The sequence below is a fragment of the Nyctereutes procyonoides genome, unplaced genomic scaffold (assembly GCF_905146905.1).
Source record: "Nyctereutes procyonoides isolate TBG_1078 unplaced genomic scaffold, NYPRO_anot_genome, whole genome shotgun sequence".
Classification (NCBI taxonomy): Eukaryota; Metazoa; Chordata; class Mammalia; order Carnivora; family Canidae; genus Nyctereutes; species Nyctereutes procyonoides.
The window spans coordinates 6112627-6184715 of NW_026575036.1; the positions used below are offsets into that span (position 1 = coordinate 6112627).

Genomic DNA, 72089 nt, shown 5'->3' on the forward strand with positions numbered 1-72089 from the left:
CCCCAGCACTGGGTGTGCCAGGCTGCATGAACTCTGAGACATTAGGGCTGAGCTCAGGCCTCCTTTGATGACAGCATCATCGGCGGGGTTGGGGAGGGCAGGGGAGGCCGTGTCCATATCCACATAGGGCCCCTGGGACCCCCAGGTGGGCACAGGATGGAGCCTGTTTGCCTGGACTCCATCATTGGGCTGCATGCCAGCTTCCCAGGCAACCTGGGGCCCTTGACCTCACCAAGTCAATAATTTAGCAAAAGAAGTCATGGCTCAGGGAGTTTGAAGAACAGAAGGATCAAGGCACCATGTGTGACTTTAGCAATCCCACCTGCTCAGCTGCATGTGTGACCATGGGTGAGGGACTCACCCCGTCTGAACTTTAACCTCCTGCTTATAAAATGCTGTGATAAATGGTAGTGTGGTGAGCACCTGCTGTTCTGCTGCCCAGTGTGCATTCACTCTCCTGAGAAAGGCCCACACTTTCCTCCAGGTGACTGCCCCCTGCCTCACTTCTGGCTGGAGTAAGCCCTGCTGTCCAGGTCTGGACCTGGAGCACACCATGGTGTGCCATGGTGATTGTCCAGAGGTGAGTATGTGATCTGGGAAGGTCCAAGGAGATGCAACAGGAGTCAGAGAGAAAATGCTGGGTCAGGGGCCCTCATATCTCTTTGCTACGTGTCTGCCCTGCAGGAGGAGGCCCTGGCAGGGGCTTACAGCCATGAGTGGAGAGATGAACTAGGAAAGGAGCCCATCCCAAGGAAGAAGAGAGACAGAGCTGAGTGACAACAGCTGGGCGCTGGATCAAGCCGCCCCTGAAGCCACTGTGCCTGTATACCCTGCAGCTTACATGATCCAAGTGCCCTCTCATAAAGACACTTTAAGCCACGTTTTCGACATGTACAACCCAATCAAAGGAATCCTGCCTGATATACACGGTCCTTGCCTCACACAGTTACAAGGTCAAAGTGATACTCAGGGCCAAGATGGGGTACAGGATTCAAGGAAGCGCCCAAGCTCAGGGCCTGGCACATGTGTGCAGTGCTTGTATCACTCCATGGATGAGCACTTGTCTGAAGTCATGCCTTGCTCACTGCCCCTCAGTCCTAGCCCTGCAGTCAGTATTCAGCAAACGTCTGTTGGCATGAATTTCGACTTGGGGAAACTGCTCTCAGATGCCTGAAATGTGGAGTCACTGGGCCCACACAGGCCGCCTGGCCCTCTGCTGCTGTCTTGTCTCATCAGGACCTCACTTGTCTCCCACTTGCTCCCCAAAGCCTGGTGCAGGATTCTCCCTCTGCCCGTGCTTGCATCCACACAGCCACCTTCATAACACCTAACCCGGTCTCTGGGGGCTGGGTATACGAGCCTCCTTCTCCCTTGACTAGTTTTACCTAATGACTAAACTCAAGCCCCTCTCCTTCTCAAACCTACAGAAAATTTGCTAGAAAGAGGACAGTGGACACTCACTCTTCACCTAGATCCTTATCCCCTACCATTCTGTCACATTTGCTGTGACTGGCAGGCTCATACACACACACTCCTGCTGAGCCCCGAGGAAGCACTCATGACACCTCTCCCCCTGAGTACTTCAGCAAATACCTTTTAACTCTAGAGACAGCCCCCACCATACCACAGCACCATCAGACACTGCTTCAGTATTGTGATGCCATGTCCAATCCACATCTGTTGCCTCAGAGCTCTACTGGTCCCGAAGAGGCCCATGCATCTGCTAAGGAGATCATCCTTGCAGGCCCACAGCTCTTTCTCCATCATGCCATGGGCATTCAGCAGTGCCAGCCACACTTTGCAAAATGGCCCTTTACATTTGCTGGTTCCTCATGAGGAGCTTCAGACCAAGTGTTGGGGTAGGATTATTCCACGGGCCTCATTAACTCCCTCCCACCATATCACATCAGGGGACATAAGACATCACATCCCACTGTTGATGTCTAGAGTGGCCAGATGGCTGAAGGGAATGAACACCCAATGAATGAAAGGATTTAATGTCCTCTCAGTCCCCCTTTTGGGTGACCTTTGTCCTGATAGGTAACTACATGTAGGGCTGCAAGATGGTGTCCTTCTGATCCTGCCATTCCTTCTGTACCGATTGGCTGGCATTACTCTACAGAGATGATCAAGTGCAGGGAAGGAAGCCAAGCCAAAACCTGTGGGAACTTACTCGTCTGAAGCACATGTGAGTCTGCCAATAAGACACTGAGAACTGGAGCATCTCTAGAGTCCCTCCCCAGCTTGGATTCCCAGTTGCTTGCCTGGCACAGCATGACCATGAGTAAGAGCTGAGCAGTCCTCATCATGATGGGGCAGGCAGTGGGCAACTCCATAGCTCTCAGGGGCCTCGGCCAGCCTAGACCGCCTAGGACCCTGGGAACAGACACAGATCACACGCACAACTTCCCCTCCCCTACTGTTCTGTCACCTCAGCCCTCCCGCAAATCCTGCCAGGCTCCTTTGTCTCTGGGAATCCTGGCTCTGTGCTCTGGGCTGGGCCACTCACCCCCTCCCCAGCACAGTGCCTGGAACACAGGACCTGCCTCCTGGAGATATAGGGATCTGTAGGTTTCCTTAGGTGGAGTTCTTCCTGGGATCTGGGGCAGTCTTTCTGCTCCCACTTCAATGCTCTGTGTTCATATAGTTAGTACAGATCGTGTCTCCTTAGGGACCTGCTGCCCTCCTTCTCTCCCCTCCCTCCACCTCCAGCCCAGGCTTTAAGGAACCTAAATGACGGTTTAGAGACATCTCAGCACTATCAAATTGAGGCAGTAGTGCCCCTTTTCCTTGAGACCCATGAATTCTTGGATCTATCACTTGTGCATTCAGCCCTGGGTGCCTAGGTAGGTCCTACCTTCTCCATCTCTGACAAGTCTTGCTCCTGTTTGAAGACCTGTGTTCTGGGAAGGAGGGGCACTTTCCTTTGGTCACTGTTTCAGGGTCCTGGAAGACCTATGTTTTAAATGTCTGCAGCAGGAAGATCTGTAGGCAGGGACTATATCTTTTTCTTACTTCTTCTAGCACAATGCTAAATACACATTGAGTCAGAATATGGTATGAACAGAGTGGACTGTCTCGGAACATTCCTTGTAGTGAAGTTGCAGCCTGCTCCCTTTTAGTTTAATTCCTGGAATTATGTGAGATCAGGGTGAGGGGCCAGGATGGATGGATATGGTAGATAAAACTGTGGGAGACTCTGGGAGAGGCAGCCTGGGTATGAGGTGTTTCTGTCCCTGTTTACAGGACTGCTGAGTGGGCTTTTCAGCTGGATCTGGGACTGGCCTCAATACACCACAGGGTGAACTCCACCAGGCTCTCCACACTCTCCTCTTACCAGCCAGGACATCCTCTATACCCAGGACCCTGAGAAGCTTGTTTCCTTCTAAATTCACACCTTGCTGCCAGCAAAGTCTCCAGCAAAGTCCCATTTAAGCCCTCAGTCCACCTCTTCATCCAGGAAGGCCATCTGGTCTTCCATTGCCCACTGGCTGCTTTCCTCCAGGATTCTGCTTTATCCACTTCCTTTACCCTTCCTAGCCCTTCCCCTGGGCACTTCTGTGGATTTCCCCAACCTTCTGAGGGCCCCACCTCCCTGAGGGCTCCACCTCCTAAGGGCCTCAACTCCCTGAGGGCACCCTGTGAGCTCCATTCCAAGTGCTGACTCTTCTTGGACAAGCTCCTGTTTATAGGGTTGGCAAGAAACTGAGGCAGAGCCAGAGACGAAGCTTGGACTTGGGGCACTGCTGGCTGTGGAAGACCTTGGTGTTTCAGCAGAAGGTACTCCAGAGCACTAGAGGTAGACTTTGGATTGCAGGATGCAGACCAGAGGCCTGATAAGTTTGGGAAGAGCAGGTAGGTTTACTGGGGTCAGAAGCATTTGGAGGCCTACGCTCTGTTCTCCAGACCAGGTGGGTTCTCAGCTCTGATGAGGAAATTTTGATGCTTCTCCAGCATCTCCCAACCTGTTTGCCCTGCCCTCCTTCCTACCCTTTGCTCTCTGACATGGTGCACAACTTGCTTTCTTCATCTTTGTCTCTGCCAAAGGGCCCAGCACACAGTGTGCTTATACATGTTCTTGAATGAATATCCTCTACCTGACTCTGCTGCCTCCTTCATGTTTTGCCTCACTTTCACACTGGAGATTTTGAAAGTCTCTGTATTACATCTTCTTAGGGAGGACATCAGTGTGGAAGACTTTGCAGAATAGCAGGCCTGGTTTGATAAGATGGTCCCCCATCACCAGGGAGGATTCGAAGGGCTTCTTCCTCCAGGCTCCAGGAGCTAGATATCTATTTTTACAGCTGCTGAATGTATCTCCCTACTTTTCTTATCTAATTTAAAAAACTTATGGTGGGATAGGTTATAGGTCAGGTCAGGGTGTAGGAGGAAAAATTACCAAAGTTCCCTGGAGGGTGGCTGTCTCATGATCTTGAAAACACTGGGTCTCCAAGAGGCAGTTTGCTTTTATCACAAAACATATTTGCAACTCTTTAGTTTTAAAGGGCGCTGGACACTTGACGGGATGAGCACTGGGTGTTATTCTATATGTTGGCAAATTGAACACCAATAAAAAATAAATTTATTAAAAAAAATAAGTGGCCCTGGAGTCTTAAACTGTTCTCCCCCCCTCCAGACTCTGCCACATACACTGTGGGTAGCACCCCATACCAAAAGCCCAGACAACACTCATTTATGCATAACACCTGTTTTCTTGGTTATATGCAGCAAATGTTGGTTTCTAGGTTGTCTTTATGCTGCCCTGTAGCAATTCTTGGGCTACTTGTCTCAATTATCAATTGATATATGTTATGTTCTTCCAGCAGGCAGATTCATTCTAACTTTAATTCAAGCAAAATCATGTGGAAAGACCAATTTCCTTCACCAAGTATATTCCAATTGATAAATATGATTTTTAGCTAGTATCTTGTTGAGAGTTTTTGCATCCATGTTCATTAGGGATATCGGTCTATAATTCTCCTTTTTGGTGGGGTCTTTGTCTTGTTTTGGAATTAAGGTGGTGCTGGCCTCAGAAAACAAATTTGGAAGTACTCCATCTCTTTCTATCTTTCCAAACAGCTTTAGTAGAATAGGTATGGTTTCTTCTTTAAGCGTTTGATAGATTTCCCCTGGGAAGCCATCTGACCCTGTACTTTTGTGTCTTGGGATGTTTTTGATGACTGCTTCAATTTCCTCCCTGGTTATTGGCCTTTTCAGGTTTTCTATTTCTTCCTATTCCAGTTTTTGTGGTTTGTGGTTTTCCAGAAATTCGTCCAATTCTTCTAGATTGCCTAATTTATTGGCGTATAGCTGCTCAAAAGTTTTTAAAATCGTTTGTATTTCCTTGGTGTTGGTAGTGATCTCTCCTTTCTCCTTCAGGATTTTATTAATTTGAGTCTTCTCTCTCTTCTTTTTAATAAGGCTGGCTAATGGCTTATCTATATTATTAATTCTTTCAAAGAACCAACTCCTGGTTTTCTTAAACTGTTCCACAGTTTTTCTGGTCTCTATTTCACTGAGTTCTTCTCGAATCTTTATAAACTGTCTTCTGCTGGGTGTAGGATCTATTTGCTGTTTTTTTTCCCTCTAGCTCCTTTAGGTGCAAGTTTAGCTCTTGTATTTGAGTTCTTTCCGGTTTTTGGGTGGATGCTTGTATTGCAATGTATTTCCCCCTCAGGACTGCTTTTGCTGTATCCCAAAGATTTTGAACGGTTGTATTTTCATTCTCATTAATTTCCATGAATATTTTTAATTCTTCCCTAATTTCCTGGTTGACCCTTTCATCTTTTAGCAGGATCGTCCTTAACTTCCACGTGATTGAAATCCTTCCAAACTTCTTCTTGTGATTTAGTTCTTTTTTCTTTTTTTTAAGATTTACTTATTTATGATAGCCATAGTGAGAGAGAGAGAGGCAGAGACACAAGAGGAGGGAGAATCAGGCTTCATGCCGGGAGCCTGACGTGGGACTCAATCCCGGGACTCCGGGATCCCGCCCTGGGCCAAAGGCAGGCGCTAAACAGCTGGGCCACCCAGGGATCCCGTGTGATTTAGTTCTAATTTCAAAGCATTATGGTCTGAAAATATGCAGGGGACGATCCCAATCTTTTGGTATCAGTTAAGACCTGATTTGTGACCCAGTATGTGGTCTATTCTGGAGAAAGTTCCATGTGCACTTGAGAAGAATGTGTATTCAGTTGAGTTTGGATGTAAAGTTCTGTAAATACATGTGAAATCCATCTGGTCCACTGTATCATTTAAAGCTCTTGTTTCTTTGGAGATGTGCTTAGAAGATCTGTCAATTGTAGAAAGTGCTACATTCAAGTCTCCAAGTATAAATGTATTATTATCTAAATATGTCTTAACTTTTGGTTATTATTTGATTTATATACTTGGCAGCTCCCACATTTGGGGCATAATATTCATGATTGTTATGTCCTTTTGTTGGATAGATCCTTTAAGTATGATATCATGATTTTTAGATTATATTCTTTTGGTTTATTCTTTTCTCTTTTTCTTTTATAATTGCAGAAATCACAAAGCAGAAAGGATTAGAAAAAACTAGGGAAGAGGGATAAAGAGTGCCGCTAAAAGAGTGGTGGTTGAGGTTCTCTGTTGTAGATTTTGTTGCCTGAGTTGGGGTGAGGCAGGTGGGGCTTCAAGGAGAAGTTGTATTGGTCTATATTTGGATAAGAACTGAGGACTTTGAGGCAGGATACAACTTTCATATGACTCAGATGATTTGGTGTCTTTCCTACAACAAAACAAAACAAGTTAACTTGCCATGGGAGCAGGTGAAGCAGCCATGTAGGGCTGTGAGAGGGCCAAGCACAGTCTGGTGAGAAAGGACAGAGAGAAAGAGACAACTGAGTCCTTACACAGGAGGACAGTGCACACTTAAAGATATGAAGGAAGTCAATCAGAGAAGGACAAACAGTGTATGTTCTCATTCATTTGGGGAATATGAATAATTGGGAAGGGGAATATAAGGGAAGGGAGAAGAAATGTGTGGGAGATATCAGAAAGGGAGACAGAACATAAAGACTTCTAACTCTGGGAAATGAACTAGGGGTGGTGGAAGGGGAGGAGGGCGGGGGGTGGGGGTGAATGGGTGACGGGCACGGAGGGGGACACTTGACGGGATGAGCCCTGGGTGTTATTCTGTATGTTGGTAAATTGAACACCAATAAAAATTAATTTATTAAAAAAAAGATATGAAGGAAGATAATGAGAGAGATAGTTGGCCTTTCCTAAGATACACCGTGTACAGTGTATTACTGAGGGTGTGTATTGGGAGGAGGTGCATGGAAGAAGGAGCCATGGGCTCTGAGCACTCACAACTGTTAGTCTAGGTGGAGACAGAGTGTAGTGATGGATGGGACTACTGGATGGATTTCTAGATTCTGTGCTTACAAAGAAAGGAAGGATTTGGGGAAAAACTAAATGTTTAGTAAGGCTTCTTAGAAAAAGTGATCTGAATCCGGGCTCTCCTATGTTATAGTTGTAATTTGGAAAATGAGGAGGACAGGCAGATGGATTTCCTTCTACTGTTTGCTTTGAGGATTTTTATTGGGTGTTGTGTATTGACAGGATCCTGGGTTGAGGAAAAAAGAGTATGAATCATTGGTGGAAGTAGAGAAGAAACTGATTTTCCCTTATGACATCAATGTATCACATCATTTTCTAGTCTCTTCTTAGCTTTCCCAGCTCTCTCTTTCTTTTTTGTCTGTATTTTTTATTGGAGTTTGATTTGCCAACATATAGTTGCCAACATATATGCCAACATATAACGAGTGCTCATCCAGTCAAGGGCCCCCCTCAGTGCCCGTTACCAAGTCACCCCAACCTCCCACCCACCTCCCTTTCCACCACCCCTTGTTCAATTCCCAGAGTTAGGAGTCTCTCATGTTCTATCACCCTCACTGATATTTCCCACTCATTTTCTCTCCTTTACCCTTTATTCTCTTTTATTATATTTTATATTACTCAAACCAGCTCTCTTTCTAATTCCTGTTTGGAAAATCTCATTCTGATTCTTTCTGGTAGCCTATCTGGTTTCTGAAGATCTATAGAAGCAGAAGCTCATGCTTTTCAGATTTGTCAGTTTTATCATCTTGTTTTATTTTGTATATTTTTATTGCTGTTCTATTTGCCAACATATAGAATAACACCCAGTGCTCATCCTGTCAATGATCTCCTCACTGCCCATCACCCAGTCACCCCGACCCCCTGCCCACCTCCCCTTCCACTACATCTTCCTTGTTTCCCAGAGTTAGGAGTCTCTCATGTTCTGTCACCCTCTCTGATTTTTCTCACTAATTTTCTCTCCTTTCCCCTATAATCCCTTTCACTATTTTTTATATTCCCCATATGAGTGAAACCATATAATGTTGTCCTTCTCTGATTGACTTACTTCACTCAGCATAATACCCTCCAGTTCATCTTGTTTTGATGTGATAGAAATGTTTCAAGTTCCAAAACTGGATTCTGACTCAAACTCAATGTGTTAATGTGTCAAACGATGAATGAGAAAGTTGCATTTAACTCTCTCTCCTCTGAAGTTACTAGGAAAAACCACCATGTTCACAACCATCCCAGTATGATACTAGATAATCTGGAGTCTATACAGTCTCTAGAGAAGTTCTGGTTATCTGATTGTTTACCAAAATAATGGTGTAATGATCCTATATGGTGTCTGCATATAGCAGAGACTCTATAGATATTGTAGGGGGGAAGTAAAAATGTTTTGGTCTACATCTATATAGATTTTTGTTTACATCTGTTGGATAGACTTGTTCTACATACAGTTGGTCTTGGTGTGCTAATCTGCCTCAGGATGGGTTTTTGGTGACTTGGAATTCAGCTGGTGACAGACTGGGACGGGATTTGAGAGGCATAGGCCTGGGGGTGATAGGGTATGTAGGAGAGTTGGGGGACGTGGCTGTGTTCCCTCTTGTTTAATGAACAGGTAGTTTGGGGGCTGCCATGTCTTCAAGTTCAAGTATTGGTTGCACATAATAATATTTAATTGCAGAATTAGAGTTTCTAGTCTCATTGAAAGAACATGAAGCAAGTTGTACCCTAGGGAGTTTTTATTTAAGAAAGGGAGACAAAGACTTCTTCCAAGTAACATGCAATCAGAATATAATGCCAAATAAGATCTGAGGTGGGAGGCTGCCAGGGAGGTGATCTGTTTGTTGAGGTTGTTCTTAGGGGAATCCTGGGAGATAGGTTTGAATATTCATTTTCTTTAAAATGAGCTGAATTTGGCTACTTTAGCTCTTTCCAATCTTTCAGGGAAGCTGTCTGACCTTCTCTTTCCCCAGGAGAAACGTTACATATTTATTACTCCTGCATTGGTTTCTGTCTCTTTTCAGCACAGATCAAGATGGAGAATTATTATTATTATTATTATTATTATTATTATTATTATTATCATTATCGTCTTAGTATCTAGATCTGTAGCAAATATTTAACTGGATCTGTTTAGTTGGGTAAATAGGATTTACTGCTCAAGGTGTGTTAGATCACTTTAGATCCCCAGTGTACACCAAACCCATCCATGGAGTTATTTACAGACAGTACAGGTAAAATGGTAGCAAATACAGAAAAGTATTTTCTCTGGGAGCTTACACTATAAGGATACCTCCCCATTCTCCTGAAACAAGTGAAATCCTATTCTACATACCAGTCAAATGACTTTTGTCCTACTCTCCACTTTCGCAAGCTAGCCTTACATGTAGTTATTGCAGTTTGAGTCTCAAGTCATGTTGCCTGATGCCCAAGCATTAGATGACTTATTTTCCAAATAAAGTAAAGCAGTGGAGGTAACAAAACTCAGTGTTGTCTGTCTGTTCAGTTGTCACATATCAAGGAGATGACTAGGTTTCTATCTAGTAGGTTCCTACATACTAGAGCAAATCCTAAATGTCCCACATAATGCACTTTGTCTCAGCTGACTTGGGTTACTTCCCTTGAATTTTCACTTTGTTGTGGTGGAAGAGACTTGGTTCTCAGTTGTGTTGGATCTCTAATATTCCCAAACTAAGTGTATCTTGGGATACTTCCACACCTGTGGAATTAACTAGCTAATTAACTCTTTGTACTTCAGGCTTCAGCTGGAGAAAGAAGGCAAGTACCATCAAGTAGAAGCTCTGCTCCTGGGCTCCACCTCACCACCTACTACTCCTACCCTCTTCCCTACTGGGTGTCCTGCCTATGCAAATATCCAGACCAGTGAGTTATGCCACTGGGCATTGAAGAGCACAGAGCAGGGGGCAAAGAGTACATACTGGGGAGACCAGGTATCTATCTATTGGTGTGGTCAGAGAAGCTTTGGGAAGGAAGGAGGGCCATGATGAACAGGTTTGGAAAGAGCATATTCTAGGCAGATAGGGACAGTCAGTGTGAAGGCTGATGATAATGCCAGCAAGATGGGCATGTGTGGGGAAAGATTTGTCCTATTTTAACAGGAACCAAAGAAAAGGTTAATACTAGCAGTAAGTGATAGAACAGCAGGGAGAAGATAGACAGAAATATAATCTTAGAAGTTTAAATTTAATAGAGAGCAGGAAACTCCAGGTGTGTGTGTGTGTGTGTGTGTGTGTGTGTGTGCATGAGTGAGTCTTTAAGATTGAGGAAATTATCATTTTCCAGGAGAGCAGAGAGCACTTACACTTTAGTTATCTGATGCCATGTAGTAGTCAGGAATAATAGGTTTTAGGGTTTTATCTTGCTTCAAGGCCAGCACTCTCTGATGGCTACTGGGTGAATCAAGTAAGAGCTGAGAGGATGTCATTATTTAGAGTTACCAAAATTATGGACCAGGAGGGTGGACTAGGGAGTATGGCAGCAGGCTGACCCTGCATCTGCAGTATTTGTAAACTGTAGGAACCTACTAGATAAAAGTCTAGTGTGGACACAGTGCTAAGTGTCTAAGTGACTTCATGTCAGCTGAATTGAATTGAGGATTAGGTTGGTAATCCCCAAATATCTGAAACCAGTGAGTTCAGTTGTAGTTGCTTAGATTTATTATAAAAATTGTTAAACATTTTTACAAATTTATTTATTCATTCATGAGAGACACAGGGAGAGAGAGAGAGAGAGAGAGAGAGAGAGAGAGAGAGAGGGAGGCAGGGACACAGGCAGAGGGAGAAACATCCTCCTGCAGGGAGCCCAACCTGGGACTCAATTGGGGGTCTCCAGGATCAGGCCCTGAGCTGAAGGCAGTGCCAAACCGATGAGCCACCTGGGCTGCCCCTGCTTAGATTTATTTTAAACACTTATGCAATGTCCCAGAATAAAGTCAGGTTCCAAAGTCTGATTTGTCAATCCTCTTGTTTCTGAACATTTTTGGCATTTTTTTCCTTTGAAACTAAACAGAAAGGCAATCCTTTACCTTGTCTGTTGATCTTCCTTTAGTAATAGCATGTTCAGAATATCCATGATTCCTTATATCTAGCCCATATTCCTTAGTAACTTTAAAAAATAATGAAGAGATCCAATATTAGACAAAGAGGTCTGTACTGATGCCTGATGTCATGGTCTTTGTGCTTATTTCTGTGAATGATTAATAAATACTAATAATGCTCTAATGCTGTGAGCTCAGAGCCGGTCACAGACACGGATCATAATGGAGAACACAAATGCCCATTTTTTTATAGTCTACTATGTCAGATCTCTGGTTGTCAACAACAACCAAGACAGAATGATTAATCTGATATAACTAAAGTATTTTGTCCAGCATAACTCTGCCACTTTAGCTCTGGAAGTTGGTTAATCACATTTGAACTGACTGTTGGGCTCAGTTTTCTGGTTCTGGTTCTTCCGATAAAGAAGAGATTTCCATCTCTGGCAGACATTCAACCTGGTAAGGAAGTGATGTAGACTGCAAGAAGGAAGGAACATCAGAACAGTTAAAGCAGGGATCCCTGGGTGGCGCAGCGGTTTGGCGCCTGCCTTTGGCCCAGGGCGTGATCCTGGAGACCCGGGATCGAATCCCACGTCGGGCTCCTGGTGCATGGAGCCTGCTTCTCCCTCTGCCTGTGTCTCTGCCTCTCTCTCTCTCTCTCTCTCTCTCTCTCTGACTATCATAAATAAATAAAAATTAATAAAAAAAATTAAAAAGAACAGTTAAAGCAGAAGGAATAGCATGAGTACAAAGGTTCACTTTCAGGAATTAAGAGGTGACCAGTGTACCTAGTGTTGGGGGGGACATGTGGAGGTGAGGATGGGGGAGAGATAATGAGCAGCACTGTAGTGTGTAAGGAAAGCATGAAAGCTGTAATGGTGGAGAAGCACAAAGGAAATTCAAAGTTTTTTAAGCTGGAGAGTAACATACTTTTGGTTATGTTTTAAAATTTTCCATCCATTTTTTAAAGATTTTATTTATTTGACAGAGAGAGTGAGAGAATTAGGATATGGAGAAAGTGGGATGCCTCTCCATTGCTGGTGGAATGTAAATGTAAAATGATGCGGTAGCTGTGGAAAATAGTATGATGATTTCTCAAAAAATTATATATGCAAATACTTTATGATCCAGCAATCCCACTTCTGGGTTTACATCCCAAAGAACTGAAAGCAAGTACTCAAAAAGATATTTATATACCTGTATTCAAAACAGCATCATTCACAACAACTGAAAGGTGAAACAATCCACATCCCTATAGTTTAGTGGGTGGATTGTTGGATTTGACAGCTTTTCTTGGAGACTTGGGATGGAACTTTTGTTTTGGAGTTTGCAAGGAGCTGAGAGACTTAGAGAAACACAGGGAGGAGGAGAGAGGAAAGCTTGGGGGCATTATGGGATTCATATAAGCTGACTTCATGTTCCCTCCTCCCACTCTGCATTTCTTTAAGCACTTCTCCTGAGCAAGCACCACCATTGGGAGAGACTGTTTCCTACTTAAACTGAGATTCACAGACCCAGAACGCTTATTAGGAAATGTGTTAAGGAAATGCTCTTGAAATAAATAATAGTGTGTGTTCTATTCTCCTGTTTCCTCCACGGTTTGGAACTATCTTTCAAAACAAAAACAAAAACAAAAACAAAACAAAATAAAACAAAAATAAAAAACCCTACTTCTAGGAATCTTAAGATATAGAGGTTAATCAGTACACATCTATATTCAAATTCTCTGTCCTAAATGCATCTTTTGGTTGCTTGCTGCAATCATGAGCAGATCCTTGTCCTGGGTAGTGCAGGTTTTGGTAGAAGTGTGAAAATCCGATGGAGGAAGTACATGGATTGTAGCCCCGCCTTCCAGAAGAATTTAGACTATAGAGGAATGTAAATGACACACTCAGGACACCGGCTGACAGAAAGGAAAAATGTTTCATATGAGCATCAGGACAGGCTATAAGTGCTGGTGGGATGGGGAAGAGGATTGGGGATGTGGATCAGGCATAATGGTTTAGGAAAGGCTTTCTTTTTTTAATAATAAGTTTCTTTTTTATTGGTGTTCAATTTGCCAACATACATAATAACACCCAGTGCTCATCCCTTCAAGTGCCCCCCTCAGTGCCCGTCACCCGTTCACCCCCACTCCCTGCCCTCCTCCCCTTTCACCACCCCTAGTCATTTCCCAGAGTTGGGAGTCTTCATGTTCTGTCTCCCTTTCTGATATTTCCTACCCCTTTCTTCTCCCTTCCCTTCTATTCCCTTTCACTATTATTTATATTCCCCAAATGAATGAGAACATATAATGTTTGGCCTTCTCCGATTGACTTATTTCACTCAGCATAATACCCTCCAGTTCCATCCACATCGAAGCAAATGGTGGGTATTTGTCGTTTCTAATGGCTGAGCAATATTCCATTGTATACATAAACCACATCTTCTTTATCCATTCATCTTTCGATGGACACCAAGGCTACTTCCACAGTTTGGCTATTGTGGACATTGCTGCTATAAACATCGGGGTGCAGGTATTCCGGCATTTCATTGCATCTGAATCTTTGGGGTAAATCCCCAGCATGAAATTGCTGGGTCGTAGGGCAGATCTATTTTTAACTCTTTGACAAACCTCCACACAGTTTTCCAGAGTGGCTGCACCAGTTCACATTCCCACCAACAGTGCAGGAGGGTTCCCTTTTTTCCGCATCCTCTCCAACATTTGTGGCTTCCTGCCTTGTTAATTTTCCCCATTCTCACTGGTGTGAGGTGGTATCTCATTGTGGTTTTGATTTGTATTTCCCTGATGGCAAGTGATGCAAAGCATTTTCTCATGTGCATGTTGGCCATGTCTATAACTTCCTCTGTGAGATTTCTGTGCATGTCTTTTGCCCATTTCATGATTGGATTTTTTGTTTCTTTGGTGTTGAGTTTAATAAGTTCTTTGTAGATCTTGGAAACTAGCCCTTTATCTGATACGTCATTTGCAAATCTCTTCTCCCATTCTGTAGGTTGTCTTTTAGTTTTGTTGACTGTATCCTTTGCTGTGCAAAAGCTTCTTATCTTGATGAAGTCCCAATACTTCATTTTTGCTTTTGTTTCTTTTGCCTTCGTGGATGTATCTTGCAAGAAGTTACTGTGGCCGAGTTCAAAAAGGGTGTTGCCTGTGTTCTCCTTTAGGATTTTGATGGAATCTTGTGTCACATTTACAACTTTCATCCATTTTGAGTTTATCGTTGTGTATGGTGAAAGAAAGTGGTCTAGTTTGATTCTTTTGCATGTGGATGTCCAACTATCCCAGCACCATTTATTGAAGAGACTGTCTTTCTTCCAGTGGATAGTCTTTCCTTCTTTGTCAAATATTAGTTGACCATAAAGTTGAGGGTCCACTTCTGGGTTCTCTATTCTGTTCCATTGATCTATGTGTCTGTGTTGGTGCCAGTACCACACTGTCTTGATGACCACAGCTTCGTAGTACAACCTGAAATCTGGCATTGTGATGCCCCCAGCTATGGTTTTCTTTTTTAAAATTCCCCTGGCGATTCAGGGTCTTTTCTGATTCCACACAAATCTTAAAATAATTTGTTCTAAGTCTCTGAAGAAAGTCCATGGTATTTTGATAGGGATTGCATTAAATGTGTAAATTGCCCTGGGTAACATTGACATTTTCACAGTATTAATTCTGCCAATCCATGAGCATGGAATATTTTTCCATCTCTTTGTGCCTTCCTCAATTTCTTTCAGAAGTGTTCTATAGTTTTTAGGGTATAGATCCTTTACCTCTTTGGTTAGGTTTATTCCTAGGTATCTTATGCTTTTGGGTGCAATTGTAAATGGGATTGACTCCTTAATTTCTCTTTCTTCAGTCTCATTGTTAGTGTATAGATGCCATTGATTTCTGAGCATTGATTTTGTATCCTGCCACACTACCAAATTTCTGCATGAGTTCTAGCAATCTTGGGGTGGAGGCTTTTGGGTTTTCTATGTAGAGTATCATGTCATCGGCGAAGAGAGAGAGTTTGACTACTTCTTTGCAAATTTGAATGCATTTAATGTCTTTTTGTTGTCTGATTGCTGAGGCTAGGACTTCCAGTACTATGTTGAATAGCAGTGCTGAGAGTGGACATCCCTGTCTTGTTCCTGATCTTAGGGGAAAGGCTCCCAGTGCTTCCCCATTGAGAATGATATTTGCTGTGGGCTTTCTGTAGATGGCTTTTAAGATGTCGAGGAATGTTCCCTCTATCCCTACACTTTGAAGAGTTTTGATCAGGAATGGATGCTGTATTTTGTCAAATGCTTTCTCTGAATCTAATGAGAGGATCATATGGTTCTTGGTTTTTCTCTTGCTGATATGATGCATCACATTGATTGTTTTACGAGTGTTGAACCAGCCTTGTGTCCCGGGGATAAATCCTACTTGGTCATGGTGAATAATTTTCTTAATGTACTCTTGGATCCTATTGGCTAGTATCTTGTTGAGATTTTTTGCATCCATGTTCATCAGGGATATTGGTCTGTAATTCTCCTTTTTGGTAGGGTCTTTGTCTGGTTTTGGAATTAAGGTGATGCTGGCCTCATAGAATGAATTTGGAAGTACTCCATCTCTTTCTATCTTTCCAAACAGCTTTAGTAGAATAGGTATGATTTCTTCTTTAAACGTTTCATAGAATTCCCCTGGGAAGCCATCTGGCCCTGGACTCTTGTGTCTTGGGAGGTTTTTGATGACTGCTTCAATGTCCTCCCTGGTTATTGGCCTGTTCAGGTTTTCTATTTCTTCCTGTTCCAGTTTTGGTAGTTTGTGGCTTTCCAGGAATGTGTCCATTTCTTCTAGATTGCCTAATTTATTGGCGTATAGCTGTTCATAATATGTTTTTAAAATCGTTTGTATTTCCTTGGTGTTTGTAGTGATCTCTCCTTTCTCATTAATGATTTTATTAATTTGAGTCTTCTCTCTCTTCTTTTTAATAAGGTTGGTTAATGGTTCATCTATCTTATTAATTCTTTCAAAGAACCAATTCCTGGTTCTGTTTATCTGTTCCACAGTTTTTCTGGTCTTGATTTCGTTGAGTTCTGCTCGAATTTTAATTAACTCTCTTCTTCTGCTCGGTGTAGGATCTATCTGCTGCTTTTTCTCTAGCTCCTTTATGTGTAAGGTTAGCTTTTGTATTTGAGTTCTTTCCAGTTTTTGAATGGATGATTGTATTGCGATGTATTTCCCCCTTAGGACTGCTTTTGCTGCATCCCAAAGATTTTGAACGGTTGTATCTTCAGTCTCATTAGTTTCCATGAATCTTTTTAATTCTTCCTTAATTTCCTGGTTGACCTTTTCATCTTTTAGCAGGATGGTCCTTAACCTCCACGTGTTTGAGGTCCTTCCAAACTTCTTGTTGTGATTTAGTTCTAATTTCAAGGCATTGTGGTCTGAGAATATGCAGGGGACGATCCCAATCTTTTAGTATCGGTTCAGACCCGATTTGTGACCCAGTACGTGGTCTATTCTGGAGAAAATTCCATGTGCACTTGAGAAGAATGTGTATTCAGTTGAGTTTGGATGTAAAGTTCTGTAGATATCTGTGAAATCTATCTGGTCCAGTGTATCATTTAAAGCTCTCATTTCAAAAAAAAAAAAAAGCTCTCGTTTCTTTGGAGATGTTGTGCTTAGAAGACCTATCGAGGGTAGAAAGATCTAGATTGAAGTCACCAAGTATAAGTGTATTATTATCTAAGTATTTCTTCACTTTGGTTATTAATTGGTTTAAATATTTGGCAGCTCCCACTTCGGGGCATATATATTGAGGATTGTTAAGTCCTCTTGTTGGAGAGATCCTTTAAGTATGAGATAGTGTCCCTCTTCTCCTCTCACTACACTCTTCGGGGTAAATTTTAGTTTATCTGATATAAGGATGGCTACCACTGCTTTCTTTTGAGGACCATTTGCATGGTAAATGGTTCTCCAACCTTTTCTTCTCGGGCTGTAGGTGCCCTTGTGTCTAAAATGAGTCTCTTGTAGACAGCAAATAGATGGGTCCTGCTTTTTTATCCAGTCTGAAACCCTGCGCCTTGTGATGGGGTCATTAAGCCCATTCACGTTTAGAGTTACTATTGATAGACATGAGTTTAGTGTCATCATGATATCTATTTAGTCCTTGTTTTTGTGGATTGTTCCACTGAACTTCTTCTTAAAGGGGAATTTTAAGAGTCCCCCTTAAAATTTCTTGCAGAGCTGGTTTGGAGGTCACATATTCTTTCAGTTCCTGCCTGTCTTGGAAGCTCTTTATCTCTCCTTCCATTTTTTTTTGTTTGTTTGTTTTTTAAATTTTTATTTATTTATGATATATATATATAGAGAGAGGCAGAGACACAGGCTGAGGGAGAAGCAGGCTCCATGCACCGGGAGCCCGACGTGGGATTCGATCCCGGGTCTCCAGGATCGCGCCCTGTGCCAAAGGCTGGCGCCAAACCGCTGCGCCACCCAGGGATCCCTCTCCTTCCATTTTGAATGAGAGCCTTGCTGGATAAAGTATTCTTGGTTGCATGTTCTTCTCATTTAGGACCCTGAATATATCCTGCCAGTCCTTCCTGGCCTGCCAGGTCTCTGTGGAGAGGTCTGCTGTTACCCTAATACTCCTCCCCATAACAGTCAGGGATTTCTTGTCTCTTGCTGCTTTCAGGATCTTCTCTTTATCTTTGGAATTTGGAAGCTTAACTATTAAATGCCGAGGTGTTGAACGGTTTTTATTGATTTTAGGTGGGGAATCTCTCTGTTTCCTGGATCTGAATGCCTGTTTCCCTTCCCAGATTAGGAAAGTTTTCAGCGAGGATTTGTTCAAATACATATTCTGATCCTCTGTCCCTTTCGGCGCCCTCGGGGACCCCAATTAAACATAGGTTTTTCTTCCTCAGGCTGTCGTTCATTTCCCTTAATCTATCTTCATGGTCTTTTAATTGTTTGTCTCTTTTTTTCTCAGTTTCCCTCTTTGCCATCAACTTGTCTTCTATGTCACTCACTCGTTCTTCCACCTCATTAACCCTCGTCATTAGGGCTTCTAGTTCGGATTGCATCTCATTCAAGTGATTTTTTAATTTCTGCCCGATTAGATCTAAATTCTGCAGTCATGAAGTGTCTTGAGTCCTTTATGCTATTTTCTAGACCCACCAGTAGCTGTATAATAGTGCTTCTGAATTGGCTTTCTGAAATTGAATTGTAATTCAGATTTTGTAACTCTGTGGGAGAGAGGACTGTTTCTGATTCTTTGTTTTGAGGTGAGGTTTTCCTTCTAGTCATTTTGCTCAGTGCAGAGTGGCCAAAAACAAGTTTGATTGGGAAAAGGAGAAAATGAGAGAAAGAAGGAAAGAAATGAGAAAAAGAAAAAAAGAGGAAAAAAGAGAAGAAAAAGAGAAAGAAAAAGAAAGAAAGGAAAAAAGGTTGGGGGAAGCAAATAGAAATCAAAAAGCAAAAAACAAACAAACAAAATAAAAACGGGGGAGTGTCCTCCGATTCTGTATACTGTAAGTCCCTTGACTTCCCCTGGAACTTTCCAGGGCTGCTTGGTCAATAATTTGTTTTTCCCCTGTCCCTCTAGCTGGTCTTCTGGGGGAGGGGCCTGTTGTGCTGATTTTCTGGTGTTAGCACTTGGGGGAGCTACTCTGCCCCCTGCCTGGTATAATAGGGCTCAGTGAGTAATGTTTATCCTGTTTATCAGGTGAGGCTACTGTGAGGTTCAGTGGGGGTTGTTTACCCTGTGAGGCCCCAGGAGGAACAGCAACAGTGGCATCGGCCAGCTCTGGAGCCCTGGAGTCAGTCTGTAGGAGCCTGGATGATCCGGGGAAAGGGCCGCTGATCTGCTCAGCTCCCGGCCACCCGGTGGCAGGATTGTCCTCACTGTTCTGTGCCCTCCTGGCCTCTGCCTGTCCCGGGTGGAGGCCGCATCCTGGGCTGTGTCCCCGGCGCCCTGGGCTCCCTGGCCGGTGCTGTTGGATTCATGCTCCCGGCCGCGCAGCCCCCTCTCCACGGAGCCTCTGCCTGAGCCGCCCCAGATCTGCTATCGGGTCCAGCTGTTCGCGCTGCAGCCCTTTAGAGAGCTCGGCCCACTCTCCCTGGGGGCAGGTGTCTGTTAGTGTCCGAGGGAGCCCAAGAGCATCCCCGCCCTCCTGGGATCCTGCTCTAACTCCCTGCCAGCGCCTTTCGACCCGGGAAGATTGGTGAAGCTCCTGCCTCTCCGGGCGGGGCTTTCCTGTCCTGGGGGCACGTGCCCCGGCCTTAGCCCGGCTCTGTAGCATTCCAGCTGTTCTCTCTTTATTTTTTTTTAATTTTTCAAGTGAATGTTTTATTTTTTTTTTTTGTTCTCTCTTTAAATCTCAGGCCGAATTCATAGATTTTCAGGATGATTTGAAGGTTATCTAGGTAATTTGGTGGGGACAGGTGACTTGGAGACCCTACTCTTCCGCCATCTTCCACCCAGACACCCTAGGAAAGGCTTTCTAGATGTAAGGGGAAAGTTGTAGCGTAAGGTTGAGAAGAACTAGAGGGTCAAGACTGGACAGAAGGAGTGAGAAGGGCGTCCCTGGCAGGGCACAGGCTTATCTGACGAAGGTAAGTCAGGATGTGATGAGCTGAGTAAGGAAGGAGGTGATGGGCCTGAAGATAGGAGAAGAATTAGGGCGGGACTCTGACAGCTGGGTCAGAGGGTCTGGACTAAACGAAACTATTAGAATAATCGCAGATTAGTATACAGAGAAAGAACATTTCTGAACATGGTGATTGAGAACAATGTTTCCCTGTGTTGTTATAAACTGAATTTGTGGCAGCCTCTCTCAGGATTCCCGATTATGGGTTTGCGCTCTCTTCTGTGCATTTGGTTGTTCATTTGTTTGTTCTGCCTTCTACCTGATTCTGTTGGAGAAATAAAATATGATTATTTAGTTCCCATATGTTTTGTTCTTTATGTTGATTCTTTGGTTATCCTCATACTTTGTCTGTAGATCTACTTTCCCTCATCTTCAGGAAAAGTAAGAAAAGTGCAAGTACCACACTGCACAACACAATTGAGGGAAACAGAAATTATCAAAAGCATTGACCATCTCTGATCCTGCCATTCAGATGGTCCTCTGCTGAGATCCTGATCAGAGTCCATGGATGGACTTTGAAGAGTGTAGAAAATTTTTTTAAGGTGACCCACCTCAGAGGGGTCTTTGATTTAACAAATGTGAAGAACCACTGTTATGTCTTTGTTGGGAGGTAGGGGGTTTAGGAGCTCCCCAGAGAGAGAAACGTGGTACAAGCATCGTTAGTGCTAACTGTAGAAGCCTCCAGTACAGTTGAAGGAGCTGAAGGAGAAAGAGGAATTGGGAAAAGGGAAATGGGTTCAGAGGGAACTAGAGGAAAGGTGCTCCATCTTCCCTGTTATCCCCCCCCCTTCCTAACAGGTATTTCTTCTTTGTATTCTCCATATCCTGGCAATCACAGGACTCTGGTTTCCCTTCATGTTAAATCTCCTGAATGCCTGCCATTTATCAGGGTCTTTACCAGGTCCTCTCAAAACATTATCTCCTGCAATTCCTGTGTGCAATCTGCAATGCACGGAGTAGGGTCAGTCCTACCCTCAGTTATAGCATGTTCGTACCATCACTTGCTGTCAGGCCCCTTTGCAATGCATTTTATTTTCTTCTCTCATCTTTATCTCTATTTTCATTTCCCCTCCTCACAGAAATGGTGGACTGTACATTCCTGGCCATCAGTACAGCTAAGTGGATGACGCAGAATGAGGAGAAATGGGGATCAAAATACCATCTGACCTTGGGCAGGTGATTTGGTGCCCAAGGGTGTAAAAAGAGGAAACTAATATTTATATTTTAAACTCAGATGATATATACAAATGTTTCTGTAATTGCAATGAAACATCTAGTCTGTGAATTAATGTGTCATTACTGAAACTCAAGTACCTTCTAACTCTGGGAAACGAACTAGGGGTGGTGGACGGGGAGTTGGGAGGTGGGTGGGGGTGACTGGGTGATGGGCACTGAGGGGGGCACTTGATGGGATGAGCACTGGGTATTATTCTATGTGTTGGCAAATTGAACACCAATAAAAAATAAATTTATTAAAAAACCTCAAGTATCTTGTACATATCCCATATGTGAATCATTGCACAATACATTTATACTCTGTTGGGTCTTGCAGCTTAATTACTACATGAAACTGCATGAGTTAAATGAACGAGATGGGTTTATGTCATGTGGTATGTAAAAAAGGAGAATGCCGGGGTATTTGGCACTTTTTCTGGGTGGAAAGCAGGGTTTATTTTGCTATGATGTCCTTCGGTGTCAGCTTCTGTTATATTTGGGCTACAACAGGTGACATGGGACTTCTGAGCTTTGGTTGGTGGGTTGAATAATGAGTTCAGGAAAAAATTATTGTTTACTATGTTTTAGGCATTGTGAAGGGATAACATATGCCAGAAGAAATATGAGACAGCACCTTTGAAGCCTGAGGAACCAATGGAGGCAGCCCCAACCCAACTCTGCTTAACTTAGCCTCACTGAACTTGATCTGCGACTCTCTGCCCCTTGGATTTGCTACAGCTCTCTGATTCTAGAATCCTCTTCAATTCCAACTAGAATGCTGTGTCAGGCACTTCGAAGATTTGGTAAAAAGCTGGTGCGCAAACATCCGCTGGAGCAATCTGTGGCTGAGACTGCCCCTGCCAGAACTCAGAACACTCTGGATTTAGTGGCCCTGGGTGTGGGCTACAGAATGGGTATAAGTGTTTATATTCTGGCTGGGGAGGTGTTTGGAGTTATAGCAGGACCAGCCATTGTGATCTGCTTTTTGGTGGCTGGCCTAACTTCATTGTTGGCTGGGTTGTGCTATGCAGAGTTTAGTGCCTGGGTTCCCCACTCTGGCTCTTCATATCTCTACACCTATGTCACTGTAGGTGAACTTGGGGCTTTCATCAGTGGCTGGAACCTCATCCTTACCAATGTTGCTAATGTAGCATTTGTTTTCCGAGCCTGGGCCTTAGCTTTTGACAGACTTTTTGGGAACCAGCTCTCTCAGATCTTGCACGGGAGCATTTCATTGCATGTTTCCCAGGACTTTATAGAAATTCTAGGCTATTTTGTTGTGGGCCTTGTGATGGTGTTCGTGGAATTCCTGATTTCAAACATTAGACAGTTTTTCCTGGTTGTTACCAAAGTTTTTGCATCAATGAACATTTTGGTTCTCAGTTTTATCATCATCTCTGGCTTCATAAAGGGGGACCTACACAACTGGAAGCTCACAGAAGAGGACTACATAAAGGCTGGACTCAATGACACCTCTAGCTTGGGTCCTCTGGGCTCTGGAGGATTCATGCCTTTTGGCTTCCAGGGGATTCTCCGTGGAACAGCTACCTGCTTCTTTGTTTTTAGGAGTTTCACCATTATTATTACCAGAGTTGAAGAAGCCCAGAATCCTGAGCGTTCCATCCCAATGAGCATTGTGATTTCACTGTTCATCTCCACATTGATGTATTTTAGTGTCTCTGCAGCACTTACACTTATGGTGCCTTACTACCAGCTCCGGTCTGGAAGCACCATGCTAGAGGCATTTCTTCATATTGGCTGGGTCCCTGCCTACTATGTTGTAGCTTTTGTAATTTTCTCTAATATTTTTTTACACATCTTTGGCTTTACATCCTTTTTCCTTCGGATTATATGCAAGATGGCAGAGGATGGCCTCCTGTTCCCTGTCCTTGCCAGGATCCAAACTGGCATATGCTTTCGCATCACAGCGATTGTCATCTTTGTTATTATTGCAGTAATCATGGCTTTCTTTTTCAGAATCATTGACCTTGTGGATCTCAGGTCACTGACGTCTCTGGTAATTTCATCTCTGATATCTTTTGGGGTTCTTATCATCAGGTATCTGCCCAAAAAGAAGAGTGAGGGAAGTGAAGCTGAGGTGCAGGAGGAGAATGAAAGAAATGAAGCAGAGGTGCAGGAAGAGAATGGACCCATAGCAGAGAAGCTGACTCTACAGGGACTACTCTTTCCAGGCAGCCCCACCCCCACCCCACTCTCTGGCCGGGTTGTCTCTGTTTGCTTCTCACTCATTGCTCTGCTGCTGACTCTTCTTTGCCTCGTGCTGGCACGATGGCCAGATATACTTTCTGGAGACCCAGTGTGGATCACTGTGGTTGTGCTGCTCCTGGTGCTCATCACTGGGATCACTGGGGTCATCTGGAGGCAGCCACAGAGCTCCTCTCCCCTTCACTTTAAGGTACCTGGTCTGCCTCTCCTCCCTCTCCTCAGCATCTTTTTGAATATTTACCTTATGATGCAGATGACAAGTGGAACCTGGGCCCTATTTGGTGTCTGGATGCTGATTGGGTTTGCTATCTACTTTGGCTATGGGATCCAGAACAGCTTGGTCGCTAATCACTCTTAAGTTGGGGTCAGAACTGTAGATCTTGAACTCCACTAGTACATATTTGGTTGATATCATCACACCTGAATGCAGTGTGGTCCCCTGAACAATAACGGGGAATACTCCTAACACATGCAAAGCAAGGCCTTCCATGAGATGTTGCCGAGGGTACACTAACAGAGCTTTGTATTTATTGTAGAGTGACAGATGTGTTTTTTTTCTTGTTTTTTAAACTGTCTACTTTTCAGTTGTGTCTTACCTGCTTACTGGCTTTAGAAAAACTCTTAATAAAAGAGCTAGAAATTTTTTTTTGTTTTCTTTGTGTTAATATCTAGTAGTGGAAATACTGGATCGTATGGTAAGTAGTTCTATTTTTAATTTTTTGTGGAACTTTCATACTCATTTCCATAGTGTCTGCACCAATTTATATTGTCACCTGAAGCGCATGAGAGTTCCTTTTCTCCACATCCTCACCAACACTCTTTTATTTCTTGACTTTTTTTAGTTGTTATGACAGATGTAAAGTGATATCTTATGTAGTTTTAACTTACATTTTCTTGATGATTAGTGATGCTGAGCACGTTTCCTGTATCTATTACCCATCTGATATGTTCTCATTGGAGAAATGTTTATTCAGGTCCTCTGCCCATTTTTTAATGGATCATTTGGTTGTTTTTGGTATTGAGTTATAGAAGATACTTATGTGTTTTGGAAATTAACCCCTTATTGGAGATAGGTCTTGCAATATCAAATTAGGTACTTTGCTTTTTGTTTTGCTAATGATTTCCTTTACCGTGCAAAATGTTTTATTGACATGAAGTCAAAGAGATATATGCACTTCTATGCTTATGGCATCCTTATTTACAAAAGCTAGCATATGGAAGCAACACAAATGTCCATTGACAGATAAATTCATAAAGAAGATGTGGTGTGTGTGAGTGTATTAACATATAGAAATACATATCTATATAGTTTATAATGGAGTATAATTCAGTAATGAAATCTTTCCATTTGTAACTACATGGATATACCTAGAGGCTATAATGCAAAGTGGAATAAGTCAGTCAGAGGAAAACAGATACTATATGATTTCACTCATATATGTACTTATGAAATAAAACAAAAAAATAGAAAAAAAGAGATACTTGAAAAAAAAAGCAAAATTAAAGATCGGGAACTGGTGGTGTCCAGCAGAGAGATGGTTGGGGGGATGGGTGAAATAGATTAAAGGAATTAAGAATACACTTATATTGATGAGCCCTGAATACGTATTATTGAATCATTATATTGTACACCTAAGAATAAAATAACAACATGGTATGTTAATTATACTTCAATAAAAAAATAAAAGAAACAGAGAAATCCCCCAAATATGAAATATGATCACTGACTTTAAGGAGCTTGAATTCGTAGCTTCATTCTTTTTACTTTTTCTTTTTTTAAAATTTTATAAATTAATTTTTATTGGTGTTCAATTTACCAACATACAGAATAACACCCAGTGCTCATCCAGTCAAGTGTACCCCTCAGTGCCCGTCACCCATTCACCCCCACCCCCCGCCCTCCTCCCCCTCCACCACCCCTAGTTCATTTCCCAGAGTTAGAAGTCTTTATGTTCTGTCTCTCTTTCTGATATTTCTCACACATTTCTTCTCCCTTCCCTTATATTCCCTTTCACTATTATTCATATTCCCCAAATGAATGAGAACATACACTGTTTGTCCTTCTCCGGTTACTGTGGCCAAGTTCAAAAAGGGTGTTGCCTGAGTTCTCCTCTGGGATTTTGATGGAATCTTGTCTCACATTTAGATCTTTCATCTATTTTGAGTTTATCTTTGTGTATGGTGCAAGAGAGTGGTCCAGTTTCATTCTTCTGCATGTGGATGTCCAATTTTCCCAGCACCATTTATTGAAGAGAGTGTCTTTCTTCCAGTGGATCGTCTTTCCTCCTTTATCGTATATTAGTTGACCATAAAGTTCAGGGTCCACTTCTGGGTTCTCTGTTCTGTTCCATTGATCTATATGTCTGTTTTTGTGTCTTTTTTTTTAACTTAAATTCCATTAGCCGACTTATAGAACATCATTATTTTCAGATGTAGAGTTAAGAAATTCATCAGTTGTGTATAACACCCAGTGCTCATCACATCACGTGCTCTCTTTAATGCCTATCTCCCAGTTACCCCGTCCCCCCCCACCTCCCCTCCAGAGACCCTCAGTTTCTTTCCCATAGTTAAGAGTCTCTCATGGTTTATCTCCCTCTCTGATTTCTTCTCATTCTGTTTTTCCCTCCTTTCCTCTATGATCCTCTGTGCTGTTTCTTATATTCCTCATATGAGTGAAACCATATGATAATTGTCTTTCTCTAACTTATTTCTAAGAAGCTTAAATTCTAATACAAGGGGTAAAGCATAGCTGAAACACAGGGCATTGTCATGAGTAATAAGCAGATAATGTGTCTTGCAAATTCAGAGTTGAGGAAATCTTTTGTGGCTGGCACGGTGGTGAGAGTTGATTAGAGAAACCAAAGAAGATTTTGCAGAGGAATGGCATTTGAATTGGTTCTCTCCAAAGACAGATAGGATATTCCACACAGGGAAAGCAGGGAGAGATTGCAGGCAGAGGGAACACTAGGAAAAGCAGAGGAAAATGAAGCAGAGCACACAGAGCCAGCTGTGTAGTTTGAGCCATGGCTGTGTGAGGGGGCAACAGAGCATGCAGAGGTGGATTGCAGCCAGTGTTTTCCTCTGAGCACAAAGCACTTTGGCCTTGAACCCACTACCCATGCTGAGAACCCTGGGGGCTGGTTCTTCCACTTGGTGACATCTGCATTCTTGGACTTTCAACTTTCTCTATTGTTGTCTGCTCAGCAGGGCTCTTTCTGAGCCCTGCTGAGAGCCATGTCCTGGGTCCTGGTCTGGTTTCCACCACTAACCAACAATGTAGGCTTGGATAAGCCTCTCAGTGTCTTCCATGCTCTGCTTATTTATGTGTAACTGGATCAGAACTGATAATTTCTGACTTATCTGATCTGTTTATTAACAAACTTCTAGGATTTCCTCTGGTTCTTCTGTCCTGTTATTCTCTCAACTAGATCTGTCTACTGCATGTGATCTGAACCTGCATCTTGCCCACTTTCCCTACAATCCATTGTTGGAACTGTAGAGGTCCAATACATAACACCACATTTCCCCTACTATGTTTGGAACCAAATGATGAATTAAGACATAGAAATAGATGATTAATCCTCAGCTTTAGACCTGTGGCCTAATTGTTTTGTTAGTCGTGCATCACTCAGACAGATTGACTGACTCCTCATCATACATAGTGCTGAGCATGCTTGCCTCCCAACACAGGAGAGAGATTACTTTTATTAGATTTTCGTGTGTATCAGCACGTTGGAATGCATGTGTCCTGTGGGCAGGTTGGTTCTGGATGAAAAAAGAACACTGGTCTTAGGTAATGGATGAGAGTTGCTTGGCATCAGATGAGCACTATGGAAAATCTGAAAAATTTGGAATTAGGAGCACAAAAGGATGGGCCCAGGCTGGGGGAATTGCATTTGGGGAAGAGGAGAAGTATGCATAGGTCTTGGCTGCCCTCCTGCCTCCAGGCCTCCTGTGTCAGTCATTATGCCAGGATTTGGCACGCTGCCCATTTTGGTAAAATGCCTTCCTTGCCTACAGTGGAGTCTGCCTGGGCTCAGGGGCTCCTGTGGGGCAAGCATTGGTTGGGTTGGAACTGCTGCCAATTCTGTTTCCCCCTCTTCATATGATGGCCTGAAAGGGACTCGGAGGTCATGGTAGTCATGCCTCGCCTCAGGGTTGTATTGTCCCTTAATCAAATGCGTGATAACTTGATGATACTAATTGAGGAGGCTATGGAGGTTAGGGGATGAAATAGGAGTACCTAACTGGTGTCCTGGAAATTAGGATACTTCCATCTTTCAAAAGTTTTAAAAACATATTTATTTATTTGGCAGAGAAACCTGAAGGAGTGGCAGGCAGAGGGAAAGGCAGAAGAAGGCTCTCTAACTGAGCAGGAAGCCCAATGGGAGGCTCCACCCCAGGACCCTGAGATCATGACTTGATCATGATCAAAGGCAGATGCTTAATTGACTAAGCTACTGAGGCACCCCTCATCTTTCAAAAGTTTAAAGGAGAGACCAGATGACTGCATAAGTGGTTACACCTGGGTAGGAACCAAATTAAAGCATTTTAAGGGATTTTTAAAATGATTTTTAGTGGGTTATTGACAAAAAATATGAGACTTATATTCCAGAGACCTGGAGTGATTGGCAATGGAACAATATTACCAGGTGGGCATTTGGGAATGTTCTTAAGTTTCAAGAGTTTGTGTACCTCATTCCTTATAAGAATGGGTGATAAACAGAGGTCAATATTGATGGAAAATAGATGAAGATTGAACATAAAGAAGAATTATCTGATTTTACAGGATGACAGGGGGATGGGAGGGTGCCGGCTCTCTGGCTATAGGCATTACTGTCTCACTTGGGTTTGGAATGCCTCAGATAGGCTCCTACCAAGAAACAGGGAAATGTACAAAATGAAATCTCAAAATCTTTGTTATCCCAAGAATTCTCCAATCAACTTCTTAAATTAGAGACTGGGATGGATGTGTGGTGTATGTAAGGTGGGGAGGCATGAGGATAATGACTGACAGAAGGAAAAAACAATCTTATTAGAGCATTGAAATCTGCTACATGTTTGAAACAGAGCTTGGATTTAGGAGAACAATTTACATGGTAGGGCTCAAATAAGAGTTTTAGGTTTCCATGTTCTTTTTCTCTCCATGTATTTATCTCGTCTCATTGATGAGATTTAGAAGTGCCCTAGGGAAAAGAGCATATATATTTTTTTAATTTCAAATTTATTTAATTTATATTTAGTCAACATATATGGTTAAAGTAGTTTCAGGGATAGAATTTAGTGATTCATCACTTATATATAATATCCAGAGCTCAACATAAGTGAGCATTACTTTTGTATATTACTTCTTTATATCTCCAATGCTCACAAGATGAGGATGGAAATATTACCTACCACTTGTTGAGTACTAAGTCTTATACTTAACAATTTACATAATCACCTATTTAATGCAAAAGTTTAATAAGGTGAGTATTGTCATCCCCATTTTACAAAAGTTGAGACTAAGGCTCATTTGTGCAAATGACTAATGAAGCTAGTATTTGTACCAAGTTTGAGCGAGCCTGTACTCTGCACAGAATAGTGGCTCATTGATTCTTGATGACATAAACTAATTGAATGGCAGTGGATAAATCTAAATAGTGAATAATTAGTAAACAATGTCTATGTATTTCATGGCATGTCGTCAGAGAAGCTTCGTGACACTGTAGCTCACACTCAGACATTCCTTTACCCTCATTGTGCCCCATCCTGCAGTCAGGATCTTGGAAAGGGGGTGAATGCATATGTTCATAAAGCACCTATTTGAAAGTCATGTGCATGTACATACTGTATGGATGTACGTGTTTGAATTTGGATGGAAACATGACCTGCAGTGTGGGTATGTTTATCTCCGTAGGCTATAAATATGAGCATTCTTGTTAGGCTTCTTAAGTATGGTGTGTATGTATGTGTGTTTGTGTGTGTGTTATGTGTTGTATGTACATAAAACCTGTAAGAGTTCAACCAGTTATAAGGCACTAGCTTCCTTCTTTCACTGAACCTGGATGGTGTATTTGTAGCAACCCTGATTTTTATTTTTTATCCCAATTCAAGGAAATATCAATGAGTTTCCTTTCTGGAAAGTTTATGGCTAAGATGCTGTGGAGCCCTCATGAATCTGCTACAATCCAAACATATTGGCAGAGAAAGAGAAATAGTAGCCATAAGACAATGACCTCATGTCCATTACTTTCTTTTTTTTAAGATTTTATCTATCCAAAAAAAAAAGATTTTATTTATCCATTCATAGAGACAGAGAGAGAGAGGCAGAGACACAGGCAGAGAGAGAGAAGCAGGCTCCATGCAGGGAGCCTGACGTGAGACTGGATCCCAGGTCTCCAGGATCACGCCTTGGGCTGAAGGCAGGCGCCAAAATGCCGAGCCACCCAGGTGTCCCTGTCCATTACTTTCTAGCCTAATAACAGCTGCCCTTGTATGTACACCCCCCATGTAACCACCTTCCCTCTCCTAGATCACTCTAATGGAAGGCACTAAGAAAAGCCATTTAATTTACTTCTTTGTTTCCAAGTATGATTCTTTTTTTTAAAAAAAATTTGTAATTATTTTTTATAAATGTATTTTTATTGGTGTTCAATTTGCCAACATATAGAATAACAGCCAGTGCTCATCCCGTCAAGTGCCCACCTCAATGCCCGTCACCCAGTCACCCCCACCCCCCGGCCACCTCCCTTTCCACCACCCCTTGTTCGTTTTCCAGAGTTAGGAGTCTCTCATGTTCTGTCTCCCTTTATGATATTTCCCACTCATCTTTTCTCCTTTCCCCTTTATTCCCTTTCACTATCCTATATATTCCCCAAATGAATGAGACCATATAATGCTTGTCCTTCTCTGATTGACTTATTTCACTCAGCATAATACCCGCCAAGTATGATTCTTTCTTTGAGTCATTCCAGAAACAGAAGAACTAAAAATTGTACTAATTGAGGAATCTACAGTTGAAACTCAGAAAATGGCCATCTGTAAAAATAATTTCATAGAAAGGAATGATCTTTGACAGATACAACAATGGTAAGAGGAGTTGGATAAAGTAAAGTACTCTTTACTCTGTTTACTTCTTTAGAAAACTTGAAGCCAAACTCCTGGAAGCAGGAGGTGGGATGACCTGCACATGTTTTGAAGGCAGACGCAGCACAGGAACTGCCCTCCTCCACCTTTCAATGCTTGTAGTGGGGAGAAGTTATTTTTTGGTAAAGATTTATGGGAGAGAGAGAGAGAGAGAGAGAGAGAGAGAGAGAGAGAGAGAGAGAGATTCCTCAAGTAGACTCCCTGCTGAGCACAGAGCCTGATGTAGGGCCCAATCCCTGGATCCCGAGATCATGACAAGAGCTGAAATTAAGAGCTGCCTGCCCAATAGACTGAGACACCTAGGCACCCCGGGAGATTTTTAGGATGGGATTTAATGACAAACTTTATATCTGATATTTCAGAGCATCTCTCGTCGAGAAAAGGAGGAAATATAGATATTTAAAACATATAGTATCAGAAGATTGAGGAAAATTGAGTGTTGAGATGGAAAGAGAAGGAGTTTCTCCTTTTCCCCAGGGATGCAAATTACCTAACTTAGTTTGTATAGTATATGTTTTTCTTTCTTTTGTGCTCTTTTCAGTAATGAAGTTAAGAAATCCTTTGAATCTTATTAAACAACTCAGTGGGGGGTGAGAGATGAGACACATATGGATGGAGGCATGTCCATATGGATGTCTCATGTGAACTGTACACCCCTTCAATAAGATCAGGTGTAAGAGAAGTGGGGATAAATGGACCCTGAGCTGGGACCCAGGTCCTGGCTGCTGTCTTCCATACTGAAAACCTCCAGCTTCTGCAGTTGTGGCCTTGAATTGAACTACTCCTTGCGTTTTACTCTCTACTGAAGAACAAAAGTTCAATATCAACTGATGCTCAAAGTCAAAAATCCTTTCCAATACCTATTTCTTTTCCTTAGAATTCCATCCTCCCAATCTCTGACTAATGAAATGCTACACAATCATTATAGCCCAGTTTAAATATTACCCCCTGCCCACAGCTTCCTGGATAAGCTACTCCAGAAGCAATGTATTTCCTCTGACCTCCTCTGTTCCTTTGTTTTTTTTTTTTTAATAAATTAATTTTTATTGGTGTTCAATTTACCAACATACAGAATAACACGCAGTGCTCATCCCGTCAAGTGTCCCCCTCAGTGCCCGTCACCTATTCACCCCCACCCCACGCCCTCCTCCCCCTCCACCACCCCTAGTTCATTTCTAGGGGTTAGAAGTCTTTATGTTCTGTGTTAGAAGTCTTTATGTTCTGTGTCCCTTTCTGATGTTTCCCACACATTTCTTCTCCCTTCCCTTATATTCCCTTTCACTATTATTCATATTCCCCAAATGAATGAGAACATACACTGTTTGTCCTTCTCCGATTGACTTACTTCACTCAGCATAATGCCCTCCAGTTCCATCCACGTTGAAGCAAATGGTGGGTATTTGTCGTTTCTAATGGCTGAGTAATATTCCATTGTATACATAAACCACATCTTCTTTATCCATTCATCTTTTGATGGACACCGAGGCTCCTTCCACAGTTTGGCTATTGTGGACATGACTGCTAGAAACATCGGGGTGCAGGTGTCCCGGCGTTTCATTGCATCTGAATCTTTGGGGTAAATCCCTAACAGTGCAATTGCTGGGTCGTAGGGCAGGTCTATTTTTAACTCTTTGAGGAACCTCCACACGGTTTTCCAGAGTGGCTGCACCAGTTCACATTCCCACCAACAGTGTAAGAGGGTTCCCTTTTCTCCGCATCCTCTCCAACATTTGTGGTTTCCTGCCTTGTTAATTTTCCCCATTCTCACTGGTGTGAGGTGGTATCTCATTGTGGTTTTGATTTGTATTTCCCTGATGGCAAGTGATGCAGAGCATTTTCTCATGTGCATGTTGGCCATGTCTATGTCTTCCTCTGTGAGATTTCTGTTCATGTCTTTTGCCCATTTCATGATTGGATTGTTTGTTTCTTTGGTGTTGAGTTTAATAAGTTCTTTATAGATTTTGGAAACTAGCCTCAGCAATCAGACAACAAAAAGACATTAAAGGCATTCAAATTGGCAAAGAAGAAGTCAAACTCTCCCTCTTCGCCGATGACATGATACTCTACTTAGAAAACCCAAAAGCCTCCACCCCAAGATCGCTAGAACTCATACAGCAATTTGGTAGCATGGCAGGATACAAAATCAATGCCCAGAAATCAATGGCATTCCTATACACTAACAATGAGACTGAAGAAAGAGAAATTAAGGAGTCAATCCCATTTACAATTGCACCCAAAAGCATAAGATACCTAGGAATAAACCTAACCAAAGAGGTAAAGGATCTATACCCTAAAAACTACAGAACACTTCTGAAAGAAATTGAGGAAGGCACAAAGAGATGGAAAAAGATTCCATGCTCATGGATTGGCAGAATTAATATTGTGAAAATGTCAATGTTACCCAGGGCAATTTACACGTTCAATGCAATCCCTATCAAAATACCATGGACTTTCTTCAGAGACTTAGAACAAATTATTTTAAGATTTGTGTGGAATCAAAAAAGACCCCGAATAGCCAGGGGAATTTTAAAAAAGAAAACCATAGTTGGGGGCATCACAATGCCAGATTTCAGGTTGTACTACAAAACTGTGTTCATCAAGACAGTGTGGTACTGGCACCAACACAGACACATAGATCAATGGAACAGAATAGAGAACCCAGAAGTGGACCCTGAACTTTATGGTCAACTAATATTTGACAAAGGAGGAAAGACTATCCACTGGAAGAAAGACAGTCTCTTCAATAAATGGTGCTGGGAAAATTGGACATCCACATGCAGAAGAATGAAACTAGACCACTCTCTTGCACCATACACAAAGATAAACTCAAAATGGATGAAAGATCTAAATGTGAGACAAGATTCCATCAAAATCCTAGAGGAGAACACAGGCAACACCCTTTTTGAACTTGGCCACAGTAACTTCTTGCAAGATACATCCACGAAAGCAAAAGAAACAAAAGCAAAAATGAACTATTGGGACTTCATCAAGATAAGAAGCTTTTGCACAGCAAAGGATACAGTCAACAAAACTAAAAGACAACCTACAGAATGGGAGAAGATATTTGCAAATAACATATCCTCTGTTCCTTTATGTCAGTCTCCCCATGGCTGTCTATCTGTGCATCGTCTTCAGGTGTGGTTACCCCATTCTTCCCTTTCTCCCTCACTTTCCTATAAGCTTCTGGAGTGGGGAATCTGGGCCCTGTATATTTTTATATTCTCCCCATTGGGCTTAACACCGACCTAAAGAATTGATAAGTAACTTTCATGTGTGGTATACAGTTATGGCAAATGAGGTCATGGGTAGAGATGTAGAATAGGGGCATATATGACAAAGGATATTACTGGTAATATAGGCCTAGACACGATATTTTAAGAGATAGATCATAGTATTAGAAAATGTATATCCAGGGATCCCTGGGTGGCACAGCGGTTTGGCGCCTGCCTTTGGCCCAGGGCGCGATCCAGGAGACCCAGGATCGAATCCCACTTCGGGCCCCCGGTGCATGGAGCCTGCTTCTCCCTCTGCCTATGTCTCTGCCTCTCTCTCTCTCTCTCTCTGTGTGTGTAACTATCATAAATAAATAAAAAAAAAGAAAATGTATATCCCACCAGTAGATTTTTTCCCGTATTTATATATTTTTCATTGTTGTTCATTCTTTCTCTCATTCAAATATAGAGATTTTCCTCATGGGAAATAGACAATAAGCAAGAAAACAAATGTTCAAATAATTACAGAGTGTGCTGTGCCTGAAGGACACTCAAAGGAAATAAACAGGGTCTTATGATAAGAAATAACAGGGAAAAGGAGTTAAGATGGCCCAGCTTGGATAAGAACCTGGCTTTCTGACCACAGGGACTCTATAGGTCCCGCTTCTCCAAAGTGCCTGTCCATTTGTGAGGATCAGAGGTGTGCGTTGTGTGTGCCCGGAGCAGGAAGGAGTGTAGTTCTTCCTACTGCAGCAAGTATCTCTCAAAACAAGCAGTGTGAATCCTCTGGGTACCATTCTGGACTATGGAGCAGAGAGGTAGGGTTCTGCCTGAAGCAGAAGTACAGTCTGCGCCCATGTGCAGGACACCACTTACAGAGAAGCTGCTCCCAGTGGGGTGAGGGGAGGATGAAGAGAAGTGAGGGCTACAAATTCATTAGAGGAAATTATGGTCACCCACGTAAGATATTCTTTTTTTAAAAATTTTTTTTATTTACTTATGATAGACACAGAGAGAGAGAGAGAGGCAGAGACACAGGCAGAGGGAGAAGCAGGCTCCATGCACCGGGAGCCCGATGTGGGACTCGAACCTGGGTCTCCAGGATCGCGCCCTGGGCCAAAGGCAGGCGCCAAACCGCTGCGCCACCCAGGGATCCCCCACGTAAGATATTCTTAACAGTGTGAGGTGTAACCTCAGCGTGACCAAGGAGGGCAGGGCCTTTGTGAGAAGGGCAACCTTACTCTTGAGCTAGCAACTCAAAAGTGTTATCCCAATAGGAAGCAGAGTCAGGAAAGGGTTAGTGGGTATAAAAGCTCCAGGTACCAGTCTCTGATTCCTTTTATCCACTCCCAAGTCTTTCCAAACAGGTTACTATGCAAGAGACAGAAACGATTGTTACCAACTTGTGCCAGGAGGAGGAGGCAAGAAAGTAGTCAAAGGAAGACCCTGGTAATGACAGAGCTGGCTGAGGCAGCTGGGATACTGGCAAACTGCCTTCTCCTCACAGCCTGGGTTGTCTTCAGCCTTAGAGCAGGGATCCAGGAATGACTGGGGGCCTAAGGGTTGCTCTCCCTCTTTCCCATCCTTGTAACTCATCTACATCTCCTACCTAGTCAGTTATTCCTGCCTTCTTTCTAGGTTATGTCCACTTACTCTGTTCCTCTCAACCTTCTTTATCTATGATTCCAACTTTCAAGAGATAAGAAGATAAGTTTTAAGGGCAGCATCTGTGAGGGTGTGGGATTTGGACCCAGCAAGAGGCATGGTGGTCAGACACCAGGAAGAACCTGATAGGCACTGACAACCTGGCCTCAGCTCCTCCTGACTTATCTACCCTAATAGATTGCTGAGGTAAAAGTGACAGAGACTTAAATAAAATTGGTTAGGTTAAGGGGTCCAGAAGCCCTCTTAGCTTGATGTCTAACCTTAACACTATCCTAATTATGAGGAATCACTGGCAAGTTGGGGAGGACTTCTCTGGGGATAATGGTGTCCCCAAATGCATTCTTTAACCAGTCATAAGGAAAGTGGGGCCATCCACCAATTCCACAAGTCACAGTTAGCCTCATGAAGTGGAGTGAGCTCTGGTATTAAGGAGGTTTTATTTCTCAGCCTCATAGAACTGGTGAAGGTGAGAGTTGAATTACATAGTGGCCCAGGAGTCCATCCCATTGTTCAGTTGTTCAAGTCATCATATGCCCATCAGGTCCTGTTATTATCTCCATAGAGTTATAAGCACAAAGATTGTCTATATATGAGTTACTATGACAATTTCTCTGAAGTATTCCTCAAGTTATCTAGCTTAGGCAAACAACAAATGTTCAAAGACAATTAATCGAAACTAGAATTTAACATCCACAGAGGTGTGTTATTGAAACATAATTTTGTCTTTAAAATCATCCTCAATTCCAAAGAAATCCATATAGAGTCTAATTTATTTGGAAGACAAGTCCAATTTTAATAATATTGGCCTAATTATTTACAGAAGAATAGTGTTTGACCTTATAGGTTCTGTCAGACTTGCTTTGCTGGAACTTTTCTTAAGAAATCTCTTGTTTGGACTTTTTAATAGCCTCTGGAGGCCAGAATACAAACCAACTACTTGCCATCAGACTTGCCTGCAATATCCATAGATTTGGGTGAAGTCGTCCTCTTGAGGTGCCCCAAATATTATGAGGTTTCCTACACCTGCCAAGAAGTGACATTCTTACCTCACCTTGTAAGGCTGCTGAGAGCTGTTAAGCAAGGGATCTGGCCAGCATTTCCCAGGGGCTTTATGGGCTCTACAGATTCAACCTTAGTTCCTTAAAGTTGTCTGGTCCTAATTCAGTCTATACATGTCTCTCAAAAGTGAATCCCAGTCACAGCCTTGGCAAAGTAACCAATGTTTCCAATGTTGTCCTCTTACAAGGAGAACAGATTCTTACTGAGCACCTACAAACATCTACAATTGTCATGAAAGAAAAAAATTACAGAGAGTTTCTGAACTCTGGAGGTTCAGATTAAAAGTGAAGTTAAATGTTTCAATTTGTTCAGGAGGCAACATTTCACCATGTGTCTGTAAGTCATAGATACCTTAAGAGAAAGTTTCCTCAAAACTGGAAGAGCCAGCATTAGAAAAGCAGCAATGTTTCTTTTTTTTAAGATTTATTTATTTATTTGTGTGAGAGAGAGAGAGAGAGAGAGAGAGAGAGAGAGAGAGAGAGAGAAAGAGAAAGAGAGACGCAGAGACACAGGCAGAGGGAGAAGCAGGCTCCATGCAGGGAGCCTGATGTGGGACTCGATCCCAGGACTCCAAGACCACGCACTGGGCTGAAGGCGGCACTAAACCGCTGAGCCACCTGGGCTGCCCTCAAACAAGAGTCATAAAAACTATAATCATATAAGAAATAGTGAAAGGTATTATAAGGGAAAGGAGGGGGACTGAGTGGGAAAAATTAGAGAGGGAGACAGACCATGAGAGGCTCTTAACTCTGGGAAACGAAGAAAGGGTTGTGGAAGGGGACGTAGGCAGGGGGTTGGGGGGAACTGGGTGACAGGCACTGAGGAGGGCACTTGATGCGATGAACACTGGGTGCTATACTATATGATGGCAAATTGAAGTTCAATAAAAGAAAATTAAAAATAAAATAAAATAAGTTTTAGCTAAAAAAATAAAAATAAATAAAAACTATAATCATCTCCCTCCATTCATTCAGCCCCAATGTAACTAATTCTTATTTGTCTTTGAATGCAGGTTTTCCATTAGGTCCAGAAAATTTTACTCCGTTTAGTTTTTTGGGTTGTGTTTTTTGTTTTTTGGGTTTTTTTGTTTGTTTTGTTTGCTTTTAATATACCTGTATTTATCAAAAACCCTGTATTTATCAAAAATCCTTTCAATGACTCTCCTTGAAAAGGAAACTCATTTTGCAAGAGCATTAAAACAATAAATGTGAATAATAGAAGACTCAAAAGTGGACATGGTTCAAGATCTGGTGAAAGTTCACGATAATGCAGTTGTCAAAGAAATCTGGTTATTTCTGTGACACACAACATTTCATAATTAGAGAGTCAAGTGATGACCTTATACGAGGACATACCTGGTTACCCCAACCCCTCACCCACCTCCCCTTCTGCAACCCTTTGTTTGTTTCCCAGAGTTAGGAGTCTCTCATGGTTTGTCTTCCTCTCTAATTTTTCCCACTCGGTTCCCCTCCTTTCCTTTATAATCCCCTTCACTATTACTTATATTCCCCATTTGAGTGAAACCATATGATAATTGTCCTTCTCCGATTGACTTATTTCACTTAGCATAATACCCTCCAGTTCCATTCACATCGAAGCAAATGGTGGAGATTCATCCTTTCTGACAGCTGAGTAATATTCTATTGTGTGTATATACTACATCTTCTTTATCCATTCATCTGTCAAAGGACATTGCAGCTCCTTCCACAGTTTGGCTATTGTGGATATTGCAAGTGTCCCGGCGTTGCACGACATCAGTATTTTTGGGGTAAATACCCAGTAGTGCAATTGCTGTGTCATAGGGTAGCTCTATTTTTAACTTCTTGAAGAACCTCCATGCTGTTTTCCAGAGTGGCTGTACCAGTCTGCATTCCGACCAACAGTGCAAGAGTTTTCCTCTTTCTCCAAATCCTCTCCAACATTTGTTGTTTCCTGACTTGTTAATTTTTAAAGTGTATATCATGGGGACACCTGGGTGGCTCAGCAGTTGAGCATCTGCCTTTGGCTCAGGGCATGATCCCGAGGTCCTGGGATCGAGTTCTTCATCGGACTCCCAAAAGGGAGCCTCCTTAACCGTCTGCCTATGTCTCTGCCTCTCTCTGTGTCTCTCACAAATAAATTAATAAAATCTCTTTAATAAAGAAACAAAGTGTACATCATGGTGATTTAGTGTACATATACATTGTGAAATGATTCATTATGTTTCCCCCACTGTGGAAGGATTAATGATGGTATTTTAATTTAAATGTTTCATTAGATGAAGGTAACTTTAAAAAAGCACCTTTGTTTCCCCTACTTATCTCTATGTGAAGAGGCTTCAGCTGGAGCTTTGGGCTTCAATGTGTGGTACTTGGAGCAGCAGCAGCAGCATCACCTGGGAACATGTTGGAAGGACAATTTCTAGGCCCCACCCACTCCTCCTGAATTCCAAATACTGGAGGTGGGGCCCACCATTCTGTTTGCACAAGCCCTCCAGGTGAGGTGAGATCTGCTGAGGATTGAGCACCACGGAGTAGGGTACTATTCCTGGCCTCTCTCCACCCCTTCTCTCACTGTGACTTTGACTAGTGAGTTGAAGACAGCACTGAGCATGTCCAGCTAAGCCCCTTTCCAGTGGTGTTTTTTTGTTTTATTTTGTTTTTATTTTGTTTTTTATCCAAGGCCATCTGGCCCAAAGGACATATGCATTCCCACTTGCTCACACGTAAGAAAATTGAATAGAAGCAGACTCGAAAATCCTGCTGCAGCCATTGCCGCAACCACAATGCCTAAATGAAAGAAGCAGCAGCATCAGCAGCAGCCACCAGTGCAACATCCCTGGCTGCCAGAGCGGGAAGAGACTGGAGACTTGAAGGATGGAGTCCCATCAGACCACCCAGCCTTCTGGGCCCTCTCCCCATGGCCAATGGAAAGCCATGTGACCCCTGGTCAGCCACAAACTGGAATCCATCCACATGTCCACCATCAGTAGAATGGGTAAATAAGTTGTTGTGTGTGCATGCAATGGGATACTACACTGCAATGAAAATGAAAAAACTCCTGCTACAGGCAATGTAGACGAATCTCACAAATACGATGGTGAGCAAAGAGAGCCAGACAGAAAAGAATGAGGACTCTCTTCTAAGAGTTCCTCCAGAATCAAGGGGTCCAATGATTCCACCACTGCTGAGTCTCCCACCTCCTTCCTGGGGCAGAGGCTCAGCTGAGGGAGGACTAGGCCCCAGATGTGGCCCTTATGGTCATGGCTGGTGGGGGCCAATACTGAAACTCCTTTTCCTGAACCAGGCCATGGGGTCCTTCCAGGGGAGCCTTTCACAAAGAGCAGAGAAAGACCCAAAGGCTTAAAAGTTAGTCTCTTATCAAAAATACCTGCCAGCCCAAGGATGGCCCCCAAGTTATGGAAGACAAATCCAACGGCTCTGTCTGCCAACACTTTGCCAAAAAGGGCCACTGTCTATATGAGGACCTCTGTGCCTTCTACCACCCAGGTGTCAATGGGCCTCCTCTGTGAGACTGTGCCTTCCCTCTGCCCTCTGACCTAGTGGCCATATATTCCCCTGTGGCCCTGTGACAGCCAGCGTGAGGCTGTTCCACCCACCACCCTCAGTCAGTGACACCCTCTCCATCTGCCAACCTCCTCAGAGTTGTGTCTCATCACTAGAGCCCAGCATGTGGGCTTTCTTCTGATCCATCCTTCAGAGACTCGCCTTCAGGACCCCATCTTTGCTCCCTTCAACTGCCTCCTGGATCCTCTTCCCCCTCATCAACTGACTGCTGGACAGGAAACATCTCTAGTGTTGTTTCTTGTGCATCTGTCCACCCAGCTATTGGTACTGCCCTCAATTCCTGAGACCCCTGGAGCAGTTTCCTACTGTTCCCTTCTTCTAGTTGCTTGTTTTGAATCCTTTATATGTGACAGCCCCTACCCCCAGGGTTGCCAGCTATTCTACGAAACTCACCAGGTTGACCCCAGAGTCAAGTACAGATGACTGGCGCAGTTACTCCCTGAAAGGCCATGCTGCATGCTTTTGGATTTTGTAGTTTCTGTGTTGGTGGCATGATCCCCACTGCTTTAGTGGGGATGCACATGATCCCTGTGCTTTGTGAAACCGTGCATCCCCTCATACTTAGCTTTTCTCAGTGTCCGGGGCATCTATGTGACTTTACAAAGCTCATTCATTTAATGAATGAGGCTCTTGGTTCCCTCTAGACTTTCCGTACCACCCATCATGGAAGAGTTGTGAAACCTTCTGCAAGGCTGCCTCCCTGGTCTCCCCATATTCCTGGTGTCAGTTTTTCTGGGTTTGACACAAGCCCATGAGATGTCCTCTAAAGCTTCTGACGGGGTATCCTATGTCCTCTCCAGCCCACTGTAGTTAGAGTACCTCATTATGAGGCCGCCAGCCCTTTCATCTGAATTTTTTGAATCTCCACCTAGCCTACCTTTGAGTAGAACCTGGAAAGTACTGTCACCATCGTCTAACCTACCCTACATCCCCGGCACTGTGGTTCTGTGAAAATGGTGGTGAACAGGTTCAGTTTTGAACTGGCACTGCGGAAATGGGTCAGGAGCTGTGTGGGCAAGAGGGAAGGATGAGAGCTGTTGGAGAACTAAGAATTAATTTTTTTCTTTTTAACATTTTGTTTATAGTAATAATAAATGCAGTGGAGACAAAAATAAATAAATAAAGCCAGACTCTTTCCTGTGTTGGAGGGTGGCGGTGCTCAGCACTACTTGTGATGAGGGTAAATCTATCTAATTTAGTCCTGCAGGACTAGCAAGCCAAATAGACTGCACATCTAAAGCTAACTGTCGAATCATCTGTCTCTATGTATTGATTATTAATTGGTTCCAAACATAGGAGGGCAAAATGAGGTGTTATTTATTGTGCCTCTACAACTCCGACAATGGGTTGTAGGGAAAGTGGGAAGGATGCAGGTTCAGATCCTAAGTAGTAGAGAGACAAAGTTGAGATAATAGCAGGCCAGAAGAACCAGGGGGAAATCCTAGAACTTTTTAGGTAAACAGAGCTTGAGAAATGATCAGTTCTGACCTCACATATTACAGATAAAGAAACAGAGCATGGAAGGGACTGAGGGGCTTGTCCAAGCTCACATGTCTAGTTAGTGGTGGAAACAAGACCAGAACCCAGGACATGTGGTTCTCAGCTGTGCACTTTCTGAGCAGGTGAACCAAAGCAGATAATGGTACAGAAATTTGAAAATCCAATATGCAATATCACCAAATAGAAGAACCAGCCCCACCGTTTTTCAGCATGAGCAGTGGGTTCAAAGCCAAAGTGCTTTGTGCTCAGAGGAAAGTTCTGCCCCAATCCACCTGTGCATGCTCTGTTGCCACCTCACACACCCAAGGCTCTGGCCACACAGCCTCCTCAGTGTGCTCGAAACAGTTTCTTTTTCCTGTGCTTTTTTTTTTTTTAAAAGATTTTATTTATTTATTAATCAGAGAGAGAGAGAGAGAGGCAGAGACCAGGCAGAGGGAGAAGCAGGCTCCATGGAGCCCAACGTGGGACTTGATCCGGGGTCTTCAGGATCACGCCCTGGGCTGAAGGCAGTGCTAAACCGCTGAGCCACCCAAGCTGCCCTTCCTGTGCTTTTAATGGTGCTATTCTCGCTGCCTACAATCTCTCCCTATTGCCCACATTTGGCAAAACCCCATCTCTCCCTGGAGAGAGCCAACTCAAATACCATTCCTCTACAAAGTCTTCTCTGATTTCACTAATAAAACTTCATCATTGTGCTAGTCACCAATAATCGTTCTCCACTCTGAATTCCCAAGATACTTTCTTTATATATTATGTATGACAACACTGTACACTTTGTGTTATAGCTATGCTTTACTTCTTGTATTCGAATATAAACTCCTAAAAAAAGATATAAGCTCCTTACAGGCGGGCCCATATTTCTTCCTTTTTTTTTTATCCTCTTTTAGTTTGTTTTATTTTTTTATTGAAGTATAATTAATATACATCATCATTATATTACTCCAGGTGTACGAGGTAATGATTCAACAATTCTATACATTTCTCAGTGTGCATCAAGGGAAGTGTACTCATCTAAATCACCCATCCTCCTACCCATCTCCAGTTTGGCAACCACCAATTTGTTTCCTGTATTTAAGAGTCCAGGATTTTTTTATTTGTCTCTCTTTTTTCTTTGTTTGTTAGCTTGTTTTTATTTCTTAAATTCCACATAATAGTGGAATCATAGAGAATTTGTCTTTCTCTGACTGACTTATTCCTCATCATTATACATACTAGGTCCATCTATATTGTTACAAATGGCAAGATTGCATTCTTTTTTATGGCTAAGTAATGTTCCATTTTTATATATAGCACATCTTCTTTTTCCATTCATCTATCGATAGACACTTAGGTTGCTTCCATATCTTGGCTATTGTCAATAATATTGAATAAACATAAGGGTATATACATATTTTGAATTATGTAACTAAAAGTTTTTTTTTATAATTATGAGCTTTTGCAGGGAAACATCAACAAAACAAAAAGGCAACCTACTGAATGGTAGAAGATATTTGCAAATGATATATCCAATAAGGGGCTAATACCCAAAATACTTTTACAAACTTATACAACTCAATCCCTCCCCAGAAAAAATACCAAAGATACCAATTAAAAAATGATAAGAGGACCTGAATAGACATTTTTCAAAAAAAGACATTCAGATGGCCAACAGATACATAAAACAATACTCAGCGTCACTAATCATCAGAGAAATGTCAATTAACACTACAGTGAGATATCACTTTACGCCTGTCAGAATGGCTAAAATCAAAAAGACAAGAAAATCAAGTGTTGGCCAGAATATGGGAGAATAGGAGTCATCATGCACTGTTGATGTGAAAGTCAACTGGCACAGCTAATATGGGAAACAGTAGGAAGGCTTCTCAAAAATAAAAAAAAAAGAACTATCATATGATCCAGTAATTCTGCTACTGGATATTTTTAAAGTAATCTCTACACCTAATGTGGGGCTCAAACTCAACATCCTGAGATGAGGTCATATGCTTTACCAACTGATCCATCATGCACCACCCTGATACTGAATAATTAACCAAAGAAAAAGAAAACACTTTTTCTAGTTTCTTTTAATAATAATTTTTAAAGACATTATACACTATGAACATGATTGAAAAGTAGACAAGGTAAAAAGAGAGAGAGAGAAAGAGCAAAAACACATCCTTCACACCACAATACATAGAGATCTCTATTAGTATTTCCACACCAATATACCACAGAAGGCCTACCTTTCCATATGGTAAGAGTACGCCCCATTATTGTGCAGGGGGACCACACTGTATTCAGGTGCGATGATGTCAAGCTAAATGTGTACTGGCACTGCCGAGTTCAAAGTCTACTGTTTGGGGCGTAACTGAAGGGGGGTTATGCAACCAGACTGCGCTGATCCCATAAGTAAAATAGATAGCAAACCCAATCATCATCCAAATACCAACTCGGACCCAGGTGCCAGGTGTCATCTGCATCATAAGACAAACATTCACAAAGATGCTCAGGAGTTGGAGGAGAGGCAGAGCAGGTACCTTAAAGTGAAAGGGAGGGGAGCTCTGTGGCTGTCTCAAGATGACCCCAGTGATCCCAGTGATGAGCACCAGGAGAAGCACAACCACTGTGATCCACTCTGGATATCCAGAAAGCCAATGTGGCCACTGGGCCAGCACCAGGCAGAGAAGAATCAGCAGCAGAACAAGCAGTGAGGAGCAAACAGAGACAACCCGGCCAGAGAGTGGAGTAGGGGTGGAGCTCCCTGGAAAAAATATTCGGTGTAGAGTCAGCTTCTCTGCTGCAGGTCCATTCTCATCCTGCACCTGTACTTCATTTCCCTCATCCTCCTCTCAGGCTGATACTTGAGGAAGAGAACACAAAAAGCCACCAGGGAGTAAGATATCAGGGACCCAGTTGATGACAGATCCAAGAGATCAACGAGTCCAAAGAAGAACACCATGATTCCTACAGTAACGCCAAAGATCACAGTGGTCATGATGCGGGTGTATTTGCCAGTATGAATGCTGCTAAAGACAGAGAAGAGAAGGCCATCCTGTGCCATCTTGTGTATCACCAGACTGATGGGTAGCATAAAGCTCGAGACGCGTGCAGAAAGACTACAGAAAAACCCAAAAGTTACGACATAGTAGGCAGGGGCCCAGTCAATATGGAGAAATACTTCAGGCAAAGTGTTCCCAAGTTGAACCTTATAGTAAGGCATTAGAAGTGTAAGTGCCGCAGCAACACCAAAATACATTAAAAAGCAGATGAGCAGTGAAATCAGAATGCTCATAGTGATGGAACGCTCGGGACTCTGGATTTGTCTGACTCTGGTAGCAACAGTTTCAAAACCTGTAAAAGCATAGAAACAGGTAGCTGATCCACGGAGAATCCCCTGGAAGCCAAAAGGCACAAATCCTCCAGAGCCCAGAGGACCCAAGCTAGAGGTGTCATTGAGTCCATCCTTTATGTAGTCCTCTTCTGTGAGCTTCCAGTTGTGCAGGTCCCCCTTTATGAAGCCAGAGAGGATGATAAAACTGAGAATCAAAATTTTCACAAGTATGATTGCTTTGCTAACCAGGAAAAAGTGATTAATCCTCAGAGTCGGCAGTTCCATGAGGAACAACACAAGGCCCACAACAAAGAAGTCTACATATTCTGTAAGGACACTGGAAGCATGTGGTGAGATGCTTTCATGCAGGGCCTGAGAGAATCTGTTCTCACGCAGGTATTCAAAACCTAAGTTCCATGTCCGGACCACCATGGCTGCATCAGCAACAAGGGAGAAGATGAGGTTCCAGCCAACTATGAAAGCCCCAAGTTCACCTGTAGTGACAAAGCTGTAGATATATGCAGAGCCATAATGGGGAACCCGGGCACTAATCTCTGCATAGCACAGGCCGGCCAACACAGAAGTTAGGCCAGCCACCAAAAAGCAGATCATGAAAGATGGTCCTGCTTGATTGCTGACCACCTCGCCAGCCAGCACATACACACCTGCACTCAGTGTGTGGTCTACCCCCAGGACCACTAAATCCAGAGTACTCAGGCTTCTGTCAGGGGCAATCTCACCCTCAGGTTGTTCCAGCAGACATCTGCGTACCAGTTTTTGACCAAATCTGCGAAGTACTTGACACATCATTCCAGCTGGAATTGAAGAGGTGTCTAGGATCAGAGAGCTAGAGGAAGACCAGGGAGCCTAGAATCTGAGATCAGTTTCATTGGGGCAAAGTTAAGCTGAGTCACGTTGAGGCTGCTGTGTTCTATCACTGAGGCTTCAACTCTGCTGCTTTGCATTTCTTCTGGTATGTGCTATCTCTCCATAATGCCTAAGGAGACAACAAATATTTACTGAACAATGATGTTCAACCAATGAACCAAAGCTGAGAAGTCCCAAGTCATCTATTGCAGCCCAAATGTCACAGAAGCTGACACAAAAGACATTATTGAAAAACCAACCTTGCTATCCCCCCAGAAAATGTGCCAAATACCTCCCAACATTCTGATTTATTATGCACCATATGGAACATAATGTCATTTGGGTTCATCTAAGTCATGTAGCTTCATGAACTAATTAAGCTATATGATATAACAGGACACATGAATATATTGTGCAATAATTCTCTTGTGGGATGTGTGTGTAGTGCTTCAGTATGAGTAATAACACATTAATTCACAGACTAGAAGACATTGGAGCAATTACAGACAGATTGTTTAATATCAATCTGAGCTTGGGAGACCTGGGTGGTTCAGTGGTTGAGCATCTCCCTTCAGCTCTGGGTGTGATCCTAGGGTTCCAGGATCAAGTCCTGCATCAGGCTCCCCACAGGGAGCCTGCTTCTCCTTCTGCCTATGTCTCTGCCTCTCTCCGTGTGTCTCTCATGAATAAATATATAAAATATTTTAAAAATATATCATCTGAGTTTAAAATGCAAATGTTGGTCCCCAGGTCTCAAAACCCCTAGCCTCAAAATCAGCTGGCTAAAGTCACATGGCACCTTGGCCCCCTTTCTCCTCATTCTGCCTCACCCATTCAGTTGTACTGATGGCCAAGAGTTTTCAGTCCACCCCTTACCTTTACCCACCTAGGCCCATGGGGGTGCTGTGAACAGAGAGGAGGAGGGAGAGAGGAGCAGGGCTTTCATTATCACCTACAAGAAGGAGAGGATCAGGCTGTTTGGGAAGGAAACCCTGGAGAAATGGGGGCAGTATCTAACCCAGGGTCCAGGTCTAGGAAGGGAACAAAACCAGAATGACTATTCTGTGAAATCTGACATTTAAGACACCTTATCCAAAGCAATCAAGGAAAAATTCATTATAATTGTGTCAACAATTATGAAAATGTGATGGGTAGGGAGAAAAGAAATGAGTCATGTAGCTCAGAAACTCACAACCTAAACAATTCTACAGTCTCCTCATTGGCCATGCTGTGCTGTATACACACTCTGTGCCATCTGTGGTGTCAGCTGCCAGGGGCCTGAGGACCCTGCCCTGCTCTGTGAGCTTCTATTAAAACCCTCACTTATAATTCTGTACTAATTTTTCACAAAGAATTATTTCTAACTTGCTCAAACTATGGTCTCAATATGCCAAATACATTTTTGTAATGAACAAACAGCACACCTCTGGTTCCTCTTTCCCCTCCTCCCCTGCTGCATTTCAAATGGCCCCCTCTCAAGGGGAATAAGGTTTTGGATGAACAACTCACAGCAATGTCCCAGAACTGAGTAGTGGAAAACAAAGAAAACAGAATCATGCAGCCCCCATTCACCTCTCTACTCAGGGTTTGATTTTGAGAGAATTTTTAGAAATGTCATATGTTTTTAAAGACAGAAAAGAAAGTCAAAATTGAAAAGTCTTTTTCTATAGATGATCAAAAAGGACCCCTTGGGTTATGGGTCAGCCTTCTTGTCTACAAATCCATGAAGACTCCTTATTTGCCAGTCACCAGTTCCAAAGTTATGATTTATCAACAAGCCCATGAGATAGATAAGGAGGCTCAGTTCTTAGCTCATGGAACCTTTCTATACTATAAATGGGATTGAGGTGTCCTTCACCCACTCCCAGGCTTCAGATCCTTCTGTGGTTCCCCATTCCCCTTCCTTCCCAATCCTTCCTTCCTTCCTAATCTGACCTATGCTTACTCCTCCAGTCTCTTTGCTGCCCAGTTCCTGCTCTACCTGGAAATTCTACACTCACCCTCTTCTCTGGCCTCATAGTTCCTTCATTTAGCTACCGCTACTTTACTTTCAGTTCCCAGCTCAGAAGGTGCTTCCCCAGGAAGTCTCCCCCTCGACCCTTATGCTGCCCTTCCTATGTGCTCTCATAGCACCTGTGCTTTCCCCATGTGCCATTGATCCTAATATATCCAAAGTCTAGGTCAGCTGCCTGTCTCCTCCATCAGGCTGTTCAATAAGTATCTGTAGAACAAATGTGAAAACTGAGAAGAGAAACCTGAAAAATCACATAATCTAGATTTCCTAACTAATTGACTTTGAGATACTTTGTAGCCAAGCAACCTTTACAAACCTGGCTCAGGTAAAGATATAAATGGTATCACCTTCCTTATGGAAGGCAATTAAAATGAAAAGTGTAAATGGAAAACAAACTGATAAAATCTTGCCCATAATTCATTCCAGGAAAAGCCACACATAAGTGATAAAGAATTGTTTGCCTTGGAGGACACTTGTTTAAAACTATCAGGTGACCTCCGGTTATTGGCAACAAACTGCCCACCCCCAGTTAGAATCCCTACTTTTGGAAGACATGCTCAGGCCTTATGTTCCAGTAGGATGTCCTAAAGCAGAGGTTCTCACTTTGGGGAACAGAGGCACCTGGGGACATTTTCAAACTTCAGATCCTCTCCTTCTGGAGATTCTTGTTCACTACCCCTGGACTTTCAATGACTGCTCTAAGCCACCCAACTGACAAGAAATTTTCCTCAATTTCAAAGATAAGAGTGAAAAATTCTTTCTCATAGAAAGGCAGCACAGTTTAGTACTCAAGAGTTAATCTGCAAGTAGATTGTTCAGGTTCATTCACAACTCATCTCACACCCAGTGACTCTGGACAGATTAGTTCAATTCTCGGGGTTTTAGTTTCCACAACAGTCAAGTGGGAATTTTTATTCCCAAAAGTAGATACTTCAGAGGGTAGTTCTGAGGAGTAAGTTAAATGAGCCCATAAAGTATATAGCTTGGTGCCTATCAAACAATATGGACTTAATATAATTTACTTAGTATGTAGAATTGAAATCTGATCCAAATTCCTAAACTTTGAAGACTAATTAGTCTTTACAAATATCTAGTCTTGCAATATCATCCACTAAACCTTGTGCCTGTTAGGGAGCCCTAGTGAGACAATGGAAACAATTTTATTCCAACAAATTGCCTTGAAAATCTAAAGATTCTAATTAGATACCCTGATAAGCATGGTGCTTAGCATGCAAGGGTCCTAGGCTGACTGAGTTACACTAGGCATCAAAAATGCAAGGCTCAAACACAATAACAACAACAATAATAACAATATCTTTGCTACAGATGCCTCATCTTATTTCTGGAGGAGGCAGTGCTGGGTACGATAGTGCTAAGAGCAATGACCATTATATCAAAAATTTTGTATGTAAGCTCTGAATCTTCAGTGTGATGACATGAACTTGGGGAATTTACTCACTCTCTCTAAGCCTCAATCTTCTTGTCCACAAGGGCCCTCACCTGGATCGGCGAGAGAATTCAGTGAGAATTCTCCCATGCATCGCTGGTGGGAGTGTCACTGGGCCACCAACCTGAAGCACAAGCCCAGTGGAATTAAGAACACACACACTCTCCCACCCCCCAATATCTCTCCAAGGTTCATACCCCTAGGAAACTCTCTCCCAAGTCCACAGGGAGCCCATGTGAGCACGTTCATCACAGGACTGTTTGTGGTAAGAAGAGGGTGTTATGCCAGCATCTGCTACTAAAGGAATATATAAGGGAAATGTGGTATATGTATATAATGAAATTTGACACAGCAGTCAGAAATAATAAAGTAAAAAAATAAGTAAAAAAAAGAAATAATAAAGTAGGTTTACAAGTAGCAATACAGGTAGATCTCAGAAACAATTCTAGGTAACAAAAGCAATATCAGGATAAGGTGTGTAACAAAGTTCTATTTATGTATATTTATTTATTTGTATTGTTTTATTAAGTTTTTAATTTTAAATCCTGTAAAGTTAATATACAGTGTTATATTAATCACAATATAGTGATTCCAACAGTTCTATCTATATATTACTCAGTGCCCATAATCTATTTCACCCAGCCCTGCCCCCAACTCCCTTCTGGAGGAATGAGTTATCACCTCATATCTGTTATGGTGGCTAAAATTAACAACACAAGAAACAACAAATGTTGGTGAGGATGTGGAGAAAAAGGAACCCTGGGACATGGCTGGTAGGAATGCAAGGTGGTTTATTTCTGAATTTTCTATTTTATTCCACTAAACTATATGTCTATTGTTATGATAGTATCATACTATTTTTTTAGGTTTTTAATTCAAATTCCAGTTAGCTAATATAAAATGTAATATTATTTTCAGGTGTACAATACATAATTGTGATTCAACAATTCCATACAACATCCAGCCTCCTCATAAGCAGCACACTGTTGTGATTACTATAGCTTGTTTTCTTTTCAAATTTTTATTTAAATTCTAGCTAGTTAACATAAAGTGCAACATTGGTTTCAGTAATAGAATTCAGTGGTTTATCACGTCTATACAATACTCAGTGCTCATCATACTACGTGTCCTCCTTCATATCGATCACTCATCCGGCCCATTCCCCAACCACCCCCCTCTATCAACCCTATCTGTCAAAGACACAACAGTGGTTCTTGACATTTGTTGAATCAAAGACTTCTCTGAGATTAGTCACCTCAAATAAAATATGCCATGCACTCTTCAGAAGTCCATTCATGGACCCTGAGTAGGATCCCAGAGGAGGACCATCTGAATGGCAGGGTCAGAGAGGAGTAATGCTTTTCATAATTTCTGTTTCCCTCAACTGTGTTGTGCAGGGTGGTCTCTGTGCTCTTCACATTTGTACTGAAGGTAATGGAAAGTGGGCCTACAAAGGATGAAGATACCAGAGAAACAATCCAAAGAACAAAAGAACTAATCATATTTCCTGACTCCAACAGAAGCAGCCAGGACAAACAAATGAACAACCAAACTTAGAGAAGAGAAAGCAAACCCATGATTGGGAATCCTGAGGGACCCTACACAATTCCAGCTTATAACAACACAAAGAAATATCACCCTCAAACACATTATTTAGAAGTTCTCTTTCTTTGAGCAATAATCTATGATTATTCAAATAATTTATATTGAACCCAGACCCTCTGAATCAGCTAGTCAGAGGCCTACCCTAATTCTCCCCCTATTCTTAGGCCCATCACTTCCTTCCTAACTCAGCTCCTCACATCCTGACTTAACCTTCCTGGGACAAGCCTTTGGCCTGGGTAAATACCCCTCCTGCTAGGGATGTCCTCCTCACTCCTTTTCTTCCTTTCTTCACCCTCTAGCTCTTGTCAACCCTATTCTACAACCTTCCCCCTACATCTAAGAAGACTTTCCTAAGCCTTCCTGACTGATCCACATCTCTAATCCTCCACCCCTTCCCACCAGCACTTACATCCCATCCTGATGCTCAGCTGAAACGAATTTTCCCTTTCTGTCTGCTGGTGTCCTGAATGTGTCACTTAACTTCCTGTACAGTCTAATAGCTTCCAGAAACCAGGCCAGAATCTATATACCTCCTCCTTCTGATTTCCACACTCCCCACCAACTCTCATCACCCCAGACAAGGATGTCAACTCAGCAGTCACTCCAAAATATGCTTAGGGATGCCTGGGTGGTGTTGTCAGGCGATAGGACTCTTGGTTTGGGCTCAGGTCATGATCTCAGGGTCCTGAGATTGAGCCCTGAGACAGGCTTCACACTCAGTGTGCAGTCTACTGGACATTCTCTCTCCTTATCTCTCTGCCCCTTCCACTTGTTCCCCCCTCAAGTAAATAAAGAAATCTTTAAAAAAGAACAACAACAAAAAATATGATTAACCCCTTTCCAGAAATAAAAAAGAGTGATGCTTGAAAAAATGCTCAGCTCTATCAGACTGATCATTCTAGCTTGGTTGTTGTTGACAAACAGAGACCTGACCTAGTAGAATATAAAAAATAGGCATTTGTGTTCTCCATTGTGATCCATGTCTGTGACTAGCTCTGGCTCACCCCACCTACAGCATTGTTAGTACTTATTAATTATCCATGGAAATAAGCACAAAGATCAATGGACATCATCCAACAATATGGACCTCTTTGTTTAATTTTGGATCTCTCTATCATTTTTTTAAAGTTACTAAGGAATATGGACTTGACACCTACGTCAAGTCTTAAAGACTCAGACATGTGAGTGCGTGCGCATACACACACACACTTACACAAGACCTACAGTTTTCTGCTCTCTATAAACTCCATACTTCTGAGATAATAATGGGTATTCCAAACATGCTATCAACAGAGAAGGTAAAGGGTTGAATTTCTATTTTAGTTTCAAAAGGGAAAAAACTGCCAAATATGTTTAGAAACAAGAGGATTGATAAAGTAGCCCCTGGAACCTGACTTTACTCAGGGAAAGTGCATTAAAAATTTTGAATAAATGTAAGAAGCTACAACTGAACTCATTGGTTTCAGATATTTGGGGATCACTAACCTAGCCCTCAGTTCAAAGTAGCTGGCATGAAGCCATTTAGACACTTAGCACCTTGTCCACACTAAACTTCTATCTAGAAGGTTCACGGATTGCAAATACTGCATATCCAGGGCCAGCCTCTTGCCATACTCCCTGTCCATGATCCTGGTCCATAATGTTGATAACTCTGAACAATGAGATCCTCTCAACTCTCACCCAGATTCACCCAGCAGCCATCAGACAGTGCTGCCCTTGAAGCAGGATAAAGCCCCAAATCACATTCTTCCTGACCACTACTTTGCAGCAAATAACTGAAGTGTGCTCTCTATACTTCTGGAAAATGATACTTTCCTCAAGTTTTAAAAAGACACACACACACACACACAAAGTCTCTCTCACACACACACACACATTCCCACCCAGACCTGCAGTGCCCTGTTCTCTATTAAATCCAGTCTTCTAAGATTATATTTATGAGGCTTTCTTCTTACTATTCTTCTACTACTTACTCCTACTCTTAAACTTTTCTGTGGCTCCTGCTTAAATAATAGGACAGATCTTCCTCCCCAACACATTCACATCTTGCTGACATTAATATCAGCCCTCACACAGACTATCCCACTCCCCCTATAACACGCTTTCCAAACCATGTTCAACATGACTCTCCTTCTGAGAGCTTCTCTGGCCATATCTGTGGATATATATCTGATTTCTCCAGTATGCTCCTTTTCCCCCCTGCTCTCCCTCTTCAATCCCCAGTATCCTGTCTCACTGGCCTAGAACTTTATATTCAGAGGATACCCAGTTAGGAAAGAGAGTAGGAGTTGTAGGTGGTAGGGTGGAGCCAAGGAGCAGAACTTCTGCCTGATGGTATTTTAGCTTGCCTTTCCTTCTTAGCTGAAGTCTTACGTACAAAGGTAAATTGGCCACAGCCATGGAGTTACCCCCATGCTCTACAGCGTGGTTTGGCAATGTCAAAGTTCTGACACAAGAACTGAAGTCCAAATCCCTTTCACCACAACAAAGTTAAAATACAAAGCAAGTAACCCAAGTCAGCTGAGACAAAGTGAATTATCTATGACATTTATGATGTGCTGCAGTGTCACTCCCTTGATGTACGACAGCTGAAAAGACAACACAGAGTTTTATTACTTACACTACTTTACTTTACTTTGAAAATAAGGCACCTAATGCTTTGACATCAGGCTACATAACATGATACTCAAACTGCAATAACTACGTTTAGGGCTAGCCTGAGGAAGAGAAGAGTGAACAAGAATAAATTGATTGAATGGTGTCTAGAATAGGATTTCATTGCCTTCAGGAGGATAGGGAAGTATTCACGAATGTCCTCATATTGTAAGCTCTTAAAGAGAAGAATTGTTGTCTGTATTTGCTCCTGTTTTTCCTTTATGTCTATAAATAGCTATGCAGATAGGTTTTGTGTACATTGGGTTGGATCTAAAGTGAGAAATTGGCTGGTCCCTTAAGCAGAAGCCAAACAAGTTTCTAAGTGAGAAAGACTGGATTCAATCTATTAAAGATTAGATATAAACTAAGTGTAAATGAATAAAAAGGCAAATTTTACGTTAGAAAATTTAGGTACCGGGGAGGGGCAAGACGGTGGAAGAGTAGGGTCCCCAAATCACCTGTCCCCACCAAACTACCTAGATAACCTTCGAATCATCCTGAAAACTTACGAATTCGGCCTGAGATTTAAAGAGAGAACAGCTGGAATGCTACAGTGAGAAGAGTTCACGCTTCTATCAAGGTAGGAAGACGGGGGGGGGGGGGGGGGGGGGGGGAAGAAGAAATAAAGAAAGAAAAGGCCTCCAAGGGGGAGGGGCCCCGCGAGGAGCCGGGCTAAGGCCCTGGGCGAGTGTCCCCAGGACAGGAGAGCCCCGTCCCGGAGCAGCAGGAGCTGCACCAACCTTCCCGGGGCGGAAAGGGGCTCGCAGGGAGTTGGAGCATGACCCAGGAGGGCGGGGATGCCCTCGGGCTCCCTGGGACACTAACAGACACCTGCGCCCCGGAGAGAGCACGCCACACCCGCAGCCGAGCTCCCTAAAGGGCTGCAGCATGCACGGCGGGACGCGGAGGAGCTCGGAGGCAGCTTGGGCAGAGGAAGAGGCTCTGTGAGGAGGGGGCTGCGGGGCAGGAGCACGAATCCAACAGCGCAGGCCCAGGAGCACAGGGCGCCGGGACACAGCCCAGGATCCGGCCTCCCCCAGGGCAGTCAGAGGCCGGGAGGGCCCAGGACAGCGAGGACGCTCCTGCCCCGAGCTGAGCAGATCAGCAGCCCCGCCCCGGAGCCTCCAGGCCCTGCAGACCGAGAGCCCCGGAGTTACTGCAGGGGCTGACTCCAGGGCTGCAGAGATGGCCCTACCACTGAGGTTGTATCTCCTGGGGCCTCAAGGGGTAAACAACCCCCACTGAGCCCTGCACCAGGCAAGGGGCAGAACTGCTCCCCCAAGTGCTAACACCTGAAAATCAGCACAACAGGCCCCTCCCCCAGAAGACCAACTGGACGGACAAGTTCCAGGGGAAGTCAAGGGACTTAAAGTATACAGAATCAGAAGAGACGTCCCCATGTTTTTTTTTTTTTCTTTCTTTTTGATTTCTGTTTGCTTCCCCCACCCTTTTTTCCTTTCTTTCTTTTTCTTTCTCTTTTTCTTCTACTTTTTTCTTTTTTTCTTCCTTTTTTCTTTTTCTCTTTTCTTCCTTCTTTCTCTCCTCTCTTTTTCTCCTTTTCCCAATACAACTTGTTTTTGGCCACACTGCACTGAGCAAAATGACTAGAAGGAAAACCTCACCTCAAAAAAAAGAATCAGAAACAGTCCTCTCTCCCACAGAGTTACAAAATCTGGATTACAATTCAATGTCAGAAAGGCAATTCAGAAGCACAATTATATAGCTACTGGTGGCTCTAGAAAAAAAGCATAAAGGACTCAAGAGACTTCATGACTGCAGAATTTAGATCTGATTAGATCTAAATTAGATCTGCTGATTAGGCAGAAATTAAACAATTGAATGAGATGCAATCCAAACTAGAAGACCTAACGAGGAGGGTTAACGAGGTGGAAGAACGAGTGAGTGACATAGAAGACAAGTTGATGGCAAAGAGGGAAACTAAGGAAAAAAGAGACAAACAATTAAAAGACCATGAGGATAGATTAAGGGAAATAAACGACAGCCAGAGGAAGAAAAACCTACGTTTAATTGGGGTTCCCGAGGGCGCCGAAAAGGACAGAGGGCCAGAATATGTATTTGAACAAATCCTAGCTGAAAACCTTCCTAATCTGGGAAGGGAAACAGGCATTCAGATCCAGGAAATAGAGCGATCTCCCCCTAAAATCAATAAAAACCGTTCAACACCTCGACATCTAATAATTAAGCTTGCAAATTCCAAAGATAAAGAGAAGATCCTTAAAGCAGCAAGAGACAAGAAATCCCTGGCCTTTCATGGGGAGTAATATTAGGGTAACAGCAGACCTCTCCACAGAGACCTGGCAGGCCTGAAAGGGCTGGCAGGATATATTCAGGGTCCTAAATGAGAAGAACATGCAACCAAGAATACTTTATCCAGCAAGGCTCTCATTCAAAATGGAAGGAGAGATAAAGAGCTTCCAAGACAGGCAGGAACTGAAAGAATATGTGACCTCCAAACCAGCTCTGCAGGAAATTTTAAGGGGATTCTTAAAATTCGCCTTTAAGAAGAAGTTCAGTGGAACAATCCACAAAAACAAGGACTGAATAGATATCATGATGACACTAAACTCATATCTGTCAATAGTAACTCTGAACGTGAACAGGCTTAATGACCCCATCAAAAGGCGCAGGGTTTCAGACTGGATAAAAAAGCAGGACCTATCTATTTGCTGTCTACAAGAGACACATTTTAGACAGAAGGACACCTACAACCTGAAAATAAAAGTTTGGAGAACCATTTACCATTCCAATGGTTCTCAAAAGAAAGCAGGGGTAGCCATCCTTATATCAGATAAACTGAAATTTACCCCGAAGACTGTAGTGAGAGATGAAGAGGGACACTATCTCATACTTAAAGCATCTATCCAACAAGAGGACTTAACAATCCTCAATATATATGCCCCGAATGTGGGAGCTGCCAAATACTTAAATCAACTATTAACCAAAGTGAAGAAATACTTAGACAATAATACACTTATACTTGGTGACTTCAATCTAGCTCTTTCTATATTAGATAGGTCTTCTAAGCACAACATCTCCAAAGAAACGAGAGCTTTAAATGATATACTGGACCAGACGGATTTCACAGATATCTACAGAACGTTACATCCAAACTCAACTGAATACACATTCTTCTCAAGTGCACATGGAACTTTCTCCAGAATAGACCACATACTGGGTCACAAATCGGGTCTGAACCGATACCAAAAGATTGGGATCGTCCCCTGCATATTTTCAGATCATAATGCCTTGAAATTAGAACTAAATCACAAGAAGTTTGGAAGGACCTCAAACACGTGGAGGTTAAGAACCATCCTGCTAAAAGATGAAAGGGTCAATCAGGAAATTAAGGAAGAATTAAAAAGATTCATGGAAACTAATGAGAATGAAGATACAACCATTCAAAATCGTTGGGATGCAGCAAGAGCAGTCCTGAGGGGGAAATACATCGCAATACAAGCACCCAGTCAAAAACTGGAAAGAACTCAAATACAAAAGCTAACCTTACACATAAAGGAGCTAGAGAAAAAGCAGCAGATCGATCCTACACGCAGCAGAAGAAGAGAGTCAATTAAGATTCGAGCACAACTCAATGAAATTGAGACCAGAAGAACTGTGGAACAGATCAACAGAACCAGGAGTTGGTTCTTTGAAAGAATTAATAAGATAGATAAACCATTAGCCAACCTTATTAAAAAGAAGAGAGAGAAGACTCAAATTAATAAAATCATGAATGAGAAAGGAGAGATCACTACCAACACCAAGGAAATAAAAACGATTTGAAAAACATATTATGAACAGCTCTACGCCAATAAATTAGGCAATCTAGAAGAAATGGACACATTCCTGGAAAGCCACAAACTACCAAAACTGGAACAGGAAGAAATAGAAAACCTGAACAGGCCAATAACCAGGAATGAAATGGAAGCAGTCATCAAAAACCTCCCAAGACACAAGAGTCCAGGGCCAGATGGCTTCCCAGGGGAATTCTATCAAACGTTTAAAGAAGAAACCATACCTATTCTACTAAAGCTGTTTGGAAAGATAGAAAGAGATGGAGTACTTCCAAATTCATTCTATGAGGCCAGCATCACCTTAATTCCAAAACCAAAGACCCCACCAAAAAGGAGAATTACAGACCAATATCCCTGATGAACATGGATGCAAAAATTCTCAACAAGATACTAGCCAATAGGATCCAACAGTACATTAAGAAAATTATTCCCCATGACCAAGTAAGATTTATCCCCGGGACACAAGGCTGGTTCAACACTCATAAAACAATCAGTGTGAGTCATCATATCAGAAAGAGAAAAACCAAGAACCATATGATCCTCTCATTAGATGCAGAGAAAGCATTTGACAAAATACAGCATCCATTCCTGATCAAAACTCTTCAGAGTGTAGGGATAGAGGGAACTTTCCTCGACATCTTAAAAGCCATCTACGAAAAGCCCACAGCAAATATCATTCTCAATGGGGAAGCACTGGGAGCCTTTCCCCTAAGATCAGGAACCAGACAGGGATGTCCACTCTCACCACTGCTATTCAACATAGTACTGGAAGTCCTAGCCTCAGCAATCAGACAACAAAAAGACATTAAATGCATTCAAATTGGCAAAGAAGAAGTCAAACTCTCCCTCTTCGCTGATGACATGATACTCTACATAGAAAACCCAAAAGCCTCCACCCCAAGATTGCTAGAACTCATACAGCAATTTGGTAGCGTGGCAGGATACAAAATCAATGCCCAGAAGTCAGTGGCATTTCTATACACTAACAATGAGACTGAAGAAAGAGAAATTAAGGAGTCAATCCCATTTACAATTGCACCCAAAAGCATAAGATACCTAGGAATAAACCTAACCAAAGAGGTAAAGGATCTATATCCTAAAAACTATAGAACACTTCTGAAAGAAATTGAGGAAGACACAAAGAGATGGAGAAATATTCCATGCTCATGGATTGGCAGAATTAATATTGTGAAAATGTCAATGTTACCCAGGGCAATCTACACGTTTAATGCAATCCCTATCAAAATACCATGGACTTTCTTCAGAGAGTTAGAACAAATTATTTTAAGATTTGTGTGGAACAGAAAAGACCCCGAATAGCCAGGGGAATTTTAAAAAAGAAAACCATAGTCTGGGGGCATCACAATGCCAGATTTCAGGTTGTACTACAAAGCTGTGGTCATCAAGACAGTGTGGTACTGGCACAAAAACAGACACATAGATCAATGGAACAGAATAGAGAATCCAGAAGTGGACCCTGAACTTTATGGTCAACTAATATTCGATTAAGGAGGAAAGACTGATCCACTGGAAGAAAGACAGTCTCTTCAATAAATGGTGCTGGGAAAATTGGACATCCACATGCAGAAGAATGAAACTAGACCACTCTCTTGCACCATACACAAAGATAAACTCAAAATGGATGAAAGATCTAAATGTGAGACAAGATTCCATCAAAATCCTAGAGGAGAACACAGGCAACACCCTTTTTGAACTCAGCCACAGTAACTTCTTGCAAGATACATCCATGAAGGCAAAAGAAACAAAAGCAAAAATGAACTGTTGGGACTTCATCAAGATAAGAAGCTTTTGCACAGCAAAGGATACAGTCAACAAAACTAAAAGACAACCTACAGAATGGGAGAAGATATTTGCAAATGACGTATCAGATAAAGGGCTATTTTCCAAGATCTATAAAGAACTTCTTAAACTCAACAGCAAAGAAACAAACAATCCAATCATGAAATGGGCAAAAGACATGATCAGAAATCTCACAGAGGAAGACATAGACATGGCCAACATGCACATGAGAAAATGCTCTGCATCACTTGCCATCAGGGAAATACAAATCAAAACCACAATGAGATACCACCTCACACCAGTGAGAATGGGGAAAATTAACAAGGCAGGAAACAACAAATGTTGGTGAGGATGCGGAGAAAAGGGAACCCTCTTACACTGTTGGTGGGAATGTGAACTGGTGCAGCCACTCTGGACAACTGTGTGGAGGTTCCTCAAAGAGTTAAAAATAGACCTGCCCTACGACCCAGCAATTGCACTGTTAGGGATTTACCCCAACGATTCAGATGCAATGAAACGCGGGACACCTGCACCCCGATGTTTCTAGCAGCCATGTCCACAATTGCCAAACTGTGGAAGGAGCCTCGGTGCCCATCGAAAGATGAATGGATAAAGAAGATGTGGTTTATGTATACAATGGAATATTACTCAGCCATTAGAAATGACAAATACCCACCATTTGCTTCAACGTGGATGGAACTGGAGGGTATTATGCTGAGTGAAGTAAGTCAATCGGAGAAGGACAAACAGTGTATGTTCTCATTCATTTGGAGAATATGAATAATAGTGAAAGGGAATATAAGGGAAGGGAGAAGAAATGTGTGGGAAATATCAGAAAGGGAGACAGAACATAAAGACTCCTAACTTGGGAAATGAACTAGGGGTGGTGGAAGGGGAGGAGGGCGGGGGGTGGGGTGAATGGGTGACGGCACTGAGGGAGGCACTTGACGGGATGAGCACTGGGTGTTATTCTGTATGTTGGCAAATTGAACACCAATAAAAAATAAATTTATTATTAAAAAAATAAAATAATAAAATAAAATAAAAAGCTGACATAAAGATAAAGGGCACTTTTTCTGGAACCTGGTGAAATTAAGGTCTGCAAAGACAGGGTTAGATAGATTCTCAGAAAAGGGGCAGGAACCACATGCACCAGGCACTCAAAAGTCTTGCAGAATTAAAGAGATGAATCCAGTTGCAACCCCAGATATCTCAGGGAGGACTGTCAAAAATGTCTGAGATGCTCAGAGCTGGAGAGAAAGGGCCCTGAAGGGAAGACTGAAAATACATTCATGAGTGGCAAAGTATAACTCTTATAACCTCACATACCCCAATGATCAAGGTTCTACATTCCAATGAAAAGTCCAAGAAATTATAGATTTTTCTAAACAACAAATAACCTAAAGAGAATGACCGCCCAAACACCCTTTATAAATGTTTGAATATACACACTTGTGTGTGCGGACAGGGGAGAGATTGAGGGTAGAGGAAGAGAGAATTATGGGGTTGTTCCCACTGGGAAAGGAGGAGACACAGAAATCAGTTTTCACCATGGCATTCTTAGTATTCAAATGCAGATAAGGGGAGGGAAGTATGGTAAAATTTGGAAAAATAATTAATTTCTTTCAGCAAGGCAATAGGCCATGTACTCTGAAGTGCATGTGCTATGTTTCTTTCCAGCTGAGGACAACCTTATTTATCATCCACTCTCAACATGGTATGATGCCCACATACTTCCAAGATCTAGAGACTCCACAGCTTGCCTCACATCATAGCCCTCATCTCATTTCCCTTCTTATGGGCTCTTTACAAGGGTCCTGGGTTATATTTAGATTTCAAAGACATATAATAAAAAGGGGGCTAGGCTATAGGAGAAGGCAGCTCCTCCTCAAGTAGAAAAATAATAGACTTTAGGAACAGTGAAAATATTAAGTCATTCATTTACTCATTTATTTAATAAATATTAAATACCTTATGAATGCTAGTGCTAATGCTACAAATACAATGGGGGGGGGGGAGAAGCCTATTCCTGATTACCTGGTACTCATTGTCTTGACAATGTTCTTATATCATATTCCTGTCTTAAATGTGTAACCTGAATATATTGATTAAAGCAGTCTATAAAACCACTTTCTACACGAAGTTGAGTTGCTATAAAACAATTCATCTGTGCTTTCAAAACTGTCAATGGCAGGAATGGCAGGGTGAGAAACTATTGCAGATTAAAAGAGAATAAAGTGACATGACAATGAGATGCAATACAGAGCCCTGCACAGTACCCAGATCATGGAGAAACATTTTACTATTAAAAACTCAGATAATCAGTAAAAGTGGAATGTTGACCATATTTCACATACACACACACACACACACACAGTGGAGAGAACAAGCAAATGTGGCAAAATATTAACACTTGCTAAATCTCGGTGAAAGGTGAATGAGTATTAATTATACTATTCTTACAACATTCTATAGATTTGAGATTTTTCAAACTAAAAAGGTAAAAGAAGAAAAAGAATGTCTCAGTAGTAAGATCATGGATTCTCCTTCCTCGAATGCCCTTTATAAACAAGCTTGGAATCACTTTTGGTTGGAACAAAATCCCACCCAGAACAATCTGGCCTCAAATCAGGAACTTTAGATCAGAGAAGTGGGTGGGAAGAAAGAACTACCTTGGATTTGATTTACAACCAAAATTATCAGCAAGAAAAATGCCTGGAAAGAAACTATAAACTTGGCCCGAGTTGCTATGGTTATAAAAACTCTATACTGTTATTGTTATTTTGTGGGACTAATACTAACTAAGACACCAGGGTCCAAAACTTGAACTCTAGAGGCATTGGGACACATGTGCAGAGGTTAGAGATCAAGAAAAATGGTATTTGGCAAATAGGGAAGCCAGGTATATGTGCAAGATATAGGGATACATGGAGAGGGGGGTGAAAGAGACAGGATATATTGAGCTGCAAGTAATGCACAGATGTTATTTCACTTAACCCCCATAACAACTCAATGACATTATTATGATTCCACTTTACACACCTAGAGGTTAAACGTATCTCCCGAGAGCATAGGTCAGTAAAAAGAAGAGCAGGAATTTGAACTTGGTTATTCTTTGTTATTTCATAGACCATGTTCTTTCTCCTGTGTCACCCTACCTCCCACAAAGAGTCAAGACTCTAGGGCATGGCTAGTAAAGGAATATCTAAACTGGTTCTTATCTTTGTGCCTAGGTCACACTCTGTCGGTCTCTTCCTTCTCCTCCCAAATAGATACTGATGTGTCAGAGCTGGAAGTACTTGGATTGTTAAATCACCTGACGAGATGAGCACTAGGTGGACTATATGTTGGCAAATCGAACTCCAATAAAAAAAAATATGTAAAAAAATCTGAAAGCTCCGTGTAAACCATATCCTACTAAAATCCAAACCTAATCCAAAATATAACCAGATTATTGTTTTAGAGACCAAGAATTATTTTGAAGCATCCCTATGACTATTCCAGTAGTTCCTAGGTATGGCTTTAAAACTAGTATTAAGGTTTGCCCAGAATTTTGGCCCGTCTCCTTTGCCTTGAGTTTTCTGCCTTGAGTTTCTTGTTATTCTGTAGAATAACAAAGCTCTAGATGCCAAATAAAAGACAACCTCCTGAGACTTCTTTCATCATCCTATTCTTTCAACATTCTACTCCAAGTCTTTTCTAGTCACTACCTCATTCTTAAGAAGAAAAAGAACCATCTTCAGGGCAGTTAAAGAGTACTAGAGAAGTAGATTAAACCTTGAGTCTTGTTGTGTAAAGGGTAATGGGGATGGAGAGCAGACATTTTCTAAAATGGGAGCCCAATGACAGGAAGATGGTTGTAATCTCCCTGACAACCTAAATACCTCCAGGTTTGGCCTTCCCAAACCTTAGCCATCACCCAAGGCTTCCAGATGCTTCCAGGACATACCCTTAGGAAATTACTTTCATAAAGGATAGCCCCAACAGTGACAAAAGAGGGCAGGGTGATACCAATTTAATGAGGATGGTTAACAAATCATCTTTTTGAGTTTTCTAATTCATTTGGCCATTTGCTCCCCAGATTTGGTTGCCAATCAGGAGGTGGCAGGGAATGTTTGCCACAGAATGGAAATATCTTCTTTATCCTTAATCAAAAAGAAACAGTACCAGAAAAAATGTCAACTTCCCAGTCACTGCAAAAAATGATTAACCCCATTCCAGAGATAAAACATCAAGGTGATTCCTGGAAAAAGGACTTCATGTTGGTGACTGGCTCTAAAATCACAGTTACTATTTATGAATCTACCATGGAAATAAGCACAAAGACCAATGGGCATCAGGCACCAGTACAGATACCTTCACTATTTTTTAAAGTCATTATGAATATGGACATGAGATAAGGAAAAATGGGTATTTTGAACATGCTATCAGTACAGGAAGATCAACAGAGAAGAGAAAAGATTGCCCTTTTATTTTAGTTTCTTTTTAAGATTATTTATTTATTTATTTATTTATTTACTTACTTACTTACTTACTTATTCATAAGAGACACACAGAAAGTGAAGCAGAGACACAGGCAGAGGGAGAAGCAGGCTCCATGTAGGGAGCTTGATGCAGTACTCAATCCCAGATTCCAGGATGACGCCCTGGGCCAAAGGCAGACTTTCAACTGCTGAGCCACCCAGGCGTCCCTCTATTTTAGTTTCAAAAGGAAGAAACCACAAGTATATCTAGAAACAATAGGATTTTTAAATATTTATTTATTTATTTATTTATTTATTTATTTATTTATTTATGAAAGACAGAGAGAGAGGCAGAGACACAGGCAGAGGGAGAAGCAGGCTCCATACAGGGAGCCTGACGTGGGACTTGACCCTGGGTCTCCAGGATCAGGCCCTGGGCTGAAGGCAGGCGCTAAACCCCTGAGCCACCCGGGCTGCCCTAGAAACAATAGGATTGACAAAGTAGCCTCTAAGGATCCTGAATTATTCAGGGAAATCACATAAAAGTTTGGAACAAATCTAAAAAATTTCAACTTAAATCATTGGTTTAAGATAACTGGGAATCACCAGCCTAGTCCTCAATTCAATTCAACTGACATGAAGTCACTTAGACACTTAGCATCTTGTCCACTTTAGACTTCAATCTAGTAGTTTCCCATGGTTTGCAAAACTGTAAATCCAGGGCCAGTCTCCTAACACACTCCCTGGTCCACCATCCTGGTCCATGGAATTGGTAACTCTAAACAAGGAGATTTTCTCAGCTCTCACTAAGATTCATCCAGTAGTCATCAGAGAGAGCTGTCCTTGAAGCAGGATAAATGTCCTAAATCACATTCTTCCTTAGTACTGCCTTGTACCAGCTAAATGAAATATGAGTGTTCTCTACCTTCCTTCTGGAAAATGACACTTTCATCAAGTCTTAGAAACACACACTCACACACGTGCAGAGAAACATACACTCCCTACCAGACCTGCATTTTCTTTTTCTCTATTAAGTCCAAACTTCTATAACTGTACTTCTAAGTCTTTCTTTTCACTGTTTTTCTACCATTTACTCCTACTATTAATGTTTTGTAGCTGTCTGCTTGAATAGGCAAAATCTTTCCCCACACATGCACATCTTGCTGGCATTAACATCAGGCCTCAGATAGGTTGTCCTGCTCTGCCTGGAACATGCTCTTTCCAAATCTTTTCAACATGACCCGCCTTCCAGTAGCTTCTCTGGACACAGATACAGATAGTCATCTGACCTCCCAGTATGCTCTCCTTCCGCTGCTCTCCTCTCTTCAATGTCCAGTGGTATAACTCACTCTCCTAGAACTTTGCACTGAGAGGGCATCCAGTTAGGGAAAAGGATAGGAGCAGTAGGTGGTGAGGTGGAGCATAGGAGCAGAATTCTGCCTATTGCTGTGTTTAGCTTGCCCTTCCTTCCCAAACTGAAACTTGAGGTACAAAGAATTAATTTTCCATAGTAAAGGAACAATTGAACAGACAACACAGAGTTTGATTACTTCTATTGCTTTACTGTATTTGGAAAATAAGTCCCTTAATATTTTAGCATCAGGCAACATGACAGGAGACTCAAACTGCAATAACTACATGTAAGGCTAGCCTGCAGAATGGAAGAGTGGGACAGTAGTTCAATTGGCTGAACGGTGTGTAGAATAGGGTATGTCAAGATCCCAAATAACTTCCTAGTTGAAGGAAGGTAAGAGCAGTAAGGTCCTCATTTGCCATTGCCTGAGAGACTAGCAGTATCTTCTGTGCACTGTAGGTCAGCCAGAGAAGACTGCATAGAAGAGGAGGGAATGACCCCATCTTGACATTGTGTATGATGTTTCCCAGGAAAACATCAGTTGAAACTACATCTTCATTGTGGGCCATGCCTGATCTGATAAATAGAGCCTCTTTTAGGCCTTCCTTCCATGCCTCCCACCAAGAACACAAAACAAACTCCCTCACAGCCTCAAACAATAAGTTCAGTTTTCTCAACTAGACAGATCCAGCTTAATTTTTGCTATGGATATTAATACAGATCAAGATATTATATCACCATCATCATCATCTGCATCTGCATCTCAGTCTTGGTATCTGCAAAAAAGGAAAAGAGGGAGACAGACACCACTACAGCAGTAAAAAAAAAAAAAAAAAAAAAAGGTGCAACATCTCCCCTAGGAAATAGAAGGAAAGGTTGGAAAGATTAGAAAGAAAGCTGAAGTAACCAAATTCAGCTGATGCTAAAGAAAATAAATATCCTGACTTATCTTCCAGGAGTCTTCTGAGAACAACCTTACAAAACAGATCACAAACCAAGCATCTTCCCCAACCATGATCTTACTTTCTACTATATTATGTTTACATGTTACTTGGAAGAAGCCTTTGTCTCCCTTCCTGAAAGAAGAACATGCTTCATGTTCTCTCCATGAACCTAGAAACCCATTACTAGATGCAACAAAGACTGAAACTTGAAGGCATGGCATCCCCCTAACTGTCTGCTCATTAGACTAAGAGAAAAGACAGCCACCTTCTAACTCACCTACTTACCCTCAGCCCAAGCACTATAACTCTCAAACCCATCTGAATCTGGCAGAGGTTAAATTCCAAGTCAGGAAAAACTCATGCAGATGCAGACTAACAAACACCAGACCAACTGTATGTAGACCAAATACATCCACCCAAATATAGCCTAAAATCTATGCAGGTGTAGACCAAACATTTTTTTTATTCCTTCCCACAAAATCTATGGAGTCCCTGCTACCTGCACACACTACACTAGTGTCATTGCACTATTATTTGGGAGTAAATGAGAAGATAGAGTTCTCTAGAGGCTTTATACACTCCATATTATCCAGGATTACTCTGGGATGGTTGTGAACATGATACCTTTTATTAGTCCCTCTGGGATAACTACAAAAAAGATAGACTTAAGTGTGATTTTCCTCATTCACAATTTGGCACATCTACTGGTTTAGTTTCAGTAAGAAACAAGTTTTGGAAATTCTTAACATTTTCATCACACCAAAGCAGGATAATGATAATCAACTTGACAAATAAGAATAACATGTGCTTCTACTTGTAGGGGACTTCAGAGAATAGATGGGCTGCCAGGAATAGCAGAATTAGATTTTCCAAACAAGTATCATAAAGAGAGGTGGGAAAAGTCAGAAAGGATGTGCAATCAGGGGATTAGAAAGTGATGGCATACATTGATGTCAACAGGAAAAAGTCAATTTCTTCTTTACTTCCCCCTATGATTCTCTACTCCCTTTTCTTAACCCTGAACCCTGTCAACACAGAACATCTAATAAAAGTCCTTAGAAGAAAGCAGTAGAAGGAATTCCATCTGACTGTCCACCTTATTTTCCCAATAACAAATGTAATATAGGCTGGACATAGTCTACAATGAGGATCTAGCCACATCATTTTTTCAGGAAGCCTTACTAAACAGTTTTGCTTTTTCCACAAAATCCTTCCATTCCTTGTAGGCACAGAACCTAGAAATCCATCCAGAGGTCCCATCCAACATTATACTCTGTCTCCACATTTAGACTAACAGTTGTGAGTGGTCACAGTCCAGAGCCCCTTCATCCATGAACCTCCTTCCACTACACACACTCAGTAACATACTTCACACACCATGGCTTAAGAAAGGCTGAATAGGGGATCCCTCGGTGGCGCAGCGGTTTGGCGCCTGCCTTTGGCCCAGGGCGCGATCCTGGAGATCCGGGATCGAATCCCCACGTCGGGCTCCCGGTGCATGGAGCCTGCTTCTCCCTCTGCCTGTGTCTCTGCCTCTCTCTCTCTCTCTGTGACTATCATAAATAAATAAAAATTAAAAAAAAAAAAAAGAAAGGCTGAATATCTCTCTGGTTATCTTCCTTTGTATCTTCATATCTTTAAATGTGTTCTTCTGTCCTCTTGTGTAAGGACTTGGCTGTCTCTGTCTCCCTGTCCTCTCTAACCAGACTGTGCTTGCTTCCTTTCATAGCTCTAGGTAGATGCTCCACACCACCACCCTCTCCTTTAGAAAGTTAATTGTTTTGTTTTATTTTGTTGTGTTGTAAGAAAAACACCAGATCATCTGAGTCATATGAACATTGTATTATGCCTCAAAGACCTGATTTATTATTCAAACATAAATCAATATGGCTTCTCCACCAAGACCCATTGCCTGAATCCTGCTCAAGCAACCTAATCTAAAACCCAGATATACTGCCACCACATTTTAAGAGACATCCTTCATCCTGCCTCCCTATATCTTCTGATCCACATTCTGCTTTTTTGGTATCTATGATGATGATAATAGGGAAGAAAAGGACAAGAATAAATCAAAAGAATATAATATGAAAACCATATTTATCAATCTGGAATATACTTAGTGTGATAAATTGGCCTTTCCACATGATTTTGCTTAAATTAAGGTTAAAATGCATCTGTCTTCTAGAAGCACATAACATTTATCAACTGATAACGGAGAGAAATTGTCCAAGAACTGCTAGAGATCAAGAGAAAGACAACCCAGAAATTAACATTTGCCACAAACAATCACTAAAACATGCATAGTTGTCTAGTGTGTTGAGATATTGTCCACACTGTACATGGTGGTGCGGAGGGAGAGGGGAAAGGACAGTCTAAGACTCCAGGGACTTTGAAATTTAAAAGTTGCAAATATGTTTTGTGATAAAAGCAAACTGCCTATTGCAGACCCAGTGTTTCCAAGACCAATAAGCAGCCACACCCCAGGGAGGCTTGGTAATCTTTCCTCCTATAGCCTGAACTGGCCTATAATCAATCCCCACCACAACTTTTTTATATTAGATAAGAAAGGCAGGGAGATACCTCCAGCAGCTGTAAAAGTAGATATCTAGCTCCTTGAGCCTGAAGGAAAAAGTCCCTCAAATCCTCCCTGGTGATGGGGGACCATCTTATCAAACTGGGCCTGCTATTCTGCAGAGTCCACACCAATGTCCTCCCTAAGAAGATGTCATACAGAGACTTCCAGAATCTCCAGCGGGAAAGTGAGGCAAAACATGAAGGAGGCAGCACAGCCAGGTGGAAGAATCTTCACTCATTCCAAGAACATGTCTAAACATTCTGTGTGGTATGCCCTGCAGGAGAGACAAAGACGAGGAAAGCAAGCTGTGCACCAGGACAGAAAGGAAAAGCCAGGAAGGAGGGCAGGCAAACAGGTGGGAGGACCCTGGAGGTGAAGTGACGAGGAATAACCTCCCCTAACTCAGATGCTCCTCAGCAGAGCAGAGAACCTAGTCTGGAGAAAACAAGGTATAGGCCTCAAATCCCTCTGACCCCAGCAACCTACCTGCCCTTCCCAAACTTACAAGGCCTCTGATCTACAACCCCCAATTCAAAGCCTAGCTCTGATTCCATGAAATACTCTGTGCTCAAATCCACAGGGATTCTATAGCCAGTGGCGCTCCAAGCCCATCCTTCTTCTTCTCTGGCTCTGTCTCAGTTTTCCTGCCAAATATATAAATGGGAGAAATCACTTACCCAGGGTCTTTCTCTTCCTCAAGCAGGAATACCTGAGAAGAAAAAGCAAGCCGAAATCAAACAGAGGAAAGGAGTTTGGCCAAGCAGTCAGCTCTTGGAGTGAAGATTGGTGGTGCCTTCAGAGAGTTAAGTTTCCCCAGGGGCAAAGCCCTTCTGAAGGCTGGGCCATGGGAGGCGGGGCCCTAACAAGGCTGCATCTCAGAGAGTTGGGGCCAATGGGAGACAGGTACATGGGAAGGGTGAGAAAGGGTGAATGAGTAAGTGAGCTGGAGTTCAGGAAGAAAGCTAGAGGTGGGCAATGGAAGACCAGTGGAGCCCTGCATGGGTGAGGAGGTGGACTGAGGGCTTAAATGAGACTGCTGGAGCCTTTTTTTGGCACCAAGATGTGAATTTAGAAGTAAACAAGCTCTCCAGGGTCCTGGGTATGGAGAAGTTCCTGGCTGGCAGGAGGAGAATGTACGGAGCCTGGTGGAGCCCAGCTGGTAGAGTATGGAGGCCAGTCCCAGATCCAGCTGAGGAGCCCACTCAGCCGCCCTGTAAACAAGAGGAGAAGCGACCTTCCTCAGTTGCCTCTCTCAGAATCTCCTACTATGTTTCTGTACCACAACAACCCATTCCTACTCCAGCACCCACATTTGCCAATATTCCAGGGATAAAACTAAAAGTGATCAGCCTTAAGCTTCACCAGGAGGGATTTCCTGGGACAATCACTCAGCAATCACAGCACATTCTAACTGCATAAGCCCTAGGCATTGTGCTGGTGGAAGTAAAGATATAGTCCCTGCCTACAGAGCTTCCTGCTCTAGACATTCAAAACTTAGAGCTTCCAAACCCTGATTGACTGATGAAAGAAAGGTGCCTCGTCCTTCTCAGAATGCTAATCTCCCAACAGAGGCAAGACTTGTCAGACATGGAGAAGGTGGGGCCTACTTAGGCACCCAGGGCTGAATGTACACGTGATGGACCCAAGGGGCCAGCAGTCTCTGGAAAAGGGGCACCATGCCTCTACTCCATAGTACTAAGTTACCATAAAACCTATTTTATATGCTCTAAGACTAGGGTGGAGATGGAGGAAGGGGAGAGAGAAGCTGCGGTCCCTAAGGGACAGAGTCTATACTAACTATACTAAGGCAGAGCATTGAACTTGCAGCAGAAAGAAGTGCCCCAGATCCCAGATCTCAGGAAGAATCTCTACTGGAGGAAAATCTACAGATCCCACTGCCCCCACCCTAACACATCTCCAGGATGCAGGGACCAGAGGCACTGACTGAGCACCTCTGTGCTCCAGGCGCTGTGCTGGGGAGGGGGTGAGTGGCTCAGCCCAGACCACAGAGCCAGGATTCCTAGAGGCAAAGGAGCCTGGCAGGATTGGCAGGAGGGCTGTGATGACAGGACAGTATGGGAGGGGCATCTGGGTGTGTGATCTGTGTCTGTTCCCAGGGTCCTACGCTGTCTTCCCTGCCTCAAGCTGGGATTGTCCCAGAAGTGCCTCTGCTTGAGGAAAAGAAGAGCAGGTAGAGGGGAGGATCGATCTATCCTGCATCTGATCCCTATGGCAACCCTTTCCCCTTTTTCCTTGTGCTACTTACTGCCTGCTGAAGAGAGGATGGGAGGCTGGGGACAGGCCAGGACCCCCAGATAATCAGCAGGTAGTGATAAGAATAAGCCCAGGTCTGGGGGAAAGTAGAGGCTGCAGAGCTGGGTCCATAAATCACTCCTGGAGGAGAGGGAAACATGGGGGACCTGGCAGGTGGAGCCCACCTAGGTGATATCACAGGAAGTGTCTGAACCTTGAGGGGAGGAAGAGGGAAGAGGAGCCTAGGCAAGGGTATGAGCCAGAGACAGGGAGAGAGGCTGAGAGACATAGAAATGAGAGAAGCAGGGAGAGCCCTAGAAGGGAGGGCAGGGAGGGACCAGGGATGGGGGGGGCAGCACAGGAGACAGACAGCAGGACATGCAGGGGGGAGACATTGACAGGCTCCCAGGGTGAGACTCACACAGATGTGAGGGGAAGAGAGACCCTCAGACCCTCAGGGAGGGACACAGGCAGGGGGACAGCCAGAAAGAGGAGCTGAGGGCAGACCCAGTCCTGGGAAACCTCAGGCCACAGAACATCTGGAGTCAGACAGACAGGCCCTGAGACAGACATATCTGCTGACAGAGGTGAAGGTGAAGGAGGCCACGATGGAAGGAAGAAGCCAGGTCTGCAGGGAGGAGGTGGGGGAGCAGACATGGAGAGAGAAGGAGGCAGGTGTGCAGCAGGAGGGGGAGCCAGGCCAGGGAGTGGGCTGCAGAGTGGCTCCAGGAGCCTCTGCCCTCCCTCCCGGGCCCCTCTCAGGACCTGCTGCTGCTTCTGGATGGGCCCAGAGAGCTGACAGGGCCAGGCTGCTGCCAGGGCTGCCTCAGGCTCCCTCCTGTGCCCACCTGGGGGTCCCAAGGGCCTTATGTGGGTATGGACACGGCCTCCCCTGCCCTCCCCACCACCATGCTGCCATCAAAGGAGGTCTGAGCTCAGCCTTAATGTCTGAGTGCATGCAGCCTGGCACACCCAGTGCTGGGGTGTGGGGGCCAAAGAGAAAGAGAAACTGAGGCAGGCAAGCAAGGGAGGCTGACCAGTTCTGGGGAAGGTGCTGGGACAGCCTGGTTAGGGATCCCATGGTGGAGAAGGAAGAGAGGGAAGGCCTGAGACTGTGTCTGTATTGAGAGATGAAGACGCAACATGCACAGTGGGAGCAAAATAATGTAAGAGTGACTGTCCATTATTTTGGGGTCAGTAGTGTAGACACCTACCGAGCAGTCAGATCCATGCCTTCAAGAAGCTCCTCACTGAAGGGCCCCCACAAATACACAGATGAAACCCACAAAAGTGAAAACTGAGGCAGAGAATAGAGACCTGGAGGCCAGTGTACATTCTTGAATCTAGGTTATAAGGGACCAGGGATGAAGCAACCAGCCACATGTGGGAAGACCTAAGACAG

General features: G+C 42.8%; 2 protein-coding genes and 1 pseudogene across 2 annotated transcripts; 2 read left to right on the forward strand and 1 right to left on the reverse strand.

Annotated features, from left to right (window-relative positions):
• Nucleotides 1-22007: 22007 nt before the first annotated feature.
• Nucleotides 22008-23816, forward strand: LOC129505482 (cationic amino acid transporter 3-like). The gene has a single exon (XM_055318507.1). The coding sequence runs from the start codon at nucleotides 22008-22010 to the stop codon at nucleotides 23814-23816; it is 1809 nt and encodes a 602-aa protein (XP_055174482.1).
• Nucleotides 23817-39262: 15446 nt separating this feature from the next.
• On the forward strand, nucleotides 39263-40033 carry LOC129505549 (proline-rich protein 3-like; annotated as a pseudogene).
• Nucleotides 40034-43879: 3846 nt separating this feature from the next.
• Nucleotides 43880-45708, reverse strand: LOC129505483 (cationic amino acid transporter 3-like). The gene is given in 2 exon segments (XM_055318508.1): nucleotides 43880-44403; nucleotides 44406-45708. Coding segments are annotated over 2 exon segments (1827 nt in total).
• Nucleotides 45709-72089: the final 26381 nt, after the last annotated feature.

Excerpts from the sequence above, each read along its gene's own strand:
- LOC129505482 (XM_055318507.1), top strand. The coding sequence starts at position 22,008 with ATGCTGTGTCAGGCACTTCGAAGATTTGGTAAAAAGCTGGTGCGCAAA.